This window comes from Oncorhynchus clarkii, chromosome 17, assembly GCF_045791955.1.
Source record: "Oncorhynchus clarkii lewisi isolate Uvic-CL-2024 chromosome 17, UVic_Ocla_1.0, whole genome shotgun sequence".
Classification (NCBI taxonomy): Eukaryota; Metazoa; Chordata; class Actinopteri; order Salmoniformes; family Salmonidae; genus Oncorhynchus; species Oncorhynchus clarkii.
The window spans coordinates 53029741-53091492 of NC_092163.1; the positions used below are offsets into that span (position 1 = coordinate 53029741).

The window sequence follows — 61752 nt, forward strand, 5'->3', positions numbered from 1 at the left end:
AAATCATATTACTCCCGTGCAAGCTACTCTACACTCTAGGGTTGATTTCAAGGTTTTACTGCTAACCTACAAAGCATTACATGGACTCGCTCCTACCTATCTCTCCGATTTGTTCCTGCTGTACATACCTACACGTACGCTACGGTCACAAGAGTTAGGCCTCCTTTTTGTTCAGTAGAATTTCTAAGCAACCAGCTTGAGGCAAGGCTTTCTCCTACAGAGCAACATTTTTATGGAATGATCTGTCTATCCATGTGAGAGACATAGACTCGGTCTCTTCAGTAGGTCCTATGATTGAGTGTAGTCTGGCCCAGGGATGTGAAGATGAACGGGCAAGGCACTGGAGTGACGAACCGCCCTTGCTATCTCTGCCTGGCCAGCTCCCCTCTCTCCACTGGGATTCTCTGCCTCTGACCCTATTATTGGGGCTGAGTCACTGGCTTACTAGTGCTCTTCCATGCCGTTCCTAGAAGGGGTGCATCACGTTGTGCCAGGCTTTTTTTGCGATACTCGACTTGAGTGGGTTGAGTCACTGACCTGATCTTCCTATCCGGTCGTGCGGAGGAAATCTTTGTGGGCTATACTCAGCCTTGTCTCAGGGTAGTAAATTGGTGGTCTGTTGATATCCCTCTAGTGATGTGGGGGGTGTGCTTTGGAAAAGTGGGTGGGGTTATATCCTGCCTGGTTGGCCCTGTCCGGGGTATTGTCGGACAGAGCCACAGAGCCATAGGTGACATGGGCAGCCGCCTAGGGCGGCATCTTGCCGAGGGCGGCACGGGGTGCCCGCACCAAAATAATTGGAATGGTGATAATTGCGCAATCGTTTTTTTATCGCTCATTTGCACGTCACGTCAATGATATCATGTCACCGTGTGGGACTGTGGGTTAATTAACCTTGTCGGAGTGGGCGCCTTGATTCTAGTTTGTGAGCTGGCAGGCTACTGCCTGGGATGGTCTCCCACTCAGAAGTACGAGATGGGGAGGGTAACGGGGTTAAGTTAATCTCAGGTCTCTCCACTGGAAGTCCGAGATAGGGGGAGCAGGGGAATCTATCAAAAAGCGCACCTCTAACTTTGTACAGTACTAATGCAATTAGTAAAAATCAGTCACACTACGAAATGCTACCAAATGAAACACAGTTCATTCATAGTACTGTGAATATATTGTTCCACAGACATATTGTTGCATTTTTTTCTAGTTTGTGTGAAATGGTTAATAATAATATAAAACCAGTCTGCACACCACCAAGGTGAAATGGTTTAGTCTTGACACTTGGTTGATAGTGTTGGGGGATGGGTAATGTATTGGTGCTCCAGTGCCAAATCAACACACATTTGTTTCTATTTGTCTTTGTTAATTATTTTAGATATTTATGAATCTTATTTTTGTATACATTAATATATTTATATAGTTTAAAATGTTCTGATTATTTATTTGTGTTGTTCCAAATGTCTGAATAAAAATGACAGTTAGTGCAGAATGGTGCTAACTCTGGCGGGGGTTCGCCCAGGGAGCCATACAAGCTAGAACCATCACTGGCCGGGAGGCTAGGGTCAGTCTGTCCTATCTGGTGAAATTCTCCTGTCTTATCTGGTGTCCTGTGGTAACTTTAGTATGCTTCCTCTAATTCTCTGCTCTCTCTCTCTATCCCCCCCCCCTTCTCCTGGAGGACCTGAGCCAGAGGACAATACCTCAGGACTACATGGCCTGATGACTCCTGGCTGTCCCCGTCCCCAGTTTCCTCTGTTTTGCCTGGGGCTATGGAACCCTGATCTGTCCACCAGACGTGCTACCTTGTCATGCTGCGGCTCCAGTTTCAACTGTTCTGCCTGCGGATATGGAACTCTGACGTGCTCACCGGACGTGATACCTTGTCCCGGACCTGCTGTTTTCGACCCTCTCCCTCTCTCTTTCTCTCTCTCCCTCCCTCAATAGCTGAGAGAAACTGAGGAGGAATATCACTTTGTCCCCAATACTGCTACTAATGTTTCTAACTGTACTGATGAAGAAGAAAAGAGCAGACTTATTAATTGTTGCTAAACTATTTTCAGTCAAATTGACAGTGCCACTTTGTTACCAGAAACTATTCACATGTTCAATAAGGTATTCTGCAAATAGAATTACAGTACAAAAATGTTCTTGCTCCTCAGTGAAGTTCTGCCAACCGTATGTTGGAAACCATTATCAAGGAAACCTAGTGGAATACTTTGTGTGAATTGTATCATGTTTCTTGAACACCAGTGATTCTCAGGACAAGTATAACTGTGCTACCTGTAATGACAATATCTCTATCACAGGTCGCTAATAAAATAATTTGTTAATTGTGCAGACTGATTGCTATGGCATGGGCATGACAAATCAATGAACTAATTAAACTCTGTTAATGGCTATTATGCCTCAACTTCCAGTCGTCATTGGCAAGGAAGAAGTCAATATGCAGTATAGCAATACCTACTACTAATTTTAAAAATTAAGTCTCTCACTGTTGCCGCCTGCTACCGACCCCCCTCAGCTCCCAGCTGTGCCCTGGACACCATTTGTGAATTGATCGCCCCCCATCTAGCTTCAGAGTTTGTTCTGTTAGGTGACCTAAACTGGGATATGCTTAACACCCCGACAGTCCTACAATCTAAGCTAGATGCCCTCAATCTCACACAAATCATCAAGGAACCCACCAGGTACAACCCTAAATCTGTAAACAAGGGCACCCTCATAGACGTCATCCTGACCAACTGGCCCGCCAAATGCACCTCCGCTGTCTTCAACCAGGATCTCAGCGATCACTGCCTCATTGCCTGTATCCGCTACGGATCCGCAGTCAAACGACCACCCCTCATCACTGTCAAATGCTCCCTAAAACACTTCTGTGAGCAGGCCTTTCTAATCGACCTGGCCCGGGTATCCTGGAAGGATATTGACCTCATCCCGTCAGTTGAGGATGCCTGGTCATTCTTTAAAAGTAACTTCCTCACCATTTTAGATAAGCATGCTCCGTTCAAAAAATGCAGAACTAAGAACAGATATAGCCCTTGGTTCACTCCAGACCTGACTGCCCTCGACCAGCACAAAAACATCCTGTGGCGGACTGCAATAGCATCGAATAGTCCCAACGATATGCAAATGTTCAGGGAAGTCAGGAACCAATACACGCAGTCAGTCAGGAAAGCTAAGGCCAGCTTCTTCAGGCAGAAATTTGCATCCTGTAGCTCTAACTCCAAAAAGTTCTGGGACACTGTAAAGTCCATGGAGAACAAGAGCACCTCCTCCCAGCTGCCCACTGCACTGAGGCTAGGTAACACGGTCACCACCGATAAATCCATGATTATTGAAAACTTCAACAAGCATTTCTCAATGGCTGGCCATGCCTTCCTCCTGGCTACTCCAACCTCGGCCAACAGCTTCGCCCAAGCCTCTACAGGTTCTCCTTTACCCAAATCCAGATAGCAGATGTTCTGAAAGAGCTGTAAAACCTGGACCCGTACAAATCAGCTGGGCTTGACAATCTGGACCCTCCATTTCTGAAACTATCCGCCGCCATTGTCGCAACCCCTATTACCAGCCTGTTCAACTTCTCTTTCATATCGTCTGAGATCCCCAAGGATTGGAAAGCTGCCGCAGTCATCCCCCTCTTCAAAGGGGGAGACACCCTGGACCCAAACTGTTACAGACCTATATCCATCCTGCCCTGCCTATCTAAGGTCTTCGAAAGCCAAGTCAACAAACATCTCGAATCCCACCGTACCTTCTCCGCTGTGCAATCTGGTTTCCGAGCCGGTCCTCTGGCAGTCTCTATGGCAGTCTCTATGAGGGTGCCACAGGGTTCAATTCTCGGGCCGACTCTTTTCTCTGTATATATCAATGATGTTGCTCTTGCTGCGGGCGATTCCCTGATCCACCTCTCCACAGACGACACCATTCTGTATACTTCCGGCCCGTCCTTGGACACTGTGCTATCTAACCTCCAAATGAGCTTCAATGCCATACAACACTCCTTCCGTGGCCTCCAACTGCTCTTAAACGCTAGTAAAACCAAATGCATGCTTTTCAACTGTTCGCTGCCTGCTCCCGCACGCCCGACTAGCATCACCACCCTGGATGGTTCCGACCTAGAATATGTGGACATCTATAAATACCTAGGTGTCTGGCTAGACTGTAAACTCTCCTTCCAGACTCATATCAAACATCTCCAATCTAAAATCAAATCTAGAGTCGGCTTTCTGTTCCGCAACAAAGCCTCCTTCACTCACACCGCCAAACTTACCCTAGTAAAACTGACTATCCTACCGATCCTCGACTTCGGCGATGTCATCTACAAAATAGCTTCCAATACTCTACTCAGCAAACTGGATGCAGTTTATCACAGTGCCATCCGTTTTGTTACTAAAGCACCTTATACCACCCACCACTGCGACCTGTATGCTCTAGTCGGCTGGCCCTCGCTACATATTCGTCGCCAGACCCACTGGCTCCAGGTCATCTACAAGTCCATGCTAGGTAAAGCTCCGCCTTATCTCAGTTCACTGGTCACGATGGCAACACCCACCCGTAGCACGCGCTCCAGCTGGTGTATCTCACTGATCAGTCCTAAAGCCAACACCTCATTTGGCCGCCTTTGCAAAAATCGCTGAAGTTGGAGACTTTTATCTCCCTCACCAACTTCAAACATCTGCTATCTGAGCAGCTAACCGATCGCTGCAGCTGTACATAGTCTATCGGTAAATAGCCCACCCAATTTTACCTACCTCATCCCCATACTGTTTATATTTATTTACTTTTCTGCTCTTTTGCACACCAATATCTCTACCTGTACATGACCATCTGATCATTTATCACTCCAGTGTTAATCTGCAAAATTGTAACTATTCGCCTACCTCCTCATGCCTTTTGCACACAATGTATATAGACTCTTTTTTTTCTACTGTGTTATTGACTTGTTAATTGTTTACTCCATGTGTAACTCTGTGTTGTCTGTTCACACTGCTAGCCTACCTGTTCTCAACTAGCCTACCTGGTTAAATAAAATTGAAATAAAAAATAAATAAATAAATGGCTAGCAGCTTTCACAGTATTGAGTCAAGCAACAGCTTTACTGTTTCCGAAAATATGATGTCACAGTGCTGGAGGGTCAGAGCAGGAAGGTGGGCTTCCTATCTCCTGATACCCTGACGATGCACACTGGCAGAGATGACAACCAACACTATTTGTAAAGACTGTCTCACCAAGGATGAATACTAAGACTGTAAAGGCCAAATGTGTCCTTCTCCCTCTCTCACACACACACAAAATCACTGTGTGCAAAAAAAAAAGTATTTTAATGTGTTCAACCAGAATGATTGCAGTAGGTTATGTCCATCTTCTCAAAACAAATGTAATCAACACATGCCCAGAGCATTAATATAACTCCCTCATTTAAACTACAGTACCTCCTATGGATTCAGGCAGGGTTTCCAGGAGTTACCACAGCCACAAAGTCAACATTTGCGATATTGTAAAAATGTATTAAAACAAAAAAGTGATTTAAAAAGCATAAATTGAAGAAATGAACGGGGTTTATGACTTTGTGGCTGTGGTAACTAGTCAGGTAGGGACAAATCACAATGGGAATGCAAAGCATAATGTGATTGGTCAATGACAAATCTGTAGACGTTATACTGAATTACATTTCTTGAACTACATTACCCAGCGAGACTTCAGTAAGTATGCGGATGTGCAATCTGATTGGCTAGATACTTATTTTAAAATACAGTGCGCGAGTTTTCGCCTTTGAGTGTTGTGGTTGTCATTCGACTTTTTTACCTTTTAAGATAAATGTTATATGTAATATTTTAGAAACTCGTTAGAACTGTAGTACAAGACGAGGATAAGAGGATAAATTGTCGGTTTAACGTGGTAAGTAGCTAACGTTAGCTAGCTTGCTAACGTTACCGTTAACTGAGCTGCAAAACTAGCTAACGTTATTCAATAGCGAAAATATGCATTCATTTGTTTTGCAGATATGAAAATGAAGTGCTTAAAGGTTGACGAATACATCAAACGGACAGCTTGTCCAAAAGAGACAAGAGTTCTACATGAAGAATTAGAGGTGAGTGTGTTTTAGCTAATGTTAGGACAATTGGCTAACGTTAACTGTACATTTTAGCTAGTTTACTAACCACTGTAGCTAGTTAATCTTTGCAACTGACAGTGTGGCTACTAGCTAGCGCCTGCTTGGTCTCAATGGACTCCGTCATGTTTCGAAATCTCTCATCAGTTAAATTTAGTTTGGTAGATGTAAAATATCCACCTAGCAATGTTCTGACTATGGATAATAAATGCCTCGCCTGTGGCCAAAAGTTTCATTTGCATACTTTGTCCTGTATTTCCTACAGACTCACATGAGAAATGGACCTGGGCCACAAGGTCGAACATTGTATGACCGAGTTGTCAGGGCCTGTAATCACCAACTTGGAGTTGGGCCCCCGGACAGTGACCATATTGCTGGACTCATAAAGCTGGTGGAGCTTGCACTCAGAGGGTATGACATCTCAGGGGAGCTCGGTGTGCAAAGCACCCCTTTGTATATGGAGAAAATCACCTTTCACGTACTCAAGAAACTGGCCTCCTTGGGAGTGTACCATCCATGTAGCTACTTGGGAAGCCTACTCTACCAGAGGTTGGCTCCAGCTCCACAGGTAAAGGATGGATGATAGAGTATTAGTACAGTACTTCCTATTATAGTAACTGTAGTCATCTGTTTTTACATCATCTTTGATTGTGTCTTCTCAATCTCTTTTTGATTGTGTCTTCCTTCCTCTTGTGTGCCCCATAGACAGAAGATTACTGTGTGCTTGTACGCAGCTGCTTTGCTGTACTGTGGAATGGACTGTCTGCAGCACAAGACGGCGCCTGCCTTAACCCCAGGGACAAATTCTGCTGCCAGTTGCAAGCCCTGAGCTTCCTGCTGCTGCTGGACAGGGAGAGAACCTCACCCCCCTCCTGCTCCAAAACCCCCATATACGTGGAAGACGCCCTGACTGAGTTTGAGAAGGGCTGTGGGACCCTGACTAAGGAGGATGCCTCCTTGATCTTGGAGGAGACCCATCGTCATCTCCTGTCCCCCTGGGCTGGGGGACGGGGCAGGGATGGGCAGCCTTCGGGGCGGCCCTGCCTCTCTACACTCTGTGAGGTGGTGCTGATCACCTCAAAGCTTCTGTCTAAGGCAGGTTTCTGGAGCCTGGCTGCAGGGCTGGTGGGTGAAGCCCTGGGAAAGGTCAGGAACTCAACAGATGGCCTCAGCCCAGCTCTGGTGCTTGGCAGGCTGGCAGTAGACATCCACCGTTCCATGAGCTCCGGAGAGGAGAGTGGACAGGCTTTTACAGAGTGCGCCCGGACCCTCCGGTCTCTCCCGAACACCCTTGGGGACCGGGAGGCCCATGTGATCCTGGAGGGGTGCAGTCTGGTGGTATGGGCAGTGGATGCAGGGCAGTGCAAGGGGCTAAGTGGCGCTGTGCTCCTGGCCTGGTTCTCATTTCTGGAAGAGCATCAGGAACTCATGCAGAAGAGATTACAGAAGGTTGGTGTCATTCACTTTTCATTGACCATAAAAAACATTAGGGAACATCTCTGCTGTCAATGATGTTTGACAAATGTTACATTGTGTGTGTCACCCCGGACAGGACTTGGGATCACAGTCTGAGGAGAGCCGACTTCAGCAGTCCCTATGCTTCAGCATGTACCAAGGCTTTGTGTTTTCTTATGAGAGCATGCTGGCCTCACAGGTAAGGAGGGTTTCACCCCAAACTAGTTTTATCCTTAAGTTACAGAGAAGTACTGTTTCAGTAGCTGCTAGTCATTGGGTGTACACATTTATCTCAGGTTTAGCCCTGGTCTGTCAGTGTAGCTAGTAAAGATATTTAGATTTGACATGTGAATTATTTGACTGTTGACACAATATATTAAATGTATTGTAGCTGGAAAATACTGAGAACCTGGACAGAGTACTGCTGTACTGCCAGGCAACAGCTGGCCGGATGATGACTGAGCTACGCAAACTGCCCAGTGACAACATCCTCATCAAAGCAGGTATACTAACTGATGGCTCTTTCTCATTTTTACAGGCTTCTCACCAGAGTGCACTGCAGATGTTGTGATAACCGTTAAATGCTCACCATATCATTGTACGCTCTTGTGAATTTATGCCTTTTACATTCAATCTACGTTATCGATTATTATAATAATATTCTCCCTCTTGCTTCCCTATCTGACTCTGTGTCACTTCATCTCCGCAGTGACCGCGGTCAGTAACCTGGTGTGTGGTCTTTATAACCGTCGGCTATACGACCAAGCCTTCACCCTGGTGGAGATCCTGTGCCAAGAGCTATGCAAGAACTGCCCCCCCTCTCTGTCTGTGGACAGGGTAAGATACCCACCCGCTATCTAATTGGTTCACTGTGTGTAAAGTGTTGGTCCCATGTTTCGTGAGCTGAAATAAAAGATCCCAGAAATGTTCCATGCAAACAAAAAGCTTATTTCTCTCAAATGATGTACACAAATTTGTTTACATCCCTGTTAGTGAGCATTTTTCATTTGCCAAGATAATCCATCCACCTGACAGGTGTGGCATATCAATAAGCTGATTAAACCGCATTATCAATATGCAGGTACACCTTGTGCTGGGGACAATAAAAGCCCACTCTGAAATGTGCAGTTGTCACACAACACAATGCCACAGATGTCTCAAGTTTGATGGCGTGTGTGATTGGCATGCTGACTGCAGGAATGTCCACCAGAGCAGTTGCCTGGTGGTAAATGTAATGTAAATTTCTCTACCATAAGCCACCTACATCGTTTTAGAGGATTTTGCAGTACGTCCAACCAGCCTCACAGACCACGTGTAACCACACCAGCCCAGGACCTCCACTTCTGGCTTCTAAACCTGGGGGATCGTCTGAGACCAGCCACCCGGACAGCTGATGAAACAGGAGTTTTTCTATCTGGAATAAAGCCCTTTTGTGGGGAAAAACTCATTCTGATTGGCTGGGTCTGGCTCCCAAGCGGGTGGGCCTGCCCAGTCATGTGAAATCCATAGATTAGGGCCTAATATATTTTATTTCAATTGACGACAGATTTTCCTTATATGAACTAACTCAGTAAAATAGTTGAAACTGTTTCGTTTCATTTTTGTTCAATATAGTTTTTGGTGGGTGGATGGCTTTCATATAAAGTGCTTGGAGAATTGCAAAAAGTGCTATAAAAAGCACAATTTATTACAAATGTAATTTGTTTCTATTATGTAATCTGAATAGTCATCTATTTCCCCTTTAGTTGAGCCGGGCCTTCATGCTGGCGGTGCAGAGCTCGAGGCGTAGTAGTCATCTGGAGCGGGCGCTGGACTGGGTCATCCTGTGGCTGCAGACCCTGGGGCCGGGGGAGCGGCTCACTCAGCACATGACTGAACCTGTGTCCCTGTGGGTCAGGACCAAGGCTGACGCCGCCCGGGCTGGTCAGGAGGACACACGCCTCAGGTAGGCTACACTCAGAGACGTGACCGAGCCATGGGCTCTCGTCTTCACGTCAGATTTTCCTCATCCTTCACTGGGCTGCTGCTAAATAGCATAACCGCTTTTGCATTTTCTATGCATATATGAGCTTAAGTTGAAGGCTTTTTCTGGCATTGCAACACAATTTAAAAATAAATTATTATTTGTCTCATTTAAAAACATGAATTTTCCTCTTTAAGTATATCTCTCTCTCAAACTACCGGTCAAAGGTTTCAGAACCTGCTCATTCAAGGGTTTTTCTTTATTTTTACTATTTTCTACATTGTAGAATAATAGTGACGATGTCAAAACTATGAAATAAGATATGGAATCATGTAGTAACCATAAGTATTGAACAAATCAAAATAGATTTTAGATTCTTCAAAGTAGCCACCCTTTGCCTTGACAGCTTTGCACACTCTTAGCATTCTCTCAACCAGCTTCACCTGGAATGCTTTTCCAACAGTCTTTTTAAAAAAAAACTTTACAACTTCCGTACGGGCTCGGGAGAGACGAAGGTCGAACGTCATGCGTCCTCTGATACACAACCCAACCAACCCGCACTGCTTCTTAACACAGCGTGCATCCAACCCTGAAGCCAGCCGCACCAATGTGTCAGAGGAAACACTGTGCACCTGGCAACCTTGGTTAGCGTGCACTGCGCCCGGCCCGCACAGGAGTCGCTGGTGCGCGATGAGACAAGGATATCCCTACCGGCCAAGCCCTCCTTAACCCAGACGACGCTAGGCCAATTGTGTGTCGCCCCACAGACCTCCCGGTCGCGGCCGGTTGCGACAGAGCCTGGGCACGAACCCAGAGTCTCTGGTGGCCCTTAACCACTGCGCCACCCGGGAGGCCTTGCTTTTCCAACAGTCTTGAAGGAGTTCCCAGATGCTGAGCACTTGATGGCTGCTTTTCCTTCACTATGCAGTCCAACTTATCCCAAACCTTCTCAATTCGTTTGAGGTCAGGTGATTTTTGGAGGCCTGGTCATCTGATGCAACACTCCATCAGCCTCCTTCTTGGTAGCCCTTACACAGCCTGGAGGTGTGTTGGGTCATTGTCCTGTTGAAAAACAAATGATTGTCCCACTAAGCGCAAACCAGATGGGATGGCATAAAGCTGCAGAATGCTGTGGTAGCCATGCTGATTAAGTGTGCCTTGAATTCTAAGTAAATCAGACAGTGTAACCAGCAAAGCACCGTCACACCTCCATGTTTCACGGTGGGAACCACACATGCAGAGATCATCCTTTCACTTACTCTGCATCACAAGGACACGGTGGTTGGAACCAAAGATCTCAAATTTACCTGTATATTTGTGGAAAAATCACCCTGATTAACTCTTTAGTCTTATCACAGTTTACCTATTTGCTAATGGTTTTGCCTACACCTAGTGACCTGCTTTTTAAATTGTATGAACAAAAAAATATATTTTATTTGGAACGGCAAGCCAGACAATTAAATGGGCCTATTTATATAACGAGTATGAATTCGGAGGGCAGAAATTATTAAATATTAAAGCATTAGACCTCTCACTAAAGGCATCAGTCATACAAAAGTTAGTGGGGCAAAAAAGTATTTAGTCAGCCACCAATTGTGCAAGTTCTCCCACTTAAAAAGATGTGAGAGGCCTGTAATTTTCATCATAGATACACTTCAACTATGACAGACAAAATGAGAAAAAAAAATCCAGAAAATTACATTGTAGGAAATGGTGGAAAATAAGTATTTGGTCAATAACAAAAGTTTCTCAATACTTTGTCATTGCCAACAAAGGGTATATAACAGAGGTCAAACGTTCTCTGTAAGTCTTCACAAGATTTTCACACACTGTTGCTGGTATTTTGGCCCATTCCTCCATGCAGATTTCCTCTGGAGCAGTGATGTTTTGGGGCTGTTGCTGGGCAACATGGACTTTCAACTCCCTCCAAAGATATTCTATGGGGTTGAGATCTGGAGACTGGCTAGGCCACTCCAGGACCTTGAAATGCTTTTTAAGAAGCCACTCTGTTGCCCGGGCGGTGTGTTTGGGATCATTGTCATGCTGAAAGACCCAGCCACGTTTCATCTTCAATGCCCTTGCTGATGGAAGGAGGTTTTCACTCAAAATATCACGATGCATGGCCCCATTCATTCTTTCCTTTACACGGATCAGTTGTCCTGGTCCCTTTGCAGAAAAACAGCCCCAAAGCATGATGTTTCCACCCCCATGCTTCACAGTAGGTATGGTGTTCTTTGGATGCAACTCGGCATTCTTAGTCCTCCAATCACGACGAGTTGAGTTTTTACCAAAAAGTGTCATATGGTCAGATGAAACCAAAATATAATTCTCCCAATCTTCTTCTGGATCATCCAAATGCTCTCTAGCAAACTTCAGACGGGCCTGGACATGTACTGGCTTAAGCAGGGGGACATGTCTGGCACTGCAGGATTTGAGTCCCTGGCGGCGTAGTGTGTTACTGATGGTAGGCTTTGTTACTTTGGTCCCAGCTCTCTGCAGGTTATTCACTAGGTTCCTCTGTGTGGTTCTGGGATTTTTGCTTGTGATCATTTTGACCCCACGGGGTGAGATCTTGCGTGGAACCCCAGATCGAGGGAGATTATCAGTGGTCTTGTATGTCTTCCATTTCCTAATAATTGCTCCCACATTTGATTTCTTCAAACCAAGCTGCTTACCTATTGCAGATTCAGTCTTCCCAGCCTGGTGCAGGTCTACAATTTTGTTTCTGGTGTCCTTTGACAGCTCTTTGGTCTTGGCCATAGTGGAGTTTGGAGTGTGACTGTTTGAGGTTGTGGACAGGTGTCTTTTATACTGATAACAAGTTCAAACAGGTGCCATTAATACAGGTAACGAGTGGAGGACAGAGGAGCCTCTTGAAGAAGTTACAGGTCTGTGAGAGCCAGAAATCTTGCTCGTTTGTAGGTGACCAAATACTTATTTTCCACCATAATTTGCAAATAAATTCATTAAAAATCCTACAATGTGATTTTCTGGATTTTTTTTCCCTAATTTTGTCTGTCATAGTTGAAGTGTACCTATGATGAAAATTACAGGCCTCATCTTTTTAAGTGGGAGAACTTGCTTAATTGGTGGCTGACTAAATTATTTTTTGCCCCACTGTAAATCCTAACTGGTTCTCTAGTAAATTGGTAGGAATGTCTTATCCTATGTTCAAGAATGGCCCTTTCCCTTTATTCAGATTACATCTGCTCACTTTCGGTTGTTTTGAAAAGGAAATAATCTCAAATATCGTTATTTTTTTAAACAAGCCTTAGAAAGTTGGTTGCAATTTCAGTTTGATCCACCTGAAAAGACAGAACAAATAATATAACAAAAATCTTCTTTAAAAAAAAAAAAAAAAGGATAATCTTAGTGAATTATTTCATAAATAGGACTGGTGGTGTTATGTCACTCATGCAGCTAACACAGACATATGGAAATGTCTGCTCTACCCCAAATTACAACCAATTAATTGCAGCATTATCACAAAAATGGAGAGGCAAGTAGAAAGGGAAAAAAGTATGTCGGCCCTGTATTAAGGAACATAAATGGTTAAAGAAAAGTGTGATAAATGAAATTGGTATATGTTTTTATTTAAGGACCAAAAAAACTGACAGCTGTGCCATATAAATTGCAAGATATTTGGGAAGAGATTTTCGATGTACCCATTCCATGGCACATGGTTTATGAATTGATACGTAAAACAACGCCATATTCAAAACTTAGCATTTTTCAATTTAGATACCTATACAAAATTCTTGCAACCAATAGAATGAGATATATATATGGGGATACAATCTTCCCAGCTCTGCAGATTATGCTGTGAGGCAGATAATTTATTTTGGTATTGTCCATATGTAGCTCGTTTTTGGTCACAGGTCCAGGAATGGCTGAATAATTGCAATATTTGCCTAGTACTAATGCTGCAGATGGCAATACTGGGTGATTTGAAAAGCCATAGTCATTCAAAAAATAATATAATTATTCTAGCAAAAATGTTTCTAAATTAAAAAATAATCTGTAGAAGCTATGAGAATAGAAAGGTTTAGTACTTTTTGAAGCATCACAGCACAGTTGAAAAATTATATGGCAAATAGAAATCCAAAATGGATGTTGTTGAGAGCTAGATGAGGTTGAATGGAGCTGAAGGGTGGGACTAATAACAAGATAACCAATGTAAAACATACAGGATCTGTCAAATGTATATAGGTTCAGAAAATTTGAAATAGCACAGTTACAAATAGAAATCAAACTGGATGGACATCAGAAATAGAGGAAGGACTAAAAACACAAAATTTAACTATTTTAAAATGGCTTGTCTGTAAAATGTGTTATGTAGATGCCTAAGTGTTTATTAGTTTTATTCCAATTGGGGGAAGGGTAGTAGGGTTTGTGGGGAATAATAAAGGTATATTCTTAAAGTATGTGTATCTACAGTGGGGCAAAAAAGTATTTAGTCAGCCACCAATTGCAAGTTCTCCCACTTAAAAAGATGAGAGGCCTGTAATTTTCATCATAGGTACACTTCAACTATGACAGACAAAATGAGAAAAAAAATCCAGAAAATCACATTGTAGGATTTTTAATGAATTTAATGAATCCTGTGTTGGATGGTATAGAATACAGTATATAGAGATGAGTAATATATAATATGTAAACATCTTTTTAGTCTTCCTGTGACATCCTGTGCGGTATGTGTCCTGCGAGGCAGGTATATTGCCCCCGATGATGCGCCGTGCTACCCTCTGGAGAGCCTTGCGTTTGAGGGCGGTGCAGTTGCTGTACCAGGCCCGACAGGATCCTCTCGATTGTGCATCTGTAAAAGTTTGTTTTTAGGTGACAAGCCAAATTTCTTCAGCCTCCTGAGGTTGAAGAGGCACTTTTGCGCCTTCTTCACTACGCTGTCTGTGTGGGTGGATCATTTCAGTTTGTCTGTAACGTGTGCGCCGAGGAACTTAACTTTTCACCTTCACTACTGTCCCGTCGATGTGGTGCTCCCTCTTCTGTTTCCTGAAGTCCACAATCATCTCCTTTGTTTTGTTGATGTTGAGTGAGAGGTTATTTTCCTGACACCACACTCCAAGGGCCCTCCCCCCCCTGTAGGCAGTCTCGTCGTTGTTGTTAATCAAGCCTACCAATATAGTGTTGTCTGCAAAATTGATGATTGAGTTGGTGTGCATGGCCACGCTGTCATTGATGAACAGGGAGTACAGGAGAGGGCTCAGAACACACCCTTGTGGGGCCCCAGTGTTAAGGATCAGCGGAGTGGAAATCTTTCCTACCTTCACCACCTGGGGGCGGCCCGTCAGGAAGTCCAGGATCCAGTTGCACAGGGCGGGGTCGAGACCCAGGGTCTCAAGCTTAATGATGAGTTTGGAGGGTACTATGGTGTTAAATGCTGAGCTGGAGTCAATGAACAGCATTTTTACAGAGGTATTCCTCTTGTTCAGATGGGATAGAGCAGTGTGCAGTTTGATGGCGATTGCATCGTCAGTGGACCTATTAGGGCGGTAAGCAAAAGAAGAGAATTCTCTTGGAAGATCATTCGGTCTGCATTTGATTGTAAGGAATTCTAGGTCAAGTGAACAAAATAACTTGAGTTCCTGTGTGTTGTTGTGATTACACCATGAGTTGTTAATCAGGCATACACCCCCGCCCTTCTTCTTACCAGAAAGATGTTTGATTCTGTCGGCGCAATGCATGAAGAAACTGGGTGGGTGTACCGACACTAACAACATTCCGAGTGAGCCATGTTTCCGTGAAACAGAATATTACTATCTCTGTCTCTCTGGAAGGCAACTTGTGCCCTAATTTCGTCCACCTTGTTGTCTAGAGATTGGACATTGTCGAGTAATATGCTCAGAAGCGGTGGATGGTGTGCACGCCTTCTGAGTTTGACCAGTAGGCTGCTCCATCTGCCTCTCCTGTGGCGACCATGTTGTTTTGGGTCAGCCTCTGGGTTAAGATCCCATGTCCAGGGTGGAGGTCCAAACAAAGGATCCTCTTCGGGAAAGATGTATTCCTGGTCATAATGTTGGTAAGTTGACATCGCTTTTATATCCAATAGTTCTTTCCGGCTGTATGTAATAACACTTGAGGTTTTTCTGGGCTAACCAATGTAAGAAATAATACATAACAATACATACCACGTTCATCTGTACAAACAATGGTACGCAAGTATAAACACCATGGGACCACGCATCGACACCATCCCAACCTTGAAGCACGGGGGTGGCAGCATCATGTTGTGGGGGTGCTTTGCTGCAGGGGGGTCTAGTGCACTTCACAAAATAGATGGCAGCATGAGGCAGGAAAATGATGTGGATCTATTGACGCAACATCTCAAGACATCAGTCAGGAAGTTAAAGCTTGGTTGCAAATGTGTCTTCCAAATGGACAATGACTCAAAGCATGCTTCCAAAGTTGTGGCAAAATGGCTTAAGTATAACAAAGTCAAGGTATTGGAGTGCCATCACAAAGCCCTGACCTCAATCCTTTGGAAAATTTGTGGGCAGAACTGAAAAAGCGTGTGAGTAAGGAGGCCTACAAACCTGACTCAGTTACACTCAATTAGTATTTGGTAGCTGGTGTATGTAAACTTCTGACCCACTGGGAATGTGAGCAAATAAATAAAAGCTAAAATAAATCATTCTCTACTATTATTCTGACATTTCACATTCTTAAAATAAAGTAGTCATCCTAAGTGACCTAAGACAGGGATTTGTACTATGATTAAATGTCAGGAATTGTGGAACTAAGTTTACATACACCGTAGCCAAATACATTTAAACTTCTGACTTCATCTCTCTTGCTCTCTTGCTCGCTCTCTCTCATATTACTCAGCAAAAAAAGAAACATACCTTTTTCAGGACCCTGTCTTTCAAAGAGTTCATTAATATCAAAATGACTTCACAGATCTTCATTGTCAAGGGTTTAAACACTGTTTCCCATGCATGTTCTTTAATTGTTTATGGTTCATTTAACAAGCATCTGTAGAGCGGTCATTAAGACACTAACAGCTTACATACGATAGGCAATTAAAGTCACAGTTATGGAAACTTAGGACACTAAAGAGGCCTTTCTACTGACTCTGAAAAACACAAAGAAAGATACCTAGGGTCCCTGCTCATCTGTGTGAACTTGCCTTAGGCATGCTGCAGTGAGGCATGAGGACAGCAGTTAATAAAATTGCACTGTCTGTACTGTGAGACATTGTCTGTACTGCTTATGTCCTGTATCCCTGTAGCGCTGTCTGTCCTCGCAGTGGCAGACCACCTGCACAGGATCGGTACAATCTGAACATCACACCTGCGTGACAGGTACGGGATGGCAACAACAACTGCCCGAGTTACACCAGGAACGCACAATCCCTCAATCAGTGCTCAGACTGTCCACAATTGCCTGAGAGATGCTGGACTGAGGGCTTGTAGGCCTGTTGTAAGACAGGTCCTCACCAGACATCACCGGTAACAATGTCGCCTATGGGCACAAACCCGTGGTCGCTGGACCAGACATGACTGGCAAAAAGTGCTCTTCACTGATGAGTCGCAGTTTTGTCTCACCAGGGGTGATGGTCGGATTCGTGTTTATCGTTGAAGAAATTAGCGTTACACTGAGTCCTGTACTCTGGAGCGGGGTGAAGGGTCTGTCATGGTCTGGGGCGGTGTGTCACAGCATCATTGGACTGAGCTTGTTGTCATTGCAGGCAATCTCAACGCTGTGCGTTATGGGGAAGACGTCCTCTTCCCTCATGTGCTACCCTTACTGCAGGCTCATCCTGACATGACCCACCAGTATGGCAATTTGTGGTTGACCGATTTATGATATTTCAACTCCGATACCGATTAATCGATTGGCCGATTTTATGTATATATGTGTAATAATGACAATTACGATAATACTGAATGAACACGTTTATTTTAACTTAATGTAATGCATCAATAAAATCAATTTAGTCTCAAATAAATAAATAAGGAAACATGTTCAATTTGGTTTACATAATGCAAAAACAAAGTGTTGGAGAAGGAAGTGAAAGTGCAATATGTACCGTGGGGGGGGGAACTAACCTTTTAAGTTCCTTTTGCTCAGAACATATGAAAGCTGGGGGTTCCTTTTTAGAGGTCGACCGATTAATCGGAATGGGCGCTTTAATTAGGGCCGATTTCAAGTTTTCATAACAATCGGTAATTTTGGACGCGGATTTTGCCATTTTGGTCTTTTTTAGGCAAGTCAGTTAACACATTCTTATTTTCAATGACGGCCTAGGAACGGTGGGTTAACTGCCTTGTTCAGGGGCAGAATGACAGATTTTTACCTAACCATAAACACCCATGCCTTTCTTAAAATCAATACACAGAAGCATATATTTTTAAACCTGCATATTTAGCTAAAATAAATCCAGGTTAGCAGGCAATATTAACCATGTGTATTTGTCTCTTCTCTTGCGTTCATTGCACGCAGAGTCAGGGTATATGCAACAGTTTGGGCCACCTGGCTCATTGCGAACGAATTTACCAGAATTTTACGTGACTATGACATAACATTGAAGGTTGTGCAATGTAACAGCAATATTTAGACTGATGGTTAGATAAAATACGGAACGGTTCCGTATTTCACTGAAAGAATAAACATCTTGTTTTTGAGATGATAGTTTCTGGATTTGACCATATTAATGACCAAAGGCTCGCATTTCTGTGTTATAATTAAGTCTATGATTTGATAGAGCAGTCTGACTGAGCGGTGGTAGGCACCAGTAGGCTCATAAGCATTCATTCAAACAACACTTTTGTGTGTTTTGCCAGCAGCTCTGCTGTTTATGACTTCAAGCCTATCAACTCCTGAGATAAGGCTGGTGTAACGATGTGATGTGATGTGAAATGGCTAGCTAGTTAGCGGGGTGCGCGCTAATAGCGTTTCAAACGTCACTCGCTCTGAGACTTGGAGTGGTTGTTCCCCTTGCTCTGCATGGGTAACGCTGCTTCAAGGGTGGCTGTTGTCGATGTGTTCCTGGTTCGAGCCCAGGTAGGGGCGAGGAGAGGGACGGAAGCTATACTGTTACACTGGCAATACTAAAGTGCCTATAAGAACATCCAATTTGAAATACAAATGGTATAGAGAGAAATAGTCCTATAATAACTACAACCTAAAACTTCTTACCTGGGAATATTGAAGACTCATGTTAAAAGGAACCACCGGCTTTCATATGTTCTGAGTAAGAAACTTAAACGTTAGCGTTCTTACATGGCACATATTGCACTTTTACTTTCTTCTCCAACACTTTGTTTTTGCATTTAAACCAAATTGAACATGTTTCATTATTTATTTGAGGCTAAATTGATTTTATTGATGTATTATATTAAGTTAAAATAAGTGTTCATTCAGTATTGTCATTACTACAAATTTAAATTATTGGCAGATGTTTTTTTTATTATATATATATTTTTTTTATATATATTTTTTAAATCGGTATCAGCTTTATTTGACCTCCAATAATCGGTATCGCCGTTGAAAAATCATAATCGACCTCTAGTTCCTTTTAACATGAGTCTTCAATATTTCCAGGTAAGAAGTTGTAGGGATTATAGAACTATTTCTCTCTCTACCATTTGTATTTCATATACCTTTGACTATTGGATGTTCTTATAGGCACTATAGTATTGCCAGCCTAATCTCGGGAGTTGATAGGCTTGAAGTCATAAACAGAACAATGCTTCAAGCAAAGCGACGAGCTCCTGGCAAATGCAGGAAAGTGCTGTTTGAAGGAATGCTTACGAGCCTGCTGCTGCCTTCCACCGCTCGGTCAGACTGCTCTATCAAATCTTAGACTTAATTATAATATAATAAACACACAGAAATACGAGCCTTAGGTCATTTTAATATGGTCAAATCCGGAAACTATCATTTTGAAAACAAAACGTTCATCCTTTGTGAAATACGGAACTGTTCCGTATTTTATCGAACGGGTCCATAAGGCTAAATATTGCTGTTACATTGCACAGCCTTCAATGTTATGTCATAATTATGTAAAATTCTGGCAAATTAATTACGGCCTTTGTTAGGAAGAAATGGTCTTCACACAGTTCGCAACGAGCCAGGCGGCCTAAACTGCTGCATATACCCTGACTCTGCTTACACAGAACGCAGGAGAAGTGACACAATTTCCCTAGTTAAAAGTAATTCATGTTAGCAGGCAATATTAATTAAATATGCAGGTTTAAAAATATACTTGTGTATTGATTTTAAGAAAGGCATTGATGTTTATGGTTTTTCGCGAATGCGCTTGATAAATCATCACCCGTTTGGCGAAGTAGGCTGTGTTTCAATGATAAATTAACAAGCACCACATCGATTATATGCAACACAGGACAAGCTACATAACTACACATGGTCGACGATATTACTAGTTTAACTGTAATGTTAGCTAGCAACTTGCTCCTTGCTGCACTCGCGTAACAGGTAGTCGGTGTCCAAAAATGCTGATTACCGACTGTTATGAAAACTTGAAATCGGCCCTAAATAATCGGCCATTCCGATTTAATCGGTCGACCTCTAATGACAATGCCACCAGCCATACTGCTCATATGTGTGATTTCCTGCAAGACAGGAATGTCCGTGTTCTGCCATGGCCCGCAAAGAGCCCGGATCTCAATCCCATTGAGCATGTCTGGGACCCGTTAGATCGGAGGGTAAGGGTTAGGGCCATACCCCCCCCCCCCCAGAAATGTCTGGGATATCTTGCAGGTACCTTTGTGGAAGAGTGGGGTAACCTCTCACAGCAAATCTGGTGCAGTCCATGAGGAGGAGATGCACTGCAGTACTTAATGCAGCTGGTGGCCACACCAGATACTGACTGTTACTTTTGACTTTGTTCAGGGACACATTATTCAATTTCTGTTAGTCACATGTCTGTGGTACTTGTTCAGTTTGTCTGTTGTTGAATCTTATGTTCATACAAATATTTACACATGTTAAGTTTGCTGAAAATAAATGCAGTTGACAGTGAGGATGTTTCTTTTTTGGTGTGTGCATAACCGTTCAAATGTTCGGGGTCACTTAGAAATGTCTTTGTTTTTAGAAAGAAAAGCAAAAATTGTCCATTTAAAATAATGTAACATTTTATCAGAAATACGTTGTAAATGACTTGTTGCTGGGAATGGCTTTTTAATTTTTTTTATTTTTTAAATGGGAAATCTAGAGGCCCTTTATCAGCAACCATCACTCCTGTGTTCCAATGGCATGTTGTTACCTAATCCAAGTTTATCATTTTAAAAGGCTAATTGACCATTAGTAAACACTTATGCAATTTTTAGCACAGCTGATTAAAGACGCAATTAAACTGGCCTTTAGACTAGTTGCATCAGCATTTGTGAATTCGATTATGCTGGCCTTCTAGGCAGAGTTGCAAAGAAAAAGACATCTCATACTGACCAATAAAAAGATAAGCTTAAGATGGACAAAAGACCACAGACACTGGACAGAGGAACTCTGCCTAGAAGGCCAGCATCCCGGAGTTGCCACTTCACTGTTGACGTTGAGACTGGTGTTTTGCGGGTACTATTTAATGAAGCTGCCAGTTGAGAACTTGTGAGGTCTGTTTCTCAAACTAGACACTCTGATGTACTTGCCTTCTTGCTCAGTTGAGCACCGGGGCCTCCCACTCCTCTTTCTATTCTGGTTAGAGCTAGTTTGCACTGTTCTGTGAAGGGAGTAGTACAGAGCGTTGTTCGAGATCTTCAGTTTCTTGGCAATTTCTCACATGGAATAGCCCTAATTTCTCAGAACATGAATAGACTGATGAGTTTTGGAAGAAAGTACTTTGTTTCTGCCGATATTGAGCCTGTAATCAAATCCACAAATGCTGATGCTCCAGATATTCAACTAGTCTAAAGAAGGCCAGTTTTATTCCTTCATTCATCAGAACAGTTTTTCAGCTGTGCTAACATAATTGCAAAAGGGTTTTCGAATGATAAACTTGAAAAAAAATTGGATCACAGGAGTGATGGTTGCTGATAATGGGCCTCTGTATGCCAATGTAGATATTCCATAAAAAAAATCTGTAGTTTCCAGCTACAATAGTAATTTACAACATTAACAATGTCTATACTGTATTTCTGATCAGTTTTATGTTATTTTAATGGACAAATTGTTTTATTTTGCTTTTCTTTAAAAAACAAAAAATTCTAAGTGACCCCAAACTTTTGAATGGTGGTATGCATGCATACAGTGCCTTCGGAAAGTATTCAGACCCCTTGACTTTTTCCACACAAAAAAAGAATCCTCAGCAATCTACACACACTATCCCATAATGACAAAGCGAAAACAGGTTTTTAAAATAAACATTTTCTTAGTTACCCAAGTATTCAGACCCTTTGCTATGAGACTCAAAATTGAGCTCCATTGCATCCTGTTTCCATTGATCATCGTTGATGTTTCTACAACTTGATTGATTCTACAACTTGATTTACCACCTGTGGTAAATTCAATTGATTGGACATTATTTGGAAAGGCACACATCATCCTGTCTATATAAGTTCCCACTGTTGACAGTGCATGTCAGAGCAATAACCAAGCCATGTGGTCGAAGGAATTGTCTGTAGAGCTCTGACACAGGATTGTGTCGGCACAGATCTGGGGAAGGTTTCTGAAGCATCGAATGTCCCAAAGAACACACTGGCCTCCATCATTCTTAAATGGAATTAGTTTGGGACCCACCAAGACTCTTCATAGAGCTGGCTGCCTGGCCAAACTGCGCAATCGGGGGAGAAGGGCCTTGGTCAGAGATTTAAAAATACTTTGAAGATAACTACACAACGCAGAGGACTAAAGGTTAAGAGGGAATTAAAGATCAATGGAAATGGTGTGTTTTTGTAATAGGGAGTTAATGATCAATGGGTCAGAGACATGGGGGGGAATTTGTCTATACATTGAGCCTGAAATAGGATACTTGTTATTTTGGCATTGGTCCAGTTTTATTGCAAGGAATTCTAATTGGGCAACCACGGTCTAGAGTTGGGTTATAAAACTTATTCTGTGGAGAGAATCACTGAGGACAGGGGAGAATGAACATCTTTCTCTCAGCGTAACATCTATGATTTTGTCCTCATTGAATATACGTATTCTTCTCCCACTGATTTGCTTTGGGGTCTGTGTTGTTGAAGAGTAACATCAACTGCTAACAAGGAGGTGACCAAGAACCCGATGGTCACTCTAACAGAGCTTTAGAGTTCCTCTGTGGAGATGGGAGAACCTTCCAGAATGACAACCATCTCTGCAGCACTCAACCAATCAGGCCTTTTATGGTAGAGTGGCCAGATGGAAGCCACTCCTCAGTAAAATGCACATGACAGCCCACTTGGAGTTTGCCAAAAGGCATCTAAAGACTGTCAGACAATGAGAAACAAGATTATCTGGTCTGATGAAACCAAGATTGAAGTCTGTGGCCTGAATGCCAAGCGTCACGCCTGGAGGAAACCTGGCACCATCCCTACGGTGACGCGTGGTGGCAGCATCATGCTGTGGGGCTGTTTTTCAGCGGCTTGTACTGTGAGACTCGGGTTCAGAGAGCTCCTGGATGAAAACCTGCTCCAGAGCGCTCAGGACCTCAGACTGGGGTGAAGGTTCACCTTCCAACAGGACAATGACCCATAGCACATAGCCAAGACAACGCTTAAGTGGCTTCGGGACAAGTCTCTGAATGTCCTTGATTCACCTGGACTTGAACCCGATCGAACATCTCTGGAAAGACCTGAAAATAGCTGTGCAGCATTGCGCCCCATTCAACCTGACAGAACTTGAGAGGATCTGCAGAGAAGAATGGGAGAAACTCCCCAAATACTGGTGTGCCAAGCTTGTAGCGTCATACCCAAGAAGAGTCAAGGCTGTGCTTGCTGCCAAAGATGCTTCACCAAAGTACTGAGTAAAAGGGTCTGAATACTTGTAAATGTGAAATTTCAGTTTTTTTTATTTAATACGTTTTCCCAAAATTATTACCTGTTTTCGCTTTGACCTTATGTGGTATTGTGAGAGAAACCAAATGATTTAGTCAATTTTAGAATAAGGCTGTAACGTAATGAAATAGTCAAGGGGTCGAAATACTTTCCGAATGCACTGTATATTGGTATACGCTTTCAGACTCCAAAACAATTTCTACACAATGTTTTCAGCATAGGGAAGCCTGATGAGGATAATTTACTTGTGAATATTTGATAAATTCCTATTTACCACTTAAGAGACCCCATTCGAGTATGACTGTTCCTGTGTTGTCAGGACCCTACGTGATGGCTTTGGGCCTGACGTCCCTGACGAGGGGGTGATGCTGTGCCTGTTGGAGGAGGAGCTGCGTGCCTACAAGGAGGTGGCAGGGGACAGCACTCAGGAGCGCTACAACACCCTGTGTGACTTGCTGGACATCTGCCACGAGGACAGCCACCACTCACACCTGCGTGCCGTCTACCTGTGTGAGATGGCCCAAGTGGTGTGCTTTCAGGATTTCAGTGAACAGACAGACTGGTAGGACAAAATACGCTCTACTGTGGAATGGCAATACTACTGTAACTAACTTATTCTGCTTCAGATAGACTGATAGGAAACAAATACTACTCAACTGTGGAATGCCAATGCTATTAATATAACTTATACTGACGTGCTTTAGTAGTTCTTCAGCAGTTTATTTTTGTTGCGTTGCCATGGCAGCTCTGCCGTTGATTTTACCTACGAGGCCCTGAGACTGCTGGAGGAGGAGCCAGAGACGGAGGAGAATGCTGATAGGCTGAAGGACGACAAGGCCCACGCCTCTCTGTGGCTGTATGTCTGCACCCTGGAGAAGAACCTGCAGGAGGTGGGTGGTAATGTGTTTGAAGAGATTTAATTTCTCATTATTCATGACATCTAGATTTCACCCCGTTACATTTTAATCTTAAATATGACATTGTAATTGCTAGCCTTTTGTTTCTTGTATATTCTCAGTTGAACAGATTACGTGTGGTTCTAGCTGTTTTGATAGCCTGTTTATTGATTCGCTGCCATTTTTATATGAACCACTCTTCCCTTGACCAGGCCATAGATAAGGAGAAGAGGCTGCAGAATGTGCGGCAGCAGGCAGGTGGCAACACCAACCCTGTGGAGACCAATGACCTAGATTACGAGGACAAGCAGAAGCAGCAGGACAGCAACCTGGTGTACGAGGGCCTGCGCTTCAATCTTGCTGCTGAGAGCAGTAAGGACCTTCTTTCACTTCCCAATCATCCTTGTCCAGTAGAGCTCATTTAGATTGACGTTCACTGTATTCTTTACATTGTAAGTATTTGGCTCATACACCATGCAGTTAGAATCCACCACATGTGCCTATGCTGGATTCCACTTCCCATAGTTGTCAGTGTATGAGTCTATATGGCAGGTTGACCATTGCTGTTTCTCACTCAGTAACGAGTGAATTACTGAGTGTGTGTGTTTCTCTACTCAGAGTTGAGCCAACCTCTTGACAAGGCTCTTGGGGAGTGGGCCTCTCTACTGCAGAGGAATGAGCTGCCCTCTGTAAAGAACCCTAAACAGACCTGCACCTCCATTGCCCTCACTGCTGCCCTCTACAAACTCATGGGCAAGGTAACACTAACACCTGAAGCTTCTACACACTGTAGTCCTTGACAGGGCTAGTATCTACTTCATAGTATCTACTTCCTGTTCCAGCCCATATGACTGGCCCTTCATATATCCATCTTCCAGTGTTTTCCATTAACGCCAGCTGTCGGCTAATCAGCCTGTTCCCACAGTTGTGTGAAGTTGGCTGGATGTCCTTTTGGTGGTAGACCACTCTTGATACACATTGAAAACTGTTGAGTGTGAAAAACCCAGCGGCGTTGCAGTTCTTGACACACTCAAACCGGTGCGCTTAACACCTACTGCCATACTGTTTAAAGGAACTTAAATATGTTGTCTTGCCCATTCACCCTCTGAATGGCACACATACACAATCCATGTCTCAAGGCTTAAAAATCCTTAACCTGTCTCCTTCCCTTCATCTACACTGATTTTGAAGTGGATTTAATGAGTGACATCAATAAGGGATCATAGCTTTCACCTGGTCAGTCTGTCACGGAAAGAGTAGGTGTTCCTAATGTTTTGTGCACTGTAATACTTCAGTCTATCATTTGAAATGTTTTCAGTTTAACATTGAATTTACTTTTCAAGAGAATGTAGGCTATTTGTCATTTTTTCTGTTTTAATAATACGTCATTTGAAGAACAAACGTGGCAGTTCATATTTTGAAGTAAACTGTAAATAAGACTTTAATCTCATGAGAAAGGTTTGTCATCTCACTATGAAAATGATCCTGATCATATAGGCCTAGACCCAGAAGCCACCAAAATAGAGCTCCTTCGGCCAAATAGGTTTACCTCTGGGGGCGCCTGGCTGGCTACTTTTTCACTGGCTACTCTATGTAATTTTGGAAAACACTCATCTTCCTCTCCTAGCCTCTGCAGGCCCTGGAGGCCTACCAGTTGGCTTCTGGCCTTTCCCGTCGCCTTGGTGATGCTCAAGGCCATGCCTCCTCCCTGTGCCACTCTGCCAGGCTGCTGCTGGAGCTGGGTGCCCCTGAAATGGCCCAGGTAACCCACCTGCTGATTTAAATGTTTACGTTTGAAATTGTAAGCAGTCAGGAACGTCATGTACTGAATGTTACCCTTAGATACTGTGCTCCTTTGTAATGTGTATGTTTATTGTTTTTAACGTTTCAATACTGTGTGTTTTAGGCCCAGCTGGAGGAAGCAGAGAATTGTCTGACCCCCGATCCCAACACTGGGGGCCCCTCCCTTCTCTTTGTGCTGGCCAAACTGCTGAGGGCTCAGCTCTGCTACAGCAAAGGACAGGTAACACATAGAGTATTAGCCACATTACAGAGGGAGCTCACAAAGAGACAGCACAAGTGTTGCTACCATCTGAGTCTCCCCTAAGCCTTTTTTGTCAATAGTCATCTGTTAACTCTATCCCCTTCTCTCTATATCTCCACAGGTGGCACAGGGTGTGCCTTACCTATGTGAGGTTCTGAAAGAGGTGGGAGAGCAAAGGCACTCTAAGAGCTGGTATCTGCTGCGTGCACGGGCACTACAGACCAGTAGTGCATACCTGAGTCTGGACACAGCCGCACTGCCACCGGCACTGCGCCAACGCATCACCCAACATGGTCTGCACCCTTTACTACTCTGAGTCTAGACCCTTCAAACTCTGGACCTCAAAGCCAGTTCCACTGCATTTGTTCATTGTTCCCCTCTAATCAGGGCTGATTTAGACCTGGGACACCAGATGTGTGTGCAGTTAATTATCACGTAGAACAAAAAAACAGCAGGCTCTGGACCTGGTAGCGTTGACTGATAGATGGCATGTCACGTTTCATTTGTAAATGTCACTGTTCTTTGGGCAATACAGGCACTACGTTTAGCCGTTTGTCATGTTAGTGTGTGACCCCGTACATTGACTCGGTACCGGAACCCCTTGTATATAGCCTCGTTATATTATTACATTTTATTGTTACTTTATATTTTCTTCACTCTATTTCTCAAACTGCATTTTTGGTTAAGGGCTTGTAAGTAAACATTTCACGGTAAGGTCTACCTACACCTGTTGTATTTTGCGCCTGTGACAAATAAAATTGGATTGGATTTGACTGTGTTGCAGGGCTGAAGACCCCAGACACTGCCCTGTATGAGAGCCTGAAGCTTCTGTGTAGTCTGCTGGTGACTCTGGTGGGAAACGGCCTGTATGGAGCCTGCAGCAGCACTGACACACGCTTCATAGACCAAGGTACTGTACGGCTGGCAGCTTCCCACTTTTCTCAGTGGGCCTCGAGCTTTTGATAGTTGCCTAAATTAATGTTTTTAATGGTGAACAAGCGTTGCGCTTTTTCAAAGATTATCACATTTTTGGGGGGTTGCACCTTGACCTGCGTTGATTGTGTTCCCTCCACTTCTTGCCATCAGTGGCCTTATAGCCGTTTGGTGTCAAATCAACATGACCCAGGTAAAGCTGTAAGACTGGTCTACTCGTGTCTTTGTACTTTTCCCACACGCCCACCATAACCTACCATGTCAGCCCCCATCTGAGGTAGATGCCATTCTATCATCTTTGACCCTCCCCTCCTAGGTGATAATCTGGTGTTGAAGTGGCAGCTGCTGTCTGAGCTGCTGGGTTGTTCTGTGAGAATGGTGTCGGTGAGGAGCAGCAGTGGAGCCGTCCACGAGGCCAAGCTCCAGTGTCTAGAGGCCCTCAAACTGGCCACCAAGCTGCAAACTCTCAGCCAGTAAGTGTCTGTCTCTGCTTCCTCCACTACAGGAGGAGTTCTCAAAAGTTCTAAGAAATAATTGAGGCCTATCCGTGTCATTTGTATTTTATTTTTTATCATCACTGTATGTCTAATAAATAAATGTTTGTTTATTTAGTGACAATAACTCTAAAATGTTTTTAGAAATAATTTATTTCCCTTAACCTCCAGTATTGATCGTGTAGGCATTAGGAAACAAATCTGAAGATATTTCCATACTCAGCCCTAATTGGTTTATAGGATGGTGTTTGAGCCATTGGTCTATTATCAGATCATGATGTGGGATCTGATATGTTCCATCCCACCTGAACAGGCTAAAGTTCCAGGAATTATTTCAAACCGCTCTTACACAAAAAGGCATTATCGTCTTTTTCATACTTTCAGTGTTATTTTGACCTCTTATATGTGCATAATATACAATACATTTTGGGTGTTTCAGAAACTCATATTGTGTGTGTTTGTAGGTGTGCTGAGCTGCTGGTGATAAAGGCTGAGCTGGAGCTGATGAAGGGGGAGAGGGAGGAGTGTGGCTTTGACTTGGACAAAGTCAGGAACCTGCTGGAACTCTGCACCGGTACAACTTTACTTACATATTCCAATGACTGTGGATTATACATAATGTTGGTGGAAGCATTTGAGTCTTGCTGCCAATCTTTGTAACAATACCACTGTCAACCCTCTTCTGGACTCCTCTAGACTTTACTAATGGGGCGCAGAAGGCGGAGGTGAGGATCCAACCGAGGAAAGGCTGTCCGGCTCCGAAGCCAGAGTCTCCCCTTCCCAGTGGTGAGGAGGACTGTAAGGCCTTCCTGAGCACCCGCTGGTTCCCCAAGGAACCCATCGAGCGGGACCTGGCCAGCTCCCCTCCCCTCAAAGCCAGGGCCCAGCGCTTGCTCTCTTCCCTGGGCCATGTGGCCAACTGCCAATGCCCCTGCTGCTCTGAGCCCAGCCTGGGAAGGGTGACTGCTCGTTGGGCCACCACACAGGCCGACCTGGCCCTCCAGCTAAGCCCCACTGAGGTCCGAGCCAGTCGTAACCTCCACCTGGCCGCTCTGGCCCGCTGCAAGAGCATCACTGTCAAGTTGGCCGCCAAACTGACCAAGCTCTTCCCCCTCAAGACCCTCCCACCCAAACCCTGTTTGCTCCAGGATCTAGTGGCACGGGTGTACCTGCGCATTGCCATGTCGGGTCTGGAGCTAAGGATGGGGAAGGCTGCAGATACCTGGAAAGTCCTAGAGGCTGGTTTGGCGTTTGTGGCCTCCAAGCCCTCTCCGGAGCTGGGGCCCTTGAGGGCCAGGCTTCTGGGGGCCAAAGCCCAGGTCTCCTGTCTGGCCCTGGCCACCCAGAGAGACTGCCCCCCTGAGGAGCTTTTTTCTGCAGCCTGGGTCTGGAACCCTCCACCCAAAGGAGCTGTGGAGGTGGACCACAAGCCTAAAACACTACCCCCACCTCCAACCCCACTTAAGAAGTCCAAAGACCCAGTGGTCACAGCTGCTAAAGCTAAAGACACCAAGAAGACCAAAGACCACATCCCCAAGATCAAAGTGAGTTTCTCCTCCAAGGGCCAAATGTCTCTGGTCCCCAAAACACCTGTGGTGGTTAAACAATCCAGGGCCAAGTCGTCTGTGGGGGAGCTCATATCATTTGAATTCAACACAGACGTGCCCACAGTGGCATGCACCCCTGTCCAGAGGGTCAAGGCTCCCTCCTCTGCCAGGAGAGGAGCAGCCAAGGTCGCCGCTAATCTGCCCTTCCAGGTCTATGAGGAGCTGTCACCATCTCAGGATAAACCACAGCCTGTACCTGCAGCCCCCAAACGCACCAAGAAATCTCGCTTTAAGGTACAAATAGGGGACAGGCTGCAAGACCAGATTATTCGTATCTATAGTTATAATGAATGGATTGTATGCACGGATGAAAATTGGTATGGTGATGTACTTATTAGTGTAGGTGTTGGCCATAGAGGGTGCAGCCAGGTAGTAATTTTGTCTCCTGGTATAGGTGGAGTTCAGTGATGAGAGCGACACTGAATCCAACCCCAAAGTGGAGCTCAAAGAGAAACCTGTGGTCTCCAAAAAGCGCATCACCTCCACCAGGACACTCCGTGCCCCAAAAGAAGTCTCAGCCCCTGACCCCCCTACAGCGAAGGCCCCTCCTAAGAGGGGCAGGAAGAAGGACGCTGCCGCCCCCCTCTCCTACACCTCCTCTGAGGACGAGCTGGTTGCCTCTGTGTCATCCTCCTCCCAGTCTGCCCCGGCCAGGAGAGGCAGACCCAGAAGACAACAGCCTGGAACAGGGGAACACAGTGAGGCGCCAGAGAGGATGAGGACCATTGAAGAGGAGATGGATGGGCTTAATATGGACTCCAGTATCGAGGAGCTGAGGGCGTCAGACACCGAGACTGAGGAGACTGGTGCAGCCAGTAAGAGTATTTCATGTTGCTCGTATACTCCATAGACTACAACTGCCTGCCTTTGCATGCAGTGGGCATCCAAGTCAAACTCTAAGGAATGGGGACTTGTATTCTACTGTAATTCAATAACTTTTTAACCAATGGTATTTTGCTTATTCTCTGTCTACAGGCATGGTGTTGGATGGCCCAGACACAGATTTTGAGGTCCTGAGGAGAGACTTATGTGGTGATAGAGAGCGAGACTGTCTGTCTGAGCTGAGGCGTGAGGGTCACCCAGGGGGGGCCCTGCAAGCCCAGGCCCAACTCCCTCATTCTAACACTGGGCTTGGTGAGGCTGCTGGCTGCACCTTGTACAGTGACAATGAACATGGTTTTAGGGTGAATAGAAGTGCTCAGTTTGAACCTAACCCTCTTTCCCTTGTTCTACTCTCTCTGTTCTCTCCATAGACGGTCTCTCCGTGGAGGCAGTGCAGTCTTTGCTTCGCTCCGCCTGGTTGGCCCTGCAACATTTCCCCCCGCCCACCCTCTACCCCCGCCTCTGTGGCCTGCTGGCCCTGTCGCTGGGGCAAAAGGATTCTGTCACCACGGCGATGCTCCACGTCCAATCCCTGGGTGTGACCTCCCGCCATCACATGACACGGCACCTGGCCAATCGCATCAAGTAAGTCATCATACTTTCTCTTGATCAGGCTGAAAACAACCCCTAGGTTACCCCTACCATATTCACAGATCTGAAGGAACTGGATACATGTGGGTCTCAACCTATAGGACGCTAGGTGGAGAAATCAACATGTTGCTTACATCATTCTGTCCCCCCCTTTCAATCATGTGTGCTTAAAGATGAAATGATTCCTTTGCTGTGTCCCTCCTGTAGAAAGCTGAAGAAGAGTTCATCTGAGCTGGCAGATAGACTGGGTTCTCTGAGTCTAGAGGAGCCCTCGAGCCAGACTGGGAACCCTATAGAACAGAGGCTGTCTCAGCTAGAGAAAATCTTCTCCTTCCCCACAGCTGAGCCCTCTGTCTTCCCACAGCAACACTGCCAACAGTTCATCACACAACTACAAGACCTCCCCACCGGTACCACAGGCAGATTTCAATGTTTTATTGTGGCAAGAAAAAATATTGTTAATTTATTTCAGTTAAATAATATTGGTTATCAGGGTTAACTCAGTATTTTGTGATGGAAATTAAATTGTATTTTGAAAAGTGCCAATATACTCCCTATTAGGATTTTTTTCATGCTGGAAGATTAAATGTAATTGACCATAACCCTGAAGTCCACAGCCTGTGCATTAGATGGACTGCAATGGATGTATGGTGTTTTTCTAGTGGCAACAGTGATGTGGTGATACTTTGTCCCCTCTTTAGGGGTGACTGTGTGTGTGCTGTCTGTGCTGGGGGTGCACCCAGGGGAAATGGGGGACACCGTCCTGCTGTCCCGGCTGGAGAGGGACTCCGATCCCGTCACCGTCCGCATCCCCACGGCCCAGCGAGAGGTTGGATACCCGCCCACCCACCCCCCAAGCACACATATATTTCTATTATCCTTGTATTCTCTCGCACTCCATTTCTCTCTCCTCTTGCTCTCTAAACCTTTTCTAATTTTCTCAACCTGGGTTCCTACACAGTATATTTAAACGCATGCATTGTGAGTGACTTCTGTCTTCCCTGTGTATCATCAGCACCCTATGAGCTGGCTGGTGCAGGAGATGGACAGTGTTCAGAAGGAGCAGAAGGCTGTGAGCTGTGTGTCGGAGAAGGTCAAGTGGTGGGAGGGGAGGAGGGCCCTGGACACACGCATGGAGGTAAGACTGGTGGGAAGGAAAGTACATCTGGGTTTGGGTGAAAAGAGATCATGTAAAATGAGATGTTATGTTGCTGCAAGAAGCATATTCATTCCAAAACATATGTTGAAGGAATGCTTATACTGTAGGTAAGATGAAGGTGGTTATGATAAATAAAGCAAATGCAAAATTGTGTGGTATTGATTACAACATCTCTTTATGGTAATGAGAGAATTTTGGTATGTCCCTAAACATCCCTTTCTCTCGCTCTCCCTCACTTTCTCTCGCTTTCCTCAGAGGCTGCTGGAGGAGATGGAGGGGTTGCTGGGCTGCTGGCGGGGGCTCCTCCTACCCCTGACCTCTGACCCTGAGCTGTCTGTCCAGGCCAAGCACCTCCAGAAGACCCTCACTGCCTGGGGGGCACAGACCTCAGAGGAGATGTTGAAGGTGCTGCTTCCACATGCCTTCCCATGTATATCATAGATATCACATTTGTCTATAAAGCCCTTTTTACAACAGCAGTTGTCAGTGCTTTCACCATAACCAGGCCATGACTCCAAAGTGCATGCAGAGGCACATTGGCCAGGAAGTACTAAAATAACTTATTTTAACCCTGTGTGTTCCAGGCTGTGCTGTCTGCCTCTCCTCTGCTTTCCCAGTCCCAGCTGCAGTGTTTTGCCCAGGGAGTGTGTGCAGAGCAGGGGAAGCAGTGTGTGGACCTTCTGCAGACCGCTGCGGCTGTACTGGCAGAGAGGCCCGAGCCAGAAGGCCACGTGGTGCTCATCTTGGACAAGGTTGGTTTCTCTCGCACTAGTCCTGCACACAAACACTTTCTCCCCACTCTATCCAACACTCAAATCGACTCTAGTGTGCCAAGCAAGATCAACGTACAAAGCAAAACAATGCACACTCTTTGTGTAGAGGAGGATTGGGGAGAGAGTCTTGCATAATGTGAACACATTGCCTGTGAGTGTGACTATTGTGGTAAAGCCAGGTATAATGTCGGTCTTGTCCTCTCCTGCAGTACCTCCAGAAGTTGCCATGGGAGAGCATCTCCTGCCTCAGGCCTTGCTCTGTCACCCGCATGCCCTCTCTACACTCACTGCTGGGCCATTGTGCTCTAAAAGAGGTCAGACCACACACCCATTTGGCCCAAATTTATTCCACAAAGATTAGTTGTTAAAGTTGAATACTGATGTCTGCATGTCTCTCCTGGCCCTCAGTCTGACCTGGGTGGTGTCCTGAATGGAGGTGTGGACCCTAAGCAGGTGTTCTACGTGCTCAACCCTGACGCCAACCTGGGAGACACAGAGGAGCGTTTCAAACAGTCGTTCACCAGGTGAGTGCAGCACCAACGACACTGTTTGAGGGCTTTAATTGTCTTCCTCGTCTGTGTCCTTTAGAATTTGATGAATCTCTGACTCTCGCTCTGTCTGTCCTAAGTGAACAACATTGGCAGGGTGTGTGCGGTGTGGCTCCTGACCCAGATCAACTGCAAGATGCAGTAACTGCCAAAGACCTCTACATGTGAGTCTAGGAGGAAGTGAAGTGTCCTGTTACGGAGAAGAGATATTAGTTATCGTTCACCTGTATGACAGCAAAGCATACCCTACCAACATGCCTTTAGGCTTAGTTGTCAATTAATTGCCTTATTACACAAACAAATGTAGTTTAACATGAAGCTTGACTGTCTTTAGTGTGTGTTGTCCACTTGTCTTGCATTATGCTAGCTGTGAGATGCTTTGAATTGGTGTCACAAATCAACAGATCTTACTTCACTTGTTTCTGATTACTTGGGTGCTGAAGAGTCTGGCTCACATGCCTCTCACTGTCTCTGTAGTTACGTGGGTCATGGGGCGGGAGCGCGGTTCCTGGATGGGCAGAGGATCCTGAAGAAGGAGATGAGAGCTGCCTCCCTGCTCTTTGGTTGCAGCAGCGCTGCTCTGGCTGTACGAGGGGAGCTGGAGGGGACAGGAATCATCCTCAATTACCTCATGGCTGGCTGGTAAGACTGGTTGAGACACCATGCTTTCTTCATCTTTTTTTGTTGTTGAAATAAATGCAATGTTAGATGCTGTAAGGGCATTTCATGTGTTCTGTTTTACTGCCATACACTGACTAAAAGTCCTAGATTAACTTGCCTGTCTGTTTGATTTTTGCCTGTGTGATTTTGACATGTATATCATGCCTATCTGTCTCTTCTCTGGCCTGCAGCCCATTGATTCTGGGGAATCTGTGGGATGTGACGGATCGGGACATTGACCGCTTCACCAAGGCTCTGCTGGAGTCCTGGCTATCTGCAGGTCCTGGGGCTCCACTCCTGGACCACATGGCCCTGTCCCGCCAGGCCACACACCTCAAACACCTCATAGGGGCAGCACCCGTGGTCTACGGCCTCCCCATCCATCTGCGCTAGGATAAGAGGACATCTTGCCAAACACACACAAAGCCATTGATCCCCAACACATGAATTGGATATGATTTTAAACTTGGCTGTATTATCTGCTTCACAGGGCTGCTGCCTTAAATGTCAACTAATGTTGGTGATCCTTTATTTTTTTTATTTTGGATATGGTGAATCGTTTTAGATATATATTAATTAATGCATTGTGTACATGAATGTATTAAGTCATGCTTGTCAATAAAATTAAGTATTTGCCAAACAATCCCTGTGCTTTGGTTTTGAAAGGAATTGCATGTATGCTCCAGCTCAGTAGGGGGCAGTATGTCACATCTTCACCTTTGCAATGGAAAGGGCGTTTTCTCAACCTGGAAATACTTGTACTGGAAGGGTCATTTCTCACATTTTCTAACATGGCGGTGAATCTGACAGAGCTTTCTCTTCCTCAGTTGGAGGGACTAAAGACTCAACTTGAGCAGGTAACACGGCGATATTGACTCTTTCTAGTCGTAGTTGAAATGTAACCTCAAACTGGGGACATTTTCTATTAGCCCAAGTGTTTCCTTGTCCCAGCTGATTAGCTTGCTAGCTAGCCAGTCATGCCATCTGAGTTACGTTAGCGGTTCCATATGTAGCTTTTTTGTCGTGCTTAATTTACTTACCTACTGCAGTGCTTAATTTGAGCAGGATCCGGCATCTCTCCGTTTTGTACCTCACCTTTTGCAATGTAATAATTTTAATGCGATCAAAGTTAATTCGAGTACGTTATTTGTTAATTAACCTGCACCAACAAAAAAACGTAATGTGAAAAGTACAATTTCAGCTCGGGCCTAATATTCTAAGAATTGATTCGGTTTGGGCCGGCCCCGGTGTCTGGTTTGCGCAACATTGTAACCCATGTTTGAGACCAACACGTGGCTGTAACTCGTAACTAGAGTTATAAAAAAATATATATATGTGTATATATATCTGCACTGATGGACATGAGTTGCAGCCTGCAACTCATCTCTCCAGCTTTGCACTTCATTTACAGTGCAATCGGAAACCCCATAATGACAATGCGAAAAAAGTTTAGAAAAAATAGATACCTTATTTACATAAAGCATTCAGACCCTTTGCAAACTCGGGTGCATCCTATTTCCATTGATCATCCTTGAGTTGTTTCTACAACTTGGAGTCCACGTGGTATATTCAATTGATTGGACATGATTCGGAAAGGCACACCGGTCTATATAGGGTCCCACAGTTGACTGTGCATGTTAGCGCAAAAACCAAGCCATGAGGATGAAGGAATTGTCCATAGAGCTCCAACACAGGATTGTGTCACGGCACAGATCTGGGGAAGGGTACCAAAACATTTCAACATTGATGGTCCCCAAGAACACAGTGCCTCCATCATTCTTAAATGGAAGAAGTTTGGAACCACCAAGACTTCCTGGAGCTGGCCAAACTGAGCAATTGGGGGAGAAGGGCCTTAAGAACCCAATGCACACTCATCTGGTCTGATAAAACCAGGATTGAACTCTGGCCTGGATGCCAATTGTGAAATCTGGCAGAAACCTGGAACCATCCCTACGTGAAGCATGGCGGTGGCAGCATAATGCTGTGGGGATATTTTTAAGCAGCAGGGATTGGGAGACTAGTCAGGATTAAGGGAAAGATGAACAAGGGAAAGCTGAACAGAGCAAAGTACAGAGATCCTTGATGAAAACCTGCTCCAAAGCGCTCAGGAACTTAGTCTCGAGCGAAGGTTCACCTTCCAACAGAACAACGACCCTAAGCACACAGCCAAGACAACGCGGGGGTGGCTTCGGGACAAGTCTCTGAATGTCCTTGAGTGGCCCAGCCAGAGACTTGAATCCAATCATATACATGTAAGCCAAGCTTGTAGCATTATACTTGAGTCTGTAATCGCTGCCAAAGGTGCATCAACAAAGTACTGAGTAAAGGGTCTGAATACTTATGTAAATGTGTTCAGTTTTTTTCTATTTTTATACATTTGCACACATTTTTAGAAACCTGTTTTTGCTTTGTCGTTATGGGTTACTGTGTGTGTAGATGAGTGGGGGGAAAAAACGATTTAATCAATTTTCGAATAAGGCTGTAATGTAACAAAATGTGGAAAAAGTCAAGGGGCCTGAATACTTTGCGTATGCACTGTATTTTCTTATAGAATCATTCCCGCGCAAAGAGTCCTGGAGGAGCTGCAACACCCTTGATTAATTGAAATACATTTGCCAAAGTTATAGACTACTGCTGTGTTCATAAATAAAATAATTCAGAAAGCCTACTATACCCCGAAGGCCTATAATTTAGCCACAAAGGATCAATAGCTTCTTTTAAAAAATAGCCTAGTTGTGAATTGTAGCCCAATAACAAGGAATAGCCTACAGTAAGGAACATGTGGCAAATCTGTCAGTGAAAAAAAAGAATGTATACAAAACAGGCATTTCGCAGTATTTCAAATACAATCGAAGGGGAAAAGGTTGGAGAGTAAATGGCTCCTGCAGAAAAAAGAAGACCATCTATGTTGTAGGCTACCAAAATATTTGATCAACTTCCAAATATTGTTTTACAAAAGAGGGAGGCTTTTGGCACAAAGGAATCGGCCATCACCAGCAAGCAAGTGAGCTGCGCATCATTGGGCGAGTCAGTAAAACTGGAAAGCATTTTTACGACAAATTTCCTCCTTACGTCGTAGCCTACAATATGTCTCCACACACCTAGACCAAGGTTATTGATGGATTCAAGACACGGTAGTTTTTATTAATCTAATTTAGTCCGTGTCAAAGTAGCCTGCCATTTCAATTATTTGTGTGGTATTAAAAAATATTATACCAACGTCTCCAGTCATGTAAAATGACAAAGAATTGCTTGAAATGCGTTTATAAAAAGGTGAGACTTTTCCTGGACCCTAGGCTACTAAAAATGTTCCCAATGTGTGTAAATTCTGTAAGTGCCTCTACTGCTCTATGCCACTACGCAAATGCGATGATATGCATGCAATGCTTTATTATAAAGGTCCTTTTTTTTCGTGCTTTCCGGTACCTCAGAACTCCCCCAGGTCACCCCCCTCTCTCGCTCACTTTTTGTTCCGGTACCTCAGAACTCCCCCAGGTCACCCCCCTCTCTCGCTCACTTTTTGTTCCGGTACCTCAGAACTCCCCCAGGTCACCCCCCTCTCTCGCTCACTTTTTGTTCCGGTACCTCAGAAGTCCCCCAGGTCACCCCCCTCTCTCGCTCACTTTTTGTTCCGGTACCTCAGAACTCCCCCAGGTCACCCCCCTCTCTCGCTCACTTTTTGTTCCGGTACCGCAGAACTCCCCCAGGTCACCCCCCTCTCTCGCTCACTTTTTGTTCCGGTACCTCAGAACTCCCCCAGGTCACCCCCCTCTCTCGCTCACTTTTTGTTCCGGTACATCTCGATTTACAAATTAAGCACTGCCTACTAGAAAACACTAGTCTGCCTGGTCTTATGTAGTGCCTGCCACATTTTACGAGAAGTGTTCATAATGTAAATAAGTTGTCTCCATTTATTGCCAGCATGCTTGCTACTCTGGTAGCCAGTTTGCAGCACAACGCTTGCTAATAATAATAATGTTTTGGAACGCTGTCAACTAGTGTCAATCCATTAGGAAACAAACTTAGCATGAACTCAGCTTCCACATTCAGTTTATTTCAGACCAGTATTCGTATAAGCATTCCATGCAATATATTTGGGCCAGGCGTACTTAGTTCATCAATGGTCATTGATTAAATTACTGCAAAGAATGTGTCTGGTGTCTGTCTGATAAGTTTGATCATCAACTGGTTCTTCCATGTTTTGCAGGAGACGGAGTTTTTGACCTCTTCTATAGGTCAGCTCAAAGTTGTCCAGACGAAATATGTAGAAGCTAAGGACAGTTTAAGTGTCCTCAACAAAAACAATGCAGGTGAGCTGCTCAAACTACCTTGGTTTGTAATGGACTTTTTTTGTAACTTTATATGCATTCTATGCTTTTGATTTCTATGGAAGCTTTTATAGATACAAAAATCTATTAATTGAAATGATCTTTGCAGATCTCACTCCACATTAGTGTTTGAAAGTATGATACACTTAAATTGTTAACTTAGATTTTACCTTTATTTTTTCTGGTCCTCCTTTTAGGAAAAGAATTGCTGGTGCCCCTCACAAGCTCTGTATCCTTATGTTACTGATCGTCGATGCCAAAAAACAAGGGTTTCATTAGACTTTTTCATTACTCTACAAACATACCAGGAAACACATTCTCACATTCAACATACTTGATGACTAATTTGAGATGGATTGAAAGTGCATTGTTAAATACCGTTTTTAATGTAAATGGGACCACAGCACCTTCTTTGCCATTATATTGTTGCAACCTTAACCCAGTGTTTCTTAATCCTAGTCCTGGGTACCTGAATGTGGTGCATATTTTAGTTTTTTCCTTAACACTACACACCTGATTCAAATAATAATCGTATTATCAAGCCATTGGTACTGGGTCTGAGTGGAATCAGGTGTATAGTGTATAATTTGCACCCTTTGGTTCCCTAGGACCGGGTTTAAGAAACTGCACTTAACCCAATACCAAGTCCCTCTGTGGCGATGTTTTCCATTAACTGTAAAGCATAGCCACATACATAGAAAAAAAAACTTAAAGTCCCTCGTCTGTCACAAATGTTGAATAAAATTATATTTGAACTTACTCTGCCTGACTGTCCGTGGGGCTGAAATGTTTGTCAAAATAGGAAAATATTATTAAACAGACAAGACAAAAGTGCATGCATGCAAACTTACCGAAGTCTTGCAGGTGTAAACATGGTTTTGCTCATGTGCCAGGTGATGGATATTTCAATGGCAGTACCAGCACTCTAAAAAGTTGGGTAAATAATAGTTTCCTGTGAAAATTGTATACAATTTGGACCCATTGAAAGACCAACCACACAGACAACCGGTAGAGTAAGTTCAAATGTAATTTTATTCAACATTCTGGCTTGTAAAGAACTTTGACTGTACACCATGAATTGGTATCACAGTCTGACTTTTCTTAGGAAACCCAATACCAAACGACCACGTCCAGATGTTTGGGACCTCTTGGTGTAACAGTTAAGGTGTTGGCTTGACAGTCGCTGGAACCAGGTCCCGTTTGTGGCTACGCTCCGAATTCACTACATTTGTGTCAGAAGTGGGATGGTGCCTGTGAGGCCACTGGGGAGACGTGTATACATGAGGGACTTGTTATAGAGAAGCGTGGGGACATGCTCTCCCGAAGTTTGGGGGTAGTGTAGCGACCTTAACCCAACACTTAGTGACCTCGTCTAGAGGTTTCGATTTCTTGACATAGCTGTTAAGGTGTTGGCTTGACAGTTTCTGGACTAGTGTTTGAGTCTTTCGGGGGGGGCTACCCCCAGAATTCGCTATAATATCTTCAGTATGCTTTAATTTAATAGTATTGTTGTTGAAGTTTCCTGTTGTGTTTTTTAACATCACTTGCTATTAGATGTACGTCCCTGGAACACTTAATGATGTGGAACATGTCTTAGTGGATGTGGGGACAGGATACTACGTTGAAAAGGTGGGCAGAAAAGTAATTGATAATATCCTTCATTGTACAGTCGACTCATGATTTGCACTTTGGGTAAGTACTCTGTTTATAGTTTTCCAGTCCCAATTCAACTTGTTTCCATTTAATTGCTCTGTCTGGGCAAGCTTATCTTCCAACTTCTTGTACGCTGACATGTCCCAACCCTTTGCATTTATCAGGGTTGTGTTCATGAAGGCACACCATTTTCTTGTTTTTTAAATTCACGGATAGTCAGGTGCACACCAACACTTAGACATAATTTTTAAATTAAGCATTTGTGTTTAGCGAGTCCACAAGATCAGAGGCAGTAGGGATGACCAGGGATGTTATCTATGTTATCTTGAAGTGTGTGAATTGGATCCTTGTCCTGCTAAGCATTCAAAATATAAAGAGTACTTTTGAGTGTCATGGAAAATGTATGGAGTAAAAAGTAAATTATTTTCTTTAGGAATGTAGTGAAGTAAAAGTTGTCAAATAGTAAAGTACAGATGCCAAAAAAACTACTTAAGGAGTATTTTTACTTAAGTATTTAACACCACTAAGTACATTTTAATTGCATGTTAGTACAAATATTTGGAAATCAGTTTGAGCCTCATTTGAACTATCTCTGCAGAATGTCAATGACACAAAGGAGTTTTTCAAGCGCAAAATAGACTTCCTCACCAAGCAGATAGAGAAGATTCAGCCGGCTCTGCAGGAGAAATATGGCATGAAACAAGGTAACACACACAAGTTTGTATTATATTAAGTATTTGTGTTAAATGCAATAAAACCTCACTTGTATAGTTTATGTTGGTCATTCATTCCTGTCTTTGTTCTGTTTTCTAGCTGTGATTGAGGTGATGAACATTAAGATCCAACAGCTTCAGAGTCAACAGGCGTCACAGTCGGGGACCACCAAAGCCTAACCAGTTGAAGATGGGGCTTACCAGTCTGCTTTGGTTCTTCATGATTGGGGGGGTTGAGTTACTGAAAACAAATTCTGCATGAACTGTTAATGGGTTGAGTCAAGATAAAACTGGGCGAAAGACACAAATGTACTCTACAACGCGGAACCTAAATTTGTGCCGACACTGCAATGGTGAAGGGCAGCCAATGTTAATGTTGTAACAAACTCTCCTGGAAAATGTGAGTCTTTATTTTTTGATTCAGTTTATGTTAATTAGTCGGGTTGCAGAAATATAACTGAAATGTAGGTATTTATTTGTGTACCTTATGTTCTGTGTAGCAGTTTTTGATGCTTGTGTTGCTATAGTAATAGTTAATTTGAATAATAAAATAGGCTCCTCTGGTCATTGTCTCAGATTATAATTTCTGATGACATGAATGAAGTCTGCAACAAATGTTTTGAATGGAGAAAAACATTTGTGCCCTCCTATATTACACGTGTCTTTCAGATTTTGCTCAATGACTATGGTTCACTGAAACACTGCTTAATTTGCAAATCGCGAGGTTGATCAAATATTTTGGTAGCCTACAGAATAGTAACCTGTGTTTTCTCTCGATTGTATTTGAAAATTGTGAAAGGCCTGTTTTGTCTGCATGCAGATTTTCACTGACAGATTTTTTTAATCAATTATAGGCTGTCGAATGGTGTATGATATTCTGAATGATTTCATTTATTTCTGAACAGACAGCAGTAATTCTATAACGAGGAAGCAACTCAAATGAACTTTTATTATAAGTTTTACATTGCAAAAAGTTACAATTATTTTTCATGCCTCGAGAGGTACCGGATAGGGTGTGTAATTTAACAATAGGTTCTAGAACAAAACTGTCCAAAAACAGGTGCTGGGTCCAGTTCCGGCATGATCCTGCTCAAATTAAGCAGTATACACCTCAGTGGAGGTTTTGGCGTACTATGGGATTGTTATATGGTCGTTTTTTAAATGCATTTGATTATTTTTCATTTTAGGATTTGAGCAAATAGTAAAGACACGTTTCATGTTCCAGCAGTGTACTGCAAAATGGAACATGGTGCGCTTTCTGCAAGACGCACCGTTTTAGAACGTTCAGATGGAAATAGGCTATGTAGAACAAACATGCCTCTGACGTCGAATAATAACGAATCACATTCGGCTCTATTCGTGGTTTTATCTGAAACGTTTCGTAACTGAACATTGCCCTGGAAGCGGAAGTGTGCGGTCCACGTGGTGCGATGTGCTGTTTTTGAGTTCATTCATTTCTGGCATGAACAATGGAGCAATGAAAAATAATATAATTCAAGACTAGAAGTTAAAAACCTAGTCTAACCTAAATCAGGTAGCTAGTTTATTAGTCCGTGTTTTCTTGACTATCTAGTGTAACACATGTAAGTTAATACATTTATTTTATAAAATATAAAATCATTTGCATTGCAAACACTTAGCTACGCTAGCTTGAGTGAATCTGACTCAGAGTTGCCTGATGAAAAGTACAGTAAATACCAATATGATAAAGGAAAACCGATGGAACATACCCCCAAATGCCCCTGCGTGCATGGAGAAGCATTTGGACTCGGTGCAGTACAGGGCAGGTAAGCAAAGTCACAGCTAGTGAGAGTGATGCCTGCCTTGTGTGATAACGTAGGTCCAGACACTTGGCATGTAGAAAGAGCTAGCTAGATACCGCAGCACGTGGTGGTGTCGCGGGAATACTGTTGTATAAACCAGATATTAGATGGCTTATCACATACGTCTGAGTATCTATGGAGCTTGCATCATTAACAGCAACAATGACTGTGCCCCTAGCCCCAGCCTGATAGATAGGTAGCTGCTAAAACGAACTTGTCACTTCGAAGAGATGTCGCATGTGTCCTTTAGCTAGCTATTTGGCTAGCCACCTAAAGTATAATCTAACAATTGGAGCTAGCTATGCGTTGATTGTAAAATGACCTGTCAAAAGACACACCATGGCGTTAAGCAAGTTAGAATGGTAGATTCCCTAAAAAGATAAGAGCAAGCTAGTCACCTAGCTAGCTAACTTGGCTACAACTGTCAATTATGACGTCACTGGCGTCCAGGCTACAGGCCGTGTTCTGCAGGGACCAAAAAATGTTATTTTCTGGGACCCAATCATATGGCACTTTCACACAAGACCTCAGATGATTCAGCTATTGACATTTCTCTATTTTCTTCCCCTAGATGGCACCCTGTTGCTGGGGGCCTCCAGTCTGACGGGCAGATGCTGGCTTGGCTCCATCTGGGTCTACAGTGACCCCAAGCAGTCTCCCAACGAGGGCTTCTGCAAGGCTGGTGTGCAGACAGAGGCTGGGGTCACAGAGGCAAAGTGGGTTTCAGAGAGGGGCGTCCTAGTTGCATCTGACTCTGGTAAGTAGGAATGACAGTTATCGTTACTCATGCATATCATATTCGGCTGTAAATAAGGCTGTTCAACCACAGAGATAAATATCTGTTAAAGCACAATGATTAAGTTTAATTCAGGCCATATTATCACTTAGATTATTTGGTATACAACGGTGTGGGTGCAATGGGGTTTGACTGGTGTCTGGGTGTTGTAGGTGCTATTGAGCTGTGGGAGCTAGCGGAGGATGAGAGTCTGCTGGTGAATCGGTTCACTAAACTCGAACATGATCACATCGTCACCAGCGTGAGCCCTGCTGGGTCAAACCATGCCGTCAGCGGCAGTATGGACTGCCGGTCAGTGGGAGGCATTCTTTGATTGTGTTTGTGTGTGTCACGCACATCTTGTATTTTGGATATAATGACATAACAGACCCTAGGCCCTCAGTGTGACCAGCCTGGCTGTGAGTCTGTTTTAACAGCTGCAGGTTATGGAGTGTTTTGCAGCCTAGTATACATTTCCTGGTAAAGATTTCATATAATTTTGTATGCTGTGAACGGCCTATGTCTTGCTCAGTTCTTTCTCTTTTCTTCATGCTGCAGAATCAAAGTCTGGGACCTTAGTCAGGGGGAAGTGGTCAGCACGTATAACGGTAAGGAAACTCTACATCTTTATATCGCTGTATCTTGAGCTGCACAGTGACTCCACTTTTTAAAAGTGTCAGTTGCCGTGTTTCTCATGTTTTATATAGCCTGTCTAGTTAATCGTTAGTCCAAACAATTGCAGAAGGTTTTGTAAATAAAACAAGTTTCTATTGGACAAATTCAGGTACGTCCCTAGGTTCTGTTTGCTTCCGTTTTAAGAAATGTTTTGCTACAGAATCTGTATAATTCATACGTTCCTGATCTGTCTCATGTTCCACAGCTCACTCTAAGCCAGTCACTTGTGTGTCCTGCAATCCATCCAATGACTCCCTCTTCCTCTCATGTGGCCAGGTAAGAGCCAAGACTGATTGGAGGGTTGTCTGTTTGAATCACTTGTTCAGATTGGAATGATGTGTGGCTTGTATATTGTGTGCTGTGCTATACGAAAGCTAGATACAGTAGTAGGTTGTAACTTACTGTACAATGGATAACCTAGTAACAGTATGAAACTGTTAGTACACAGTCTCTCATTTCTCCATTCCCCTTCCCTCAGGATGGCCGTCTGTTGCTTTGGGACAGGAGGAAACCCACCAAACCAGCTTCTAGATTAGGTGAGTAGAACCCGTCTGAACTGCACAGCCAGCGAGGCAGCAGGGGTTTTCTGAGCCAAGATGCGTGGACTATTCAGTTGCTAGTTGATTGACACCTGTGATGTTAATCTTGGATTGTCAGTGGGTCTTGTAGTTTTTCAGTATTGGCTAAGGAGTGTCGTTTTTAAGGCTGCCTTTGATTCTGTTTATCGAAGTGTACGTCCACGAGTAAAGCAATATTATACAATTACATTTGGATATCCGCATGTCCGGTCACTGCAGTAGAAACTCACACCAACATGTCCTTGATAATCAATGAGGCTTGTTTCTATATTTCCTAAGCAACTTTTCCAGCAATCCTTATAATTTTAATAAAGCTGTGTTAGGAAAATAATTGTGTACATTTTGTAAACATCCACACCTCAAAAGTTTCCTGACTTCTGCAGCACACCAAAGTACCCATTCACTCTGTTCAAAGTACACATTCAGTGCATGTGAATAGTCTATTTTTGAAAGCATGTACATAGTCAGGTGTGGACAACCATGTTCAGTCAGTGCATGTTGCTCTGCTAGGTGCTTTCCCAGCTAACTTTGGAGATTTGATCTTGTCTCAGAGATAGAGCCCAGCTGTTGCCCTACCTCAGTGGCCTGGCATCCCCACCACAGGACCACAATTGCCTACGGTAAGGACTAGCATTACATTTACCGTAATGCATAGTGGTCCAACCACGTCATTGTTCTAAAATATCAATCTTCCAGGCTTCAATGATCAATATTTGTTGACGATTGTGTTGGGTCAGGTGACGAGCTAGGACGCGTGACTCTGAAAGACTTTCAGGGCACAGAGCCTGCCCAGACGCAGAGCACCCACAGCCGTAGGGTCTCCAGCCTAGCCTTCTCCTCACACAGGTAAGCACCAGCTCACCTCACACACATCTATAGCAGTAAGTGGTTTGTCAGACTGGGCTAACACAATGATCTCTTACCTTCCACCACAGTGCGCCCTTGCTAGCCTCCATCAGTGATGACTGCTCGGTTGCTGTGATGAACTCTGAGCTTAAGGAAACGTGAGTCTCTATCTATGGGCTTTTGTTCACAATCTCTCCCTAGCTGATCCTTTTGGCTTGTCAACTCGGTCCTATTAAATTAAAATAGTACATCATTCACCACTTAATAAGGTGCCTCTGCTCTTCCTGTCCAGGTTGAGAGACCGGAGGCACCAGGACTTTGTTCGGGGTGTCTGCTGGGCCCCTGGTGGTTCTGACACACTGACCACCGTGGGCTGGGACCACCAGGTCCTCCACCACATCACGGGACAGGATGGACCTGCCACTGGTGACTCCACGTCCCCACCGTAGACCCACCACCCAGCCTGGGTCAGGGGATAGGGGAAAGGTGGTGGTGGTGGAAGTATGGGGTTTTGTAGAGAGGGGGGGGGGGGGGGATTTGATGGGTTGGCATGAGGGTAGAAGTTGTCAATACCCACCACACTGGAATAGAGAACAGGGCAGTGTACTGATGGTTTCCCCCAATCCTAGTCTCAAAGTACCCATGTTGATGCAGGTTTTCTTTCCAACGGATTTATAAATTAATTCTGTGTTAAGGTAGAGTCGGCAATGTACCAAGTCAATCAGGATGTTTTCTAGCACCAACTAAGAGTAAAGCTAAACATTTCATCTTTTTTCGTCCTGCAGCTATCCCGTTGAGGCAGCACATGCGCATTTGTCTTGTGGCAGCAGAGTCTTGCGGTTCATCCTGTTGCTCGTAGCGATGTCATACGCCGAGTCTCAGTTCTAGGTTTATTAGCCACTTGTAGGACATTACCTGTGGTGTGCAGTTGTTTGTTCTTGGGGAAATTAACTAAATGATGGATTGGGGTAGTTATCGTGTGGATTACTTGAAGACTTGGGTTTGGGAATGCTGCCAAAGGAAATGGGAATCTTTAATCTAACGAACCCATCTGATCACGTTTATAGTCCGACCTCATGTAACCTTTGTTTACCCACCCAGGGTGCTGTATTACGTGACATGTAAGCCAGTCTGAGAAGTGTGAGCCACTGGCTCTTTGGATAACAAGATTATGTGGGTGAATTGGATTTACTAGTCAATTATACAGTGGCACATTCTGATATAACTGGTCTGGAATAACCTGGTTCAAGTTGTGACCACACAATCAATGGCATGAGCAATTTGTTTTCCAAATGAATGAAGAATTTATGTACATTTGAAAAGTCTGTAAATCTTCACTTCAGGGCTTGTTTGGACCAGTGCTTCCATTCCATATTCTCCCTTGTCCTTGGCAGTTTCTTTTGTTTAATGTTCTCATTTCTCACACATGTGTACCAGAAACAGAAAGCACTGTCCTTAACGGTTTTCTTCCACACAAAGGCGTTCCTTGGATTGTATGTACAGTACATGTCTGGTGGTGCTTTTTGGAAGTCGGAGGAGTACAACTTAACTGACATAATCAACTTTTTCCATTCAATAAAGTTTGTCTGAATACTGTATATTCGCGAGTTGATTTTACTTTTCCAAACGCATGAATCTCACCACTTTTAGTCTTCAGTAGGAAATTATTCTCAGACAATTTGGAAACATTTCATGACTTTAAAAATAGATTTTATTACATAACCCCAAAACAATAACCAAACAAAGGAGTGGTCTGTGCCCTGGTATATTTGGCATAATTTTATGTTACAAGGAGAAATCCAACAGACCACCACATGAAAGACAATTCAGGGTAATTATAGTTTCAATCGTTAATGAATGTGTTTCTTTTTCTAAAACATTCTAAAAGGACATGACCAAAATTAGATGGCCATGTCCACTTACACTCGTCAGGAGACATGAACACTATTCTTCCTCCAATGTCATTTTCCAACCCTTAAGTTTTCTTCACATTCAGTATTTGATGCATCGTGGTTTTAATTAGATTACATTTGGATATATATATATATATATATATATGAGCAGCTTTAATAACTGACGCAATAGCTAGACAAATGTAAAAGTACATTTTTAATGTCATTATGTGGCAAATGCCTGACAACTGTTTTGCTTTTATTTAGTGATCCATTGTATGGAACACGTTTAGTACAGTGAACTATATACAGTATGTGTGTTCTAAATGTATTCTAGTAGGCTACATTTCAATTCCGTTTATGCTGTTAACGTATACACTCACAACCTATAAGCAAAACAATTTGTATGTCCTTTTTATAGTAACATCCTGTATATATTAAGATTGGCAATTCACAGCTGCTAGTTTGAAAGCAGATTGCCTTATTTTTTTAGATTTTAAAAACAAAAGCACAATGTATACTATCACACACTGATTAAACTGCAGCAGTCAAAGATACCGTTGAACAGAGTACTAAAAATCATTGGAGAAAGCCAGGAACCCATCAGTGACGTCTATAAATAAATATAAAATAGTGAGGAAGAAGTGGGAACGAATAGCCTTGGACATTACGCACACACTCCATGACCAGTATAGCCACCTACCCTCAGACATAGATCTCTTGCATACACCTCTAAGAGGGCAGCTTCTAGTTTTGTGCCAACATCCATAAAACTCAACTCTTGTATTTCTTGTTTTTATTTGTATCTACAGTACCAGTCAAATGTTTGGACACACCTATTCATTTCAGGGTCTTTATTTTTTCTATTTTCTACATTGTAGAATAATAGTGAAGACAAAACTATGAAATAACACATGGAATCATGTAGTAACCAAAAAAGTGTTAAATCATAATATACTTAATTGCATTCCAGGTGACTACCTCATGAAGCTGGTTGAAAGAATGCCAAGAGTGTACAAAGCTGTCATCAAGGCAAAGGCTGGCTACTTTGCAGAATCTAAAATATATTTTGATTTGTTTAACACTTCTTTAGTTACTACATGATTCTATATGTGTTATTTCATAGTTTTGATGCCTTCACTATTATTCTACAATTTAGAAATTAGTAATAAATAAACTCTTGAATGAGTAGGTGTCCAAACCTTTCACTGGTACTGTATGTGTATATATAGCCTGTGATTGCATAGATTGCTCCTAATCTATTACACTGTACGTTTGTGTGTTCTATGTTGCTATTTTGTTATTTGTCTTGTACAGACCCGTCACCACACAGGAAATAAAAGTTATTTTAATTGAATTAAAATGTATGTGTGGTATAATTTGGAGTTGGCTCCTCATGATGAGACCCCTTTGCTGACGACAGTTATTGGTTGTTTGGTTCCGGGTCGTACCATGAAAGTCATGCCATACGCTTGCTTTGACTGTGGCCCATTGCTAGAAAGTAGAGGAAGAAAAAAATATTAGTTAAACATTTATCAGGTTGTTCTTGTCACATTCATCAATACATCTAGCTAGCATCATTCTTTACTGTGAGTCAAAACATGCCATTACGGACACTCCTAGATCAAATAAACGTATGCCAAACTTGTCACAACACCCTAAGCTTAAACAATAAAGTTGTACAATTTTGTGAAAAACTCAAACAGACAAAGATAAAGTAGAGAGAACAAGGCCTACCTGATGGGTACTTTTGATGGAGCTGACAAACCCTGAGAATTCTTGGCCATTTTAGTCTCTAGCTCCTTCATGTCCAGGCCTTGTGTTTTGGCTGATAAGGTGGCATTCTTGCTCTTTGCGGTGATAACAGGGGTCTTCGGGGTGACCCTGGGGACAACAGGGACCATGGTCTCCTCAGACAAGGGAGAACCCCAGTCATCAGAGTCTGTCTTCATGGACAGCATTTTGTTGTCCATTTTGTGGTCCATTTCCAGCATCTTCTTCTGCAGGATGGTCAGGAGCGTGGCCTGGCTGGCTGAGAGGGAGGAGGGCGCCTGGGTGGGAGGTGGCTTGGGTGTGGTCTGAACAGGTAGCTTGGGTTTGACCTCCATGACGGGGGGCAGGAGTTTGGGAGGGCTTGGAGGTTTGGGTTTTGGAGGAGGGGGGGGCGCAGGGGAGGGAGTTTTGACAGGAACGATAAGGCCGGCAGTGGGGGGCAGGACTGGAAAGGTAGGGGTGGGAATGGGGTCCAGGATCTTCTTTGGGGGAGGGTCAGGTGGAGGCGAGCTGGGGGGAGACTCCATGACATCATCGTGGTCATCAAATTCGGGAGGGGGAGGGAGTAATGGCAAGCATAGGTCCTCCCTGTTCTCTTCATTCCTGACAAGGCTAAAGGGGGAAGAAATCCTCTGCTCTCCACTTTGTTTCTCCACAGCCAGGAGCCCCTGAAATACTGGATTTGCAATTGGCCTCTTTTCCACCACTGACTCAATGATCTGGGGTTTTGCTGGAGTCTGGATCACCACTGGGGGCTGCACTGGGACCACAGACTGTGGATTATCTTGTGAGGTCACAGAAGTGAATGAGGTGGACCTGGGGATGATGGTGAAAGAATTGGGATTGGATTCGCTGTGCTGGATGCTGGTGGATGGCTCATTGCTCTTTGTGCTGTTTTCGCGTGACAAATTGGACCTGTGCTTCTCTCGCTCTTTAGCCGCCATGAGAAGAGCCAGGGGGGAAGTGGCAGGACCCTCCCTCGTCCCAGTGACCGCACTGAACTTTAGGTTGCGCAGTTTACGGTCCAGCATTGGACTGAACTTGCGACTCCGGTTTGGAGACACTTTGTGTTTGACCTGGCTAGCCTCTATGGTTACAGGGGCAGTGACGACCTGAAGCATTGGTGATGCTTTAGTGGGAGTTTCGGCAGGTTTGTTGATAGCCTGCTGTGCTAATAAAGGCAAAGGCCCCACTTTCACTTCCTCCCGAGTCTCAGGTGGGGTGGGTTGGCCTTGAAGGGTGGCTTTAAAATTATCCTTTAACTCCTTCAGGTCTTGCTCCAGCTGCATACCTGAGCTGTTTCTCCGGGCTGGCTTAACTGGTGGTGCCACAGAGGGGGCTGTCCCATTGACATGGATGGAGTCAGTAGACCCAGGGTCATGCAGCAGTAGGATCTGCTTGTGCTTATTTTCACCTTCCACCTGCCTATCTAGAATGCCGGTCTTAGGAACACTGTAGAGCTTAGCTGTGTTCTGGGGGTTGAAGCTGGACGGTCTAGGGTTCTGTACAGGGGGTGCTGGGGCTGGAACCTGGGGGAGTTCACATATAATGGGGATGGAGGACAGCCTCATTGGCTTTGTAGGCGGTGTCTTCAGGGCTTTCAGAGCAGCTTGTCTCATGTCTGTAGGGGGCTGTGGAGGGGCAAACTTTGGGGGCTCTGTGATATCAGGGACAGTGGTTGGTGGTGGTGTGGAACTGGACAAAGAGGAACTAGAAGCACTGGAGGAAGTTGACGGGGGCTTCGGAGGGGCCATAGGTGGAAGTTTCATGGAGGTGAAAACATTCTTGTCCCCTTCAGAGGGGGCAACTGATGGTGGTTTTGATGGGGGTTTTGATGGGGGTTTTGGAGGGGGCATGGAGGGAGGCTGAATGGAGTTGAGGTCACCCAAGAAATCTGGTGGGGGAGGGTTGAATATGGGTGGAGGGGGTGGGGGGGCCATCGAAGGTGGAGGTGGAATAAATATCTCTCCCTCCACCAAATCAGGTACAGATACAGCAGATCCATTGGACAACCGTCCACCGTTTACTATAAAGAGAGAACAACCATCAGAGACACAAGAAAGTACAACTATACTGAACAAAAATAGAAACGCAACATGCAAAAACATCAAAGATTTTACTGTTACAGTTCATATAAGGCAATCAATCAATGAAAATAAATGCATTAGGCCCTAATCTACGGATTTCACATGACTGGGCAGGGGAGCAGCCATGGGTGTGCCTGGGAGGGCATATGCCCACCCACTGGGGAGCCAGGCCCAGACAATCAGAATGCGTTTTTCCCCACAAAAGGGCTTTATTACAGACATAAATACTCCTCAGTATGGAACATTTATGGGATTTTTTTTATTTCAGCTCATGAAACATGGAAACAACACTTTACATATTGCGTTCATATTTTTGTTCAGTGTATTTTGTTATTGATATAACTTATTGTTTAAGTAAGTTATTTAACTTTTAGTTATGGTGAAACTGATTAAATGATATCTGATCTGTACCCTCCCGCTCTGCAAACATGTTTGTGAATGGCTGCTTGGATGCTTTCTAAAGTGTTATTGTCCAAGACCTTAGACAAACATTTACCTGCTCTATATATTTCAGCCTTTACGAAAACAGAGTTGCTTTTTTGTGATCAACTAGATCTGTCTAAAACCAGCACTAAGGTTTAAATTCACAGGAGTGTAAATTATTTAGCTACACAACTTAACTCCGGTATACACAGGACAGAGACCCTCACCTGCCCCGTTGATCTTTGGTCTGTTGAAAGGGGGGAGAACAGGAACTTTGGGCGTTGGTACATTAAACCCTTGTACAACATCAGAGGAGGACTGTGGGAAATAAGGACAAAAGACATCAGACTGTTGACGTTTCACTCAGATGTCAGGCTGTAGAGATTTTAAGTGGAACTGAATGTGAAAGAAAGGGAATGGATTGGAGAGCAGAGATAGCCCACTGGGCAAAAACTGGTTGAATCAACGTTGTTTCCACATAATTTTAACCCAACAATTCTATGTGATGACGTTGAATCAACGTGGGAAACTGATTGGATTTGCAGGTTAAAAGTTGAAAAAAGAAAGTCCAATGAGTGTGAAATCTTTGGTTGATTTCACATTGAATTAACGTTTAGTTGACAACTCAACTAAATGTAAATCTAACACTCAGGAAACAAACTGGTACGTCAGTGGTGTCAATTGCCAAAGACAGAGGAATGCCAGGCACATTCAATATGAAGGGCTTTTCATAAAAAAAATGTTTTTAACTGTTATCATAGTCTGGGCTTCCCAGCAAATGGTGTCCTCCTTGTGCAGTTTGAGGCTACAGGATCTCTTACATAGTCTCAAAGCCCACTGAGCACCCCCACCTGTAATGATTCAACAATAATGTCCTCCATTGCTATACTGTATCTAACCCCTTTCCAGACACTAGCTGCAGCTTACTGGCCCAGTTTTGGGCCTTCTTCAGAACATTGCTGCCACTGTCATGCCTCATCCACAGACAGGGTGTAGTGTGGGCAAGGCACAGGCAACACTCCCATCTTTTCCTTGTCATGGCTCATCCACAGACAGAGCGTAGTGTGGGCAAGGCACATGCAACACTCCCATCGTTTCACCTAAGCAAACATTAAGTGGGTATGACTACCTCTGAGAAAAAGGGCTGTGCCGTCATGTTGCTGCCTGCTTGTGTGACTGACTGTTCTCATCACAGCCTAAACACCTCTAGAAATAAACACAGACTGTTTTGACACAACACAAGCCCTACAGACAGAACAGAGATATGCCCTTCCAAAGCTGATAGGACTGGTCAGAATCACCCTACATACAGTAGGGACTGAAAGTCACTCCTTAGGACCTAACCACACCTTGACCAGTGCAATTACCCAATACTGGGCCCAAGGGCCTCCAATCTAGCAAATCAATCCAAAGTACGGTTCACTCATGTAACTATAAACTGTAATCGACTTACTGCCCTTGGCCTTATGGTCAGGCCGCAATCACTTGGTTTGTTTATATAGAACTTTCACATGGTACACGCTATATCCAAAATGCAGAGGACACATCAATAACTTTCATTCAGCTGTGGGAATATTAAGTCATTCGTGGCAAAGGTTCAGGTGTGGTCCATTCTCAAGAACCCTCAGTTACACTGTATCTTTAAAACAGCTCATGTGAACGGAACGCCTGCCTTATTTAATGCCTTAAATATGTCATGAATGCAGACTTCATAGGGGCAGGCAGCTCCTTGCAACGGCACAAACATTTTACAAGAAGCGAAGGGTGTGGCATTCAATGCGGTTTCTGATCCGCCTTAATTTCTTCTTTCTTTCCGTGACTCACGGGTGAAAGTCAAAGCAGTCCATCCGAACAGTCAGTTAGAGCAGTCCAACCCCTGTGCTGCTGGGTGTGCCACATCTAATACATGCCAGTGGAGCAGTCACATAGGACACTCCCCTTTCTGAGGTAGGCTTTCATACCTACAACAAAATGACAACGTAATACAACCTAAAAAATTCAGATACGGCTGGTCTTTTCTGGATCTACTACAGGGACACCATCTTGAATAGAAGGCACATGAGCTAGGCGCCATATGCCAGGTCCCAGACTGTACAATACCCAAGATTGTGTAAATCAAAGGTAACATTCTTATAGTAACTGTGTCCCCATGAGAATGTCTAAGTAAATAGGGTGTGAATTTCTGAGGACAAACTCTCTACAGAAATGACTTGAGAGGACTGGGTCAACACCCAAACAAATTGCATGCATCCTTGTCACATGGATAGCCTACTTGCAAATACATATGGGTTACTCCTTCTGTCATACATGTGAATAGCCTGTGCAAGTGAAACCTGCCGGTTAGAAAAGTATGCTTTCAAAGTGACAGGGTGTGAGTGATGGATGGGTCTGACTCTGCAGTGGTCACACAGAGATGAATGATTACAGGAACACCCTTCATGAGGCAATGCAGATTCTCTTTCAGGCACCACAAAGACCTTGTTAAGAAATAATTCACAATTTAGCAGACAGTTATGCAAATGAGACGTAATATGGGGCCTTCTGCATTCGCAAGAATTCGCAAGAAGACAAGCCCGGAAACCAGTTCCATGTGATAATCATCTTGACGTGTTAGAGAACAATATCTAGAAGATTGACAAAGCTTGATCAGTCTCAACAAAAGATGCAACACCGTCTTGAGTGTAGAAATGTAGATTTGAAAGCTATTAATATTTCCGCACATCATGCAGAGTTACTGGAACTTACTGTGAAGTGTTTTACTGTGGGTCTGTTCCTCACTTTGGCTGTGCCTGATTCAGGAATGGCTGATGAATCCAACACCAGCTCAACATTGTCTGAGAAAAAAACAAACACACAACCCACCACTTTAGTCTACAGTATAGATAAAAACCAACCAGTCTACCATTCAGCTGATCAGCACAGCTCTGGAAGGAGATGCAGTCTGGTGACTGCAAAGTTCAGCAATTAGGCATGTTAATAATAACAAGTTAAGGCTTAAGGCATTTTGTCTGCAGTTCTCAGAATTACTGACAAACTATTATGTAATGTTATGCTGTTTACTCTGTCAGGGGGATTTCTCTTGTTGACAGCAAAATAGCATTTAGGTTACAACTATTCAAGCTTACAACTATTCAAAGCAGTTCAATGATTGATTCTAATCAACAGAAGAGGTTGTCACCTTATTGCTCAAACACTGAAGCCTAAAATCATGTAGTTCCATAGAGTACAGAATACAGTGCTTCTCACAGCACCCATGAATCCCCATTTACTAATGGAATGTCAGGTAGGACATAGAAGTGTGGTGCAACATTCATAACAATCCCAGGGGTCATGAGTCATGAGTGTTTACAGTTCATCAACTCTGACCTCAGGTTATTCAATATATGGTTATTGGGCTGAGGTGGGATTGAGGCATATAGAATGGGTCTAAATTAAAGATGGCGTGTGACACACTCATTTGGACATTAGGCCACTGATTGATTTTCAAGTGAAATGTGACTTTTCCAGAGGTGGTCTATAATGTCTGTAAGTTAACAGGCTTTGACATTACTAGATAAACAGGCTTTGACATTACTAGATAAACAGGCTTTGACATTACTAGATAAAGGAAAAAACATATCTGTAACTACACAAAACACATTAGCGGTAAATGGGTTTCTGTGGAGTAACTCTTGTGATTCTGTATGGCTCAGTCAGCCATTCCAATGTTAGGCATGTCACTGTCAAATAACTAACTGATGAGAGACATGTCATAAAGCGACTGCAGTCAGTGAGACACTCACTGGTCATGCTCTGCACTCACTTCAAGCACTGAGACTCAGACTGATATGACTATGAACAAATCATTATACAGCCCTTAAAAACAAGTATGGAAACAACAGCCAGTGTATAAAGTGTTTTGGCATCCACAGTTACATTTCCCAATGGGGCATAATAGGCATTTTCCTATTGAACACCTGCATAATGTAAAAAATACAAATATCCCATCCAGTGGGATATAAATATCCCATCCATGTTTGCACTTCGCAACCAACCACCTCTCCATTGTTAGAGGTCTCATATGAACAGTTCAGCAAAGTTTTCAGAACTCTATGGGGTTTATTCATATTTATGTTTTAATTAGTCCCAACTCCCCAAAGCCAGGGGAACCCTTATGCAGGTCGTCGTGTTCTCCTTTCAATACAACGACTCTGGCTCAAAATTATACGGTATTTGATCAGGGAGCAGTCTGTTTTAACATCGCAATAGCATACCTACTGGTATGGTATATGTATAATGTTGTAATAATTTTTGATACAGACGTGTTAAAATAATCGCAAGGAAAAAACGTAATTCCTATTCATGTGTGCATTTAGGACATATTTTCGCTCACTTATCTGTCACAATAACAATTGCAAAGATCGGGACAGTCGTCAAAGAAAGAATGTTGATCACATGATAAATTAATAATTAAATTGTTAGTTTTATTTCATTGTTCAATATATGACAATAAACACTTACCCATCTCCTTGATTTTAATATTGGTGTCGAAAAGTGATTGGTTCTTTCGACCCAAAAAAAACGTTGACTTTTTCATTTTTATGTCCTATTGGTAGGCCTATTATCCAAACGAATCGTTAACACATGATGTTAAGCAGGAGCTTCCATAGACAGGCGTCAAAAACGTAGTAATCTATTAATTCGGCTTAACGACAGGTGTATTACTGAATCCTCTGATTCTGTGAAAACTTCGAGAGGGAGAGAAAATGGCCACCGCCCCCTCTCCTGTGCCTCCCTATTTTGTAAACCGACAGGTAAGGCAGAGAGAGAACAAACACATCATGCCCCAACCCTGTGCCTCCCAGCCAGCACGCCAACAATGTTTGACAGCAACATTCCAATGTCATACAAATCTTTCCAACTGTCCTCTCACTTCCCCCTGTTATGTCTCATTGTGGGTGTTGATGTGCTTGTTCGATATAGCAATAGTATGATTATTACTTTTAAAAGAACAGTGTGAGTCAGTTACACTCTTCAAGCCAAGGGCTGGTCATGATGAGAAGGTGTAAACCCCCATAGAGATACAGTTGGCTGTGTAACATGGACCATGCTCTGCCGTTAGCAGCCAAAACCCAACATGTTTTATAATGGTGAGAGGCGAGTGTTTGAATTGAGGGCCAGAATTAGTGTAGTGCAAGAGGTTTTCCTTGACCTGATCCTGCTGGTTTCCTGCTCCACTCCGTAGAACAGGTTCTGTCAGTTACTAAGATTTTTTCTTTTCTTTTTTTCCATGATTTGATTTCCCTCCCTTGGCCCATTGCTGAATCAGAGTAGTGCATGATCGGTCATGGTTTGGTCTCTTGGTAACTGCCACAACACAGTTGTTTTGCAGCCAGAGGAGGATGATGAACCAATGGAGGATGGGCCTCCCTCTGTCTGGTTCCTCTCAAGGTTTCTTTCTTCCAGGAATACTTTTTTTGGAAAGTTGGCACTGTGCAGCTGCTACACCCCATGGCACAAAAGCGTTGCTACATTTGTCCTCGGATATATGGTATAACATAGGCCAGGGGTTCTCAAACATTTTGGGGCCCAGGACCCCTTTTGTGATAGCAAATTCATCAGGGACCCGCTCATAATCAGAACAAGCTCGAGTGTTACGTGGGTCGGAGCAGGTGAACCCAAGTGCAGACTCAGACAAAGAGCGGGATAAAGTAACTAAGGTATTTATTGAAAAGCAGGGGGGAGTTGGGGTGCAGGCCTGAGGCTGAGGCAAGGGGAGTAGGGGCAGGGTAAGCAGGTCTGGAGCGGAATCCAAGGAAGCAGTAGAGTGGGTTCCAGGGCAGGGAAGCAGGACTGACGAGACAAGGGACTGGAGACAGGGACCAGAGTCAGAGCAGATGGAACTGTAGCAGAGAGAAATGCAGTGTCAGGCTAGGGGAAAAACAGGCACAACAGGATAACAAGAGCAGGGCAGGCACAACCGACTTGACCCGAAGACTGACTGAGCAGAGGCTACGAACTGGCAGCATGGAAGTGGCAGGGCTGAGTATTTGTAGAGGCCTTGATTATGGAACAGGTTGCAGCTGGTGGGGATCTGCTCTGCCTCCAGCACACCTGTCTCCACTCACACAATCACATACACACAGAGATCGAGGGAGAGAGCACTAGGGGCGTGGCAGCAGGTTAGGGAGAGTTTTACTATGACTTCGCAGTGCATAGCCAGCCTGTTCTGGAAAGAAACATTTGAAAGGCCTGCCTCTTGGCATCAGAAATAACATTTTGCAGTTAACAAGCTAATGTCCTGAAATTTTACACATTTTGTCATGGGACAGAGATGTTTTTGTTGTTGCAGCTTTAAAGCTAATATCTTGCAATTCTACACATTTTGTCATGAGGCAGAGAGAAAGGTTTGCTGTTTTAAAGCTCAGGTGTAAACCCATTTGAATTCAATAACTTTTTGACAGCATCCCTTCTGATTTAAACAAAAATTTTAAACAAAATGCCCATTGAAGAAGTGGTCAGAAAAGTAACTTTTTGGACCTGAATGTTTTTTCTCTGGTATGGTGGGGAATGCAAAATGAGTCAACTTTTAGCACCTTTATCAGGTGATAAAAGTGCTTGAAGTTTACGCATTTTGCAGACCAGAGACATCCATGCATTCGTCACTGGAAAAGATAAACGGTTTGAAATCACTTTAAATCTTAGTGTTGTGAAAATATTTGATTATAACTTGAAATTTTTTTTTAAATTAAAATAGTCATTTTTAACCATTTAACAAAAATTATCTAAAAATGTGTCAATTCTTGAGTTTTTTTCATATTTGCATATCCCCAATTTAGCTGGTACACCATTGACATTTTAATTTCATTGAAACTTTAACTTCTAATTATTACCACAAAGCATGTCCACCCACTGTCGAATGTCAACTTAAATGATCATGTCTATTCTATCATCTATGTTTCTAGGATTTGAATATGTTTTTTTTATGGAGGATTGACAGTATAATCTAAAACAACAGAAATTCCTATTCAAGTAAACATTCTCTGATGTGTGAATGTCCAACAATTTTGTAGTACCATTTGAAAGTAGAATTTTCAATTTTATTTCCATTTTAGTTCATTTATCATCCAAAACCTGACACCCACCCTGTTTTCAAGGGTGTGTTGTGTCTCAACCAAGGGCGGGCACAACAAAAAAACCTTAGATTATGTAAAATAGGCGCTAAGCTACAAAATATGTGCATATGAAACAAATTGGAGTTATGCGTTTTTAGGTAATTTACATTAAAGGTGAAAAAATGTCATTTTTTTCAGAAATTATCATATAGTTTGAGAACCCTGTGTGTAAGATTTTAAATTATATAAATCTCAACCATTTATCTTTTCCAGTGATTAAGACATGGATGTCTCATGGTAGGGTATGCAAAGTGGGTCAACATTGAGCACCTTTATCTCACTTTAAGTCACTGTCACCTGTACAGTCGGCAAATACTGCATGTATGGAATGTTTTGTTTCAATCAAAAGGGGTGCTGTCAAAAAATATTTGATTTATATTTACCTTTAAATTACAGTGCATTTATGTTTAAAAATGGGGAATACAAGAAATATTGAGTTGATAACTGGATAATTGGTGGAGTACTGTGAATACCAATATCCCTATGAGCCCAGGCCCATGTTTCCCAGGGTTACATTGTAGAATAATTGAAAAATAGGGGTTGGATTGTAGAGAATCAAAGGACCATGAATGTAATAAGACACCTTAGGTGCTGGCTGGCTAGTAGCAACCACTATGGAATGTCGGGTCAGAACAAGGGTTAGTATTGACCCTGTCCTGGGTCCAGATCTGGTCCGTGGTCCAGCAGTTGAGTATGGGGAGGGCTATACCATTCCACCAGAGGGTCTCCCACTTCCCATTTTTAGATCATGCAGACAGGCAAGTAGACAGGTAAACAGACAGACAGGCAGACATACACCAAGATAGATTACATTCAGTCCAGTGAATCGGTAACATTGTTTGATTGTTTGGTTATTTCCATAAATCCCGTTATGGCAATTACTGTACCTAAGCCTGCAGAGACATGTGGCCCAGGTAAGTAGACTAATGCACAAACACATGTATATGAAAACTGGTAAAGTAGATTATCAGTGTCTAGAGACACACATGGGTATGAATTCTGAACATCAATTTATGAATTTACAACCAATAGGATGTTGCCTGATCACTTGTAAGTAGGGTTACAAAGCTACCGGTAATTTACCAGTGTTACCAGAATCTTCAGTAATTTTAGTAAATAACAGGTACTGTAATATATGACAACTTTGGTAATTCATACTTGAATAACTATTAAAAAATGTATTAGTGTATAGTATTCATTTTTTACATCTGTATATTTTGACCACAAGTTTTGAGTGGATAGATTATATGGTTCAAGATATAATAGCCTAATTAATGAAAAATGCATCGAATCAATTGAATTTATTTTTATTTAACCAGGCAAGTCACTTAAGAACAAATTCTTATTTACAATGACTGCCTACCCAGGCCAAACCCTAATGACGCTGGGCCACCCCATGGGACTCCCAATCACGGCCGGTTGTGATACAGCCTGGAATCAAACCAGGGTCTGTAGTGACGTCTCTAGCACTGAGATGTAGTGCCTTAGACCGCTGCGCCACTCGGGAGCCCAATAATGGCATGCATGCTGAAACCCTTCTATTAAACACCAATGCTATTTATTACTTATTACTTATTGATAATTTATATTTAGGATAATGTTTTACAGCTTCATCGTTATATTGTTTATTTTAAAACCATCTCATTTGATTATTGTGTATATATATGACATATGAGAGCGCCAGAGAAAATTACAGACACCTGTGGTAATCTGAAGTACCCAAATAGGCCTCTAGATGTCATCTGATAAAATTCCCTAAAAACCTTGAGCGTTACCAAAGTTCTGGTATTTTACTAGTAAACTTGGAATGTTTCCTGTACAATACCCCCCCCCTTTGCAACCCTACTTGCAAGACTCCTGAGAATCTCAGGAATGTGCAGAAACACATTATATATACACTGCTCAAGAAAATAAAGGGAACACTTAAACAACACAATGTAACTCCAAGTCAATCACACTTCTGTGAAATCAAACTGTCCACTTAGGAAGCAACACTGATTGACAATACATTTCACATGCTGTTGTGCAAATGGAATAGACAACAGGTGGAAATTATAGGCAATTAGCAAGACACCCCCAATAAAGCTTTCACTCTAGTGGTAGCATGAGACGGAGTCTACAACCCACACAAGTGGCTCAGGTAGTGCAGCTCCTCCAGGATGGCACATCAATGCGAGCTGTGGCAAGACGGTTTGCTGTGTCTGTCAGCGTAGTGTCCAGAGCATGGAGGCACTACCAGGAGACAGGCCAGTACATCAGGAGACGTGGAGGAGGCCGTAGGAGGGCAACAACCCAGCAGCAGGACCGCTACCTCCGCCTTTGTGCAAGGAGGAGCAGGAGGAGCACTGCCAGAGCCCTGCAAAATGACCTCCAACAGGCCACAAATGTGCATGTGTCTGCTCAAATGGTCAGAAACAGACTCCATGAGGGTGGTAGAGGGCCCGACGTCCACAGGTGGGGGTTGTGCTTACAGCCAAACACCGTGCAGGACGTTTGGCATTTGCCAGAGAACACCAAGATTGGCAAATTCGCCACTGGCGCCCTGTGCTCTTCACAGATGAAAGCAGGTTCACACTGAGCACATGTAACAGACGTGACAGAGTCTGGAGACGCCGTGGAGAATGTTCTGCTGCCTGCAACATCCTCCAGCATGACCGGTTTGGTGGTGGGTCAGTCATGGTGTGGGGTGGCATTTCATTGCGGGGCCGCACAGCCCTCCATGTGCTCGCCAGAGGTAGCCTGACTGCCATTAGGTACCGAGATGAGATCCTCAGACCCCTTGTGAGACCATATGCTGGTGCGGTTGGCCCTGGGTTCCTCCTAATGCAAGACAATGCTAGACCTCATGTGGCTGGAGTGTGTCAGCAGTTCCTGCAAGAGTAAGGCATTGATGCTATGTACTGGCCCGCCTGTTCCCCAGACCTGAATCCAATTGAGCACATCTGGGACATCATGTCTCGCTCCATCCACCAATGCCA

The 61752-nt window shown here is 43.7% G+C and overlaps 4 protein-coding genes across 4 annotated transcripts; 3 read left to right on the top strand and 1 right to left on the bottom strand.

Moving 5' to 3' along the window:
- Positions 1–5704: 5704 nt before the first annotated feature.
- On the top strand, positions 5705–34695 carry LOC139369818 (extra spindle pole bodies like 1, separase). Its single transcript, XM_071109092.1, has 32 exons — positions 5705–5889; positions 5994–6082; positions 6369–6671; positions 6809–7552; positions 7656–7757; positions 7950–8061; positions 8268–8395; positions 9304–9503; positions 23787–24029; positions 24213–24357; positions 24576–24735; positions 24982–25121; positions 25991–26125; positions 26270–26386; positions 26529–26700; positions 27192–27317; positions 27657–27813; positions 28299–28408; positions 28531–29675; positions 29836–30256; positions 30417–30575; positions 30695–30908; positions 31122–31324; positions 31616–31743; positions 31930–32052; positions 32329–32478; positions 32658–32825; positions 33056–33160; positions 33255–33370; positions 33475–33558; positions 33872–34036; positions 34246–34695. The coding sequence occupies exons 2-32, from the start codon at positions 5996–5998 to the stop codon at positions 34445–34447; spliced, it is 6564 nt and encodes a 2187-aa protein (XP_070965193.1). The 5' UTR covers positions 5705–5889; positions 5994–5995; the 3' UTR covers positions 34448–34695.
- A 108-nt stretch (positions 34696–34803) lies between these two features.
- Positions 34804–41313, top strand: LOC139371104 (prefoldin 5). Its single transcript, XM_071111177.1, has 6 exons — positions 34804–34911; positions 38262–38364; positions 38580–38611; positions 39937–40011; positions 40634–40739; positions 40849–41313. Exons 1-6 carry the CDS (start codon positions 34846–34848, stop codon positions 40926–40928), a joined length of 462 nt encoding a protein of 153 aa, XP_070967278.1. The 5' UTR covers positions 34804–34845; the 3' UTR covers positions 40929–41313.
- Positions 41314–42148: 835 nt separating this feature from the next.
- Positions 42149–47043, top strand: LOC139371095 (methylosome protein WDR77-like). The gene is made up of 10 exons (XM_071111163.1): positions 42149–42535; positions 43143–43328; positions 43520–43658; positions 43905–43954; positions 44227–44297; positions 44500–44557; positions 45151–45219; positions 45337–45445; positions 45535–45603; positions 45738–47043. Exons 1-10 carry the CDS (start codon positions 42427–42429, stop codon positions 45892–45894), a joined length of 1017 nt encoding a protein of 338 aa, XP_070967264.1. The 5' UTR covers positions 42149–42426; the 3' UTR covers positions 45895–47043.
- Positions 47044–47138: 95 nt separating this feature from the next.
- Positions 47139–56357, bottom strand: LOC139371096 (uncharacterized protein C6orf132 homolog). Its single transcript, XM_071111164.1, has 5 exons — positions 56121–56357; positions 54366–54454; positions 51848–51938; positions 49075–51136; positions 47139–48831 (listed from the first exon to the last, which is right to left on the bottom strand). Exons 1-5 carry the CDS (start codon positions 56194–56196, stop codon positions 48732–48734), a joined length of 2418 nt encoding a protein of 805 aa, XP_070967265.1. The 5' UTR covers positions 56197–56357; the 3' UTR covers positions 47139–48731.
- Positions 56358–61752: the final 5395 nt, after the last annotated feature.

Coding starts and splice junctions, on each gene's coding strand:
- LOC139369818 (XM_071109092.1), top strand. CDS start 5,996: ATGAAAATGAAGTGCTTAAAGGTTGACGAATACATCAAACGGACAGCT. Junction 30,909..31,121: donor CACCTGGCCAATCGCATCAA/GTAAGTCATCAT, acceptor TCCCTCCTGTAG/AAAGCTGAAGAAGAGTTCAT. Junction 33,559..33,871: donor ACTGCCAAAGACCTCTACAT/GTGAGTCTAGGA, acceptor CTGTCTCTGTAG/TTACGTGGGTCATGGGGCGG.
- LOC139371104 (XM_071111177.1), top strand. CDS start 34,846: ATGGCGGTGAATCTGACAGAGCTTTCTCTTCCTCAGTTGGAGGGACTA. Junction 38,612..39,936: donor TGGTGCCCCTCACAAGCTCT/GTATCCTTATGT, acceptor ACTTGCTATTAG/ATGTACGTCCCTGGAACACT. Junction 40,012..40,633: donor CAGGATACTACGTTGAAAAG/GTGGGCAGAAAA, acceptor CTATCTCTGCAG/AATGTCAATGACACAAAGGA.
- LOC139371095 (XM_071111163.1), top strand. CDS start 42,427: ATGAAAAGTACAGTAAATACCAATATGATAAAGGAAAACCGATGGAAC. Junction 43,659..43,904: donor AGCGGCAGTATGGACTGCCG/GTCAGTGGGAGG, acceptor TTCATGCTGCAG/AATCAAAGTCTGGGACCTTA. Junction 44,558..45,150: donor CAAACCAGCTTCTAGATTAG/GTGAGTAGAACC, acceptor ATCTTGTCTCAG/AGATAGAGCCCAGCTGTTGC.
- LOC139371096 (XM_071111164.1), bottom strand. CDS start 56,196: ATGAAAAAGTCAACGTTTTTTTTGGGTCGAAAGAACCAATCACTTTTC. Junction 54,455..56,120: donor TATTAAAATCAAGGAGATGG/GTAAGTGTTTAT, acceptor TTTTTTTCTCAG/ACAATGTTGAGCTGGTGTTG. Junction 48,832..49,074: donor CCATCAAAAGTACCCATCAG/GTAGGCCTTGTT, acceptor TCTACTTTCTAG/CAATGGGCCACAGTCAAAGC.